General features: G+C 42.4%; 1 protein-coding gene across 2 annotated transcripts; it reads right to left on the bottom strand.

Moving 5' to 3' along the window:
• Positions 1 to 15,093: 15,093 nt before the first annotated feature.
• paxip1 (PAX interacting (with transcription-activation domain) protein 1) lies at positions 15,094 to 47,773 on the bottom strand. 2 transcript variants are annotated; one of them, XM_026149577.1, is made up of 23 exons: positions 47,573 to 47,773; positions 45,409 to 45,543; positions 45,154 to 45,197; positions 44,816 to 44,879; positions 44,550 to 44,660; positions 44,278 to 44,353; positions 43,433 to 43,954; positions 38,172 to 38,281; positions 32,385 to 33,024; positions 21,381 to 21,475; positions 21,181 to 21,276; positions 19,824 to 19,961; positions 19,552 to 19,673; positions 18,954 to 19,138; positions 18,657 to 18,700; positions 18,247 to 18,314; positions 18,029 to 18,131; positions 17,722 to 17,890; positions 17,481 to 17,581; positions 16,411 to 16,545; positions 16,112 to 16,187; positions 15,935 to 15,995; positions 15,094 to 15,403 (listed from the first exon to the last, which is right to left on the bottom strand). In XM_026149577.1, exons 1-23 carry the CDS (start codon positions 47,651 to 47,653, stop codon positions 15,388 to 15,390), a joined length of 3,192 nt encoding a protein of 1,063 aa, XP_026005362.1. In that variant the 5' UTR covers positions 47,654 to 47,773; the 3' UTR covers positions 15,094 to 15,387. The 2 variants fall into 2 exon arrangements, with proteins under 2 accessions (XP_026005362.1, XP_026005361.1); XM_026149576.1 differs by having other exon boundaries at positions 15,104 to 15,403; positions 32,385 to 33,123.
• Between the last annotated feature and the right edge of the window lie 8,356 nt (positions 47,774 to 56,129).

The raw sequence follows: 56,129 nt of genomic DNA, 5'->3' as shown, positions 1-56,129 counted from the left end.
CATTGTGCTGACTTTTTACAGTCAGTTACAATAACTCGTACTGCTACTAGCTAGCATGACGGAGTTTCTATACAGCTGGGTGGGTGCTATGATGTTACTGATAGTAAGCTTTATTTTATTCATAAGGTTAGTTAGTAGAGTTGCCAACAGCTCCTTAAAAAAATGGAATGGTCCCTCATTCAGAGAAAATATTACGCGTTTCGTATTGAGCTGAGAAGAGACGCAGTTTGTCCTGGTCTTTCGCTATAATGAAAAAAAGACACAAAGCTGGAGTTATTCTGTCGTTACGCTGCACAGCTGCCTCTTCTTTTCTCATTCTCTCCCCTCTCTCTCCTGTTGCTACTTCAATCATGAAACTGATCAATGATCAGCTGATCGGCTTTTCTCTCTTGTTTATTTATTGCCCACTTTTCGCCAGAAAGAGGAAACCAGGAGATGTCCTTACTGAATCATCAGAGCTGAACAGGTGATAGAGAAACAGGTTTACCTTTTAGGTGACATGAATGAGTTGAAGGGAAGTTATGAACTGTTTCTGAGAGACAAATAACACCAGGATCCTTTTCTAAGCAACTGACAGCTGGTAACTGTGCAGGGGCGGGTCTAGGAAAGTTTTGCCAGGGGGCCAGGTAGGCATTAACAGGGAGAGGGGGGCACAAAGAAATACTTTTCTTTCTTATTCTCATTTAAAATATCTAGCTTTTATTAAATAATTATCTGAATCTTACAACCAAAGTTTTTATCTGACGTAAAATGTATAGAAATCATACATATACCAACAAGACTGTACATCACTGTCACAACAGCGTTTGTTTTCATTCAAAGTTTTTATGGCTTTAATACCTGGTGGGCCGGTCTGTAGTCAAAATACTACATATGTCTGTGCTTTCCATCTGACATGTTCATTGTTTTTTTCAGAGGCGAGCGGGACAAAGTATCTGCTGTCCAGAGTGATTTTCCTGGGGCGTACGGCACACTGTACGAGTCTCATGAGTCTCGTACAGTGTCTCGTACAGCATGAGTCTCATTCTGAATTGCTTGATCCTGGGTGGCAAGAGATCCAGAGCTTGTCCTCCCAGTAAGGAAACGTGAGGTTTGTGGTCAGTTTTGAGACAGAAATGTTTTCCAATCAGAAAATCACGAAATTGCTCACATGCCCATGTAGACGCCAGTGCCTCTTTTTCCACTTGTGCTTTTTGTTGTTCAGTAGGAGAAAGTGACCTTGGGTCGCCATCTTTCTTCTCACAGTTACAAAAGAACACCAACGAGACCATAGGATGAAGCATCTGCTGATACTTTAATGTCTCCGTTGGGGTCATACATTGCAAGTAGGGCTGGGTTTTGATTATCGATTTATCGATTAAAATCGATTCTAGCTTGGATAACGTGATATCGATTCATTAAAATCCTGAATCGATTTTAAAAATTTTAAATTTATTTTGTCCTCAGGTTAAACCTCACAAAATTTCAACAACCACCAAACAGCTAAAACAGTAAATGAGAGCAGGAACACGGATTCTGCACTAAGACGAAAACACAAAGCGCGGCCCGCCGATGCATCAGAATCAGTGAGCTGAGCTTTCTCACCCGCGCTTTGTGTTTACGTCCTCTTTGCGCTGATTCTGAAACTGCAGGTTTTATCTCTCTCCAATATTGACTGAACCAGCAGCAAAAGAAGATCCAAACTACGCTTCACATTTCACTTCAGATAAACATCGTCATGAATTCGCTCTGACTTTTCCTGTTTTGCTTCCACCAGGATAAAATCACACTTCATACAGAGCTCTCTCTCTCTCTCTCTCTCTCTCTCTCTCTCTCTCTCTCTCTCTCTCTGTACTTCAAGAACAGTTTCCCGTCTAAAAATCTGTTTTCTGCATTATTCGCTTGCTTGTTACGCACAAGTCTACCGTTGTTTACAGCGCTGTGGGCCGCTGTGTTTTCCTTTTACTTACTTCCAACAAGAAAGCCTCATTTCTTCTGCTCAATAGGCTTCTGAACGAATTTAAACTTTTTAAAATTATGCAAAATTGCAAAACGCTTGGTTGTGTCTCTAATAAAACCTCTGTAACTTTGCTCTGCTTCACTTCAGCAGCATCAGGAAATGTTCATATGGTGATTCTTCATTTTTGATCTACTGCAGAATATTTTTAAGGTTATCTGCTATAAAATCCCAGGCCAGGAAAATCTCCTTCATGTTTTTCTGTGTTTTATCTTCAGTTACTTTGACACAAAGGCCTCTGCTGTGATGCTTACACCTTGGATAAAGTCTCGCAGGTGTCAGCTTTCTTTTTATAGACAAAAAAATATAGAAATGTACTGATGCGTGATCAGAATTATAATTTCCCCGATTCAAATTTCCCCGATTCAATTCGAATCGGAATAGAATCGAATAGAATCGAATAGAATCGAATCAAATCGTGGATCGACTCGATTCGGGACCTTGTGAATCGGAATCAAATCGATTCTAGAGATTAGTGACGATACCCAGCCCTAAGCACTGGAGGTGAGGTCAGGGCATCTGTTAATGTTTTGAAAGCTCTCGCTTGGTCCGTTCCCCAGTACCATGGATCATATTTGGAAAGAATATCTTGCAGGGCTTTGTCTTTTTCAGCTAAATGGGGGAAGAACTTGCCCACTTGATTCACCATGCCCAGAAAAATGCGCAACGTCCCCACACCAACACATCATCAATGTGACACACCACTCTTTTGAGACCCTCAATGACCCTCAAAAGTGTTCGGGCGCTGAGTTGATCCCGAATGGTAGGCGAGTAAAATCGAACCGCCCAAAGGGTGTGATGAAGGTGGTGAGTTTGGCAGACTCATCGGACAGGGGAATCTGCCAGGAGCCCATGTCAGCGTCCAGTTTGCTAAACACTTTGGCTCCTGCGAGCATTCCAAGATTTGTTCAACCGATGGCAGCACATATTTCTCCCTGCACACATACTCATTTAGTCCAGTAAAGTCTACACAAAGTCTCAGCCTAGGGCTGTTTTTCTTTGGAACAACAACCATGCTGGCACACCAATCCGTTGGTTCCTCAACTCGGTTAATGACACCAAGTTCTTCCATTCGTTGGAGTTCCTCCTTTACCTTCACATTAGAGGCAGAGGAAGCCTTCTCGGAGTTTTGAGCGAGTACGGCACAGCGTTTGGTTTGAGTTTAATATGACAGACCCGCTGCACTTTCCCTAGACCATTGCAAAGTTTAGGGTAAGTAGTCTTCAGAGTATCCACTGATACCACATCAACTCGCACCAGCAGGCCAAGAGCTGTAACACAGGCAGGCCTAGCAGTGGAGTGCTCAGGTTTCTTACAACATAGACCTTCTCTGTTGTTTGTTTTGCTCCGTAGTTGAGCTGTAGCTTTGTAAAACCTGCAACGTCCAGTGGTGTTTTTCCAGGGCCTAACAAAGGTCTTTCTGGCTGCTGGAGAACTGGTCTTTGTTCGTTAGCAAAGATCTTTGACAGAGAAAGTCAGAGTCAGCTATTACAGTCACATCTGCTCCAGTATGTTGGCTGTCCACGCCTGGCTGTCACTGGAAACTGAGCCTAGGAAGAAACCTTGCTCCTCTTCCTCCTCAATACTTTGTACTGTCTTGCTTTGTCTGCAGACGTGCTGGTAGTGACCTTTTTTTATAAACGACATTTTACATCATTTGCTGGGCACTCAAGTTTCAGATGTGGAGAGTCTCCGCACTTGTAGCATTTGTTACTTTGTCTCTCGCTATATTGCTGTTGTGTTTTGACAGTTTTATTTTTGAACATGTTGAACTTTGTTTTGTCGTGCTTTTTTATCACTCTGTCAATTGCATTCACATTTACTTGCATCGCGTTTGTTTCAAAGCTGACTGTTGCTTTTAGATGTCTTCTGACGGCCTGGCCATATTTATAGCTTTATCCAAGTTCAAGTCTTTTTCCATCTGCATGCGCTCAGACAGCCTCGTGTCAACCAAGCCCACCACTATTCTGTCTTTTATCAGCTCATCGTGGAGCGGTCCGTAGTTACAGTGCTCTGCTAATGCATGAAAGGCAGTCATGAATGCATGAATGACGAAATCTCTCGAAGTGACGGACCCATCTTGTCCATTCATGTGGTTTGGAAAAATCAAAGGGCTCCGGTGTTCTGGCAAACCATCCTACCCGTTGTTTCTGCGCATGTGCACAACACAAAATTAAGTGGCGAACCATCCTACCTTTGTGAATATTAGCTAGAAAAATATTGTGATGGCTAAAATTAAGTGGCAAATCATCCTACCATTGTGAATGTTACCTATAAGCATATTTTAACGGGTAAAATGAAGTGGCAAACCATCCTGTCTTTAAGAATATGAGCTATAAGCATACTCTGATGGGCAACGTTAAGTTGCAAACCATCATACCTAGTTAAATTTGTGCTGGAATTATTCTGTGACAGCAGAAATGTGCATAAACTACTTACGGTAGGATGTTTTGCCAAAGTAGGATGGTTTGCCAAAGTAGGATGGTTCGTCAGAACACCAGTGGTTGGATGCTAAACATAGTGCTGGGAGTGCTAGCCGCAATGCTAACTCCTGCCCTCGGACGATCGTCTGCATCATCATTTAATATTTAATATTAATATTAAGGGCATTTGGAATATTTTTAAAGAGGTATTGGGTAATAAGAACACACCCATAGTTCGGCCTAATTATTTTATTAATAATAATCAAGTTGTTAAAGATAAGACCGAAGTAGCAAACGAATTCAATTCTTTTTTTGTAAATGTTGGACCTACTTTAGCAAATCTAATCAGGAAAAATGATGATCCAGGAGATGAGGAAGCCTGGATAGGTGATAATAGAATGGTTAATTCCATATTCTTAGCCGATACTACCATAAAAGAAATAGTAGCAATCGTAAAAAATTGTAAAAATAAAAAATCTACTGATTGTGAAGGTATAGACATGATCATAATTAAAAAGACAATAGATTGTATAAGTACTCCTCTTTGTTATATTTTTAATCTTTCGCTACAGTCAGGAGTATTCCCTGACAGAATGAAAGTGGCAAAAGTAATACCATTATATAAATCAGGAGATAAGCATAGTTTTAACAATTATAGGCCAGTGTCTCTTTTATCACAGTTTTCAAAATTGCTAGAAAAACTCTTTGCACAAAGACTTGATAGTTTTACTGAAAAATATCAACTAATACATGAAAACCAATTTGGATTTCGTAAAAATAGGTCAACGGCATTAGCGTTGTTGACTTTTATTGAAGATATTTCATCTGCAACACATAATAATAAATACACAGTGGGAGTATTTGTTGATTTAAAAAAAGCTTTTGATACGATACAACATTCTATTTTGATTTCTAAATTGTATAACCATGGAGTGAGAGGAGTAGCATTGAATTGGTTAATGAGTTATTTAGAGAATAGGTTGCAATATGTTTATTATTTTGGCAATACTTCTGAAAGACTGAAGATTGTATGTGGTGTTCCTCAAGGTTCTATTTTGGGACCTAAACTCTTTAATTTATATATTAATGATATTTGTGATGTATCTAAAAGGTTAAATTCGATTTTATTTGCAGATGACACAAATTTTTATTGCTCTGGAGAGAATTTGAAAGACTTGGTTGAAATTATGACTTCTGAGATGTTAAGAATAAAAAAATGGTTTGATGTAAATAAATTATCTTTGAATCTGACAAAAACGAAATATATGATATTTGGCAATCGTGTAAAGGAGGATAAAGTCATTATGTTTATAGAGGAAGAATTGATTGAAAGAGTTACTGAATTTCGTTTTTTGGGTGTAATAGTGGATGAGAATTTGACATGGAAATCTCATATTGAACATATTAGAAAGAAAATGGTCAAAAGTATTTATATTTTGGGTAGTATAAGAGATTTATTAAATTATAAAACAATGCGTATTTTATATTTTTCTTTGTTTTTTTCATATATCAACTATTGTGTTGAAGTTTGGGGGAATACATATGAGAATACCATAAAACCTTTAAACCTATTACAGAAGAAAGTTATACGAATAATTCATAATGTTAAATATAGAGAACATACAAACAAATTATTTATAGAATCAAAATTATTAAAATTAGGAGATTTAGTGAAATTACGGACATTATTAATTATGTTTAAGGCTAAAAATAATATTTTGCCTTTTAAGTTACAAAGAGTATTTTTGATGTGTTCAAGGGGAGAAGAGAATAGAAGGAAATTTTATTTTAAACATCAGTTAGCCAGGACTACACAAAGATTAATGAGCACAACGGTTAGGGGTATAAGACTGTGGAATTCACTTCATTATAATTTAAAGAATTGTATAAATTTACAATGTTTTAAAAAGTGTTATATGTTTAAAACGATAACTCAGTATGAAGAATGCGAATGAATGTGATGTTGGTTTGGGATTCGACCGGAGAGAAATGTCAATATTAGTTTGTTCTTGATTTTTGGTGCCCACCGGTGATATAAGTTCGATGGTAGATAGGGGGCAGGGTTTAATAAGAATATTTTCTTCTTCCTGCTCCTTTTCACACATGGTTGTTGTGTTTTGTTGACAGAAGATGTGGTTGTTTTGTTTGATTTGTAGTACCAAGTGTGAAATAAATAAAAATGAAATGAAATGAAATGAAAATTTGGCATTTCCTTTTTACCTTCCATTTCTCCTCACACTTGGCAGATGTATGTCTTAGTCACACAGCACTTCTGACACCATGTGTGATTCTTTCTCTGAATCGGAATAAGTACGCGGGACAACTGTGTGCGATAAGGCCAACTCTTTACTCACTTTATTGCCAGTGCGTAACACGTAATTACACAATTACACAATTATTACACAATTGAACAATAAACACATACAACAAACAAATGTACAACATATGTACCAGGGACAATTATTCAATTTTGAATACATAACAGTTGCTTGGATTCTGATAAAAGGTGGTCTTTGGAACATTTTGTCCTGAAAGTTAATTTAAGCTAAAAATAAATAAATAAATAAATCTCAAAATCAAAGTCAAATTAATCAGACACACTGACATTTAATATTTCATGTGGGACATTAATCCTATGTTTCACCCATCAAATTCTTCACCACCTGCTCACTACACGGACTGTTTTACTCACTTGGAGTATTACATGTAAATAAACACAAAGTTTAAAAACTGAGATAACTGTATGCAAATGTACTGTTCTCTTCCCTATAAAGCAGCCATGTGAGCTGTATGATTTAACACACTGTGTGGACCTCTTACTGCGTTCTGTCTATAGAAATTAAAAAGAAACAAAAAAAACTTTAAAGCCTAAATGCAGTTTCATATTAGCTTTTACATTTATGCAAATAAATTTCTGGTTGTTTGTCTTGCCAAGATGGGAGCCTGTGCATGGCTTAAACTGTCAGTTTTAAAATGTATGGAGATTATATGTCCTGTAAATGTCTTGTTCTCTGATTTTATAAGCTGTTGGCTCTCTTAGCTTCCTGGAGGTTGGAAAAGTAATAAAGGGCTTCCACGGTGTTGCGGCTCTCCTTTGATTTCACAATACAATGATGTTTTGTACCACTAGAGGGCAGTAGACACACACAATGACCTAATGGATTTCATCTGATCCTCCGATCATATATGAATATAGTTTGAATGAAATGACGCTGAATATTTACAATGAAAACATTTATCTGCTAAAAATAAAATCAAGAATGGATTCATTTCGTAGGAACCACTAGTGTTAGTACTGGTACCTAAATTTTGTGCTTTTACTTTATATAAATAAATATTCTTTCGTCATGAATTATGCACTTCTGCATTGTGTGCTACAGCTATATATAAATTCAGCACCTTGTACATTCAACACATGCACAAACAACCTATCAGCATAATGCTAAAGACTGTTACAGGTTATTGAATAAATTGGTTTTTAAATGTTATCTGATCATAGATTCTTTTTCTTTTTTTTCTCTCATGGACTGCTCGAGATAAGATAAGAGCCAGTCCATTACAGTTTTCCAACATTCGGAAGAATTGCGGCCATTTCAAACAGAAGGAGCAGGTGAAGAGTCACAACACGGACATGAAAGGAACGAACTTCAGTGTAAACGATCAGTTCCCAAAAGAGATCCTGGAACGACGCAAGGTCCTGTTCCCCGTCTGACGCACCTTAATACAGATTGGCTCCCGTGCATCGCCATGCAGGTCCGGCTCTACCCTGTTAGTTTGTACTAACGCCATTCCAGATAAGAATCCGCGACGTTTTTCTCTCCTCCTCTTGCATTAACATAAATCTAACTTATCAACTTTTTAATACAATGTGACGTCATAATAGAGAAAACCCATCAGTCTCCATAGCGCTAATGCATTAGTTACAGTGTTCTTCAACGTTCTTCAACGTTCTTGAGAAAACTTGAACGAAGAAAACTTTGTTTAGGTTTTCTCTTTCATCCCTCCCGCTTGCCCTTTTCCATGGTTTTCCTCCTTCTAATTTCTTTCATGCACCGATCACCTGTTTTTCTACGCAGTCACAAACGTCACCTGCTATTTTTACACAACTGCACAGCATGATCACGCACATTCACATCACCACATCACCACAGCCTCACAGCGTACACAGACATAGAGGACACACATGTGTCATATATATGAATATGCACGCACATAATAAGACTTATGGAGCCTCTCGCCACACATGTTTTTCTCTGTTTCTTTCTTACACTCGATTGATGTATTTCCTTGTTCCTCACTCATTTGAGCTGCAACGTTAGCTGCACACACACAACTGTGGGACGCTAAGGTTTGTCACATGGAATGTGCATGGAGCTGGCTCCACAGGGAAGAGGTTAAAAACTAGGGCTGGGTATCGTCACTGATTTCTAGAATTGATTAGATTCCAATTCACAAGGTCCCGAATCGATTTGAATCGGGAAAATTTTGCCTCAGAAATATTATAATTCCGATCACGCATCAGTACATTTCCATATTTCTTTGTCTATAAAAAGAAAGCTGAAACTTGCAAGACTTAAACCAAGGTGTAAGTGTCACGGTTTGCAATGGCAAACTGTGGGGAAGGAGGACCCAAGATGCAGGACTCTGCCATGCAAACTGCATTTATTTACAGTGTGGTTAACAATAGATGCACAGTTTATCCCCGTTGCTCCCCAAGACTCCCGTGTGTGTTTCCCACTCAGACGTCCGTGTTCGTGCTCCCCGCTGTTGTGTTTGCTGTCCTTCCTGCAGGAAAACAATAGAAGCAGCCGTTAAACACTGACCCCCGCGGGGACGGACACACACACACACACACACACACACACACACACACACACACACACACACACACACACACACACACACACACACACACACACACACACACAGACTTGGAGTCTAACTCAATGATCCTGCGCCGGTGGGAGCTCCAACACTCTCCTAAATAGCTCCCCTGACGAGCCCTGATCAGCAGCAGGCGTGTGGCAGGGGCTTCAGGTGTGGCCAGTCCCCTAGCAGGGCCATACCCACCAGGCCTGAAGGCGCCTGTAAACAGGTGTTCGCAGAAACACCTGCATCCACACACACACACACACATCTGCAAACAGGAAGAAGAGGGAAAGCACTACCAAAAATACATATAATGAAAGATAAGTCCATAACTGCTCAGGACAGTAAGCATCACAGCAGAGGCCTTTGTGTCAAAGTAACTGAGGATAAAACACAGAAAAACATGAAGGAGATTTTCCTGGCCTGGGACTTTATAGCAGATAACCTTAAAAATATTCTGCAGTAGATCAAAAACGAAAGAAAACCATGAATCAGCATATGAACTGTAAGTCCGCTGCTGCTCTGCTGGTTAATAAAACCACGTCAGTTGAAACTACTGCTTCATCATTATCATACTGGTGAACATACAACATGGTGTCAGAAGCGACGGAACACGTACTCCGTAGTTAACGGTATTTTTTTTTCGTTTATGCACCCACAAAAAGTCTATTTTGTGGGTGCATTTTTTTTTTTTGTCTCTGGACTGTAGCCGACATGGCGGAAGGATTCAGGAGGCCCGACCCGCTTGTTTTCAATGGTAATGTTGCTGAAAATTGGCGCATTTTTGAGCAAGAATATGACATCTTTATAGCGGCGACACACTCTGACAAGCCAGCGTGCACACAAGCCTACATATTGCTCAACTTAGCCCCAAAGCTATAGAACGAGAGCGGCCTTTTGTTTACGCGCCAGAAGTGAGAGAGCCCGGCGATGGAGGACGAGTCCTTATTCCTGCAGAATCGAAGGAGGATCCTGAGTGCCTCAAAAGGAAGTTCAGAGAAATGTGCAGCCCACAAACCAACGTCACGATGGAAAGACACAAGTTCAACATGCGGAATCAGAGGACGAGACTGTTGAATCCTATGTAAGTGGTTTACGGATTAAAGCAAAAAGCTGCAGATTTGGTGATCTGAGTGATGCACTAATAAGAGACAGACATCAACAATGACAATTTAAGGAAAGTGCTACTGCAGTGATTTAACATTAGCGAAAGCCATATCTGTCTGCCAGATTCATGAAATGACTGAAGAGCACAAGAAAACACTTGCTTTTCCTCAACAATCTGCGACAAATGTTGATGTGCTCCAGCCCAAATTTACAAGAAAGCACAGAGGAGATAAAATAAAAATGCAAGGAGACAGGTCTGAAACACAGCATATCACTAACTGTACTAACTGTGGGGACGATCATTTGGTTTGCAAATTTAAATGTTCCTAAGGACCAGCATATGTGACCTTTAATGCTGTGATTATTATTATTTAGCATGCATTAAACTTTATATCTGGTTAGGGATGTACTAAAGAAGGGGGGTGTAGATAACCTCCTGTCAGTTTCGTATTTTGTCCTAATCCGCTTGCCGTACCTCCGTGTAGGTCTGTATATGTTTGAGTGGTGTATGCGGCATTCGGCTATTGAATCCGAGCGCTGCTGCTCTGCCGGTTAATAAAACCACGTCAGCTGAATCTACTGCTTGATCATTATCATACTGGTGAACATACAACATGAACATTACCTGATGTTGCTGAAGTGAAGCAGAGCAAAGTTACAGAGGTTTTATTAGAGACACTGTTACGGCCCTGGGCCTTGGAGGGACTGAGACTGCCTTTTTTTTGTTCATGCAAATCCAAGTGTGCTATGACTCGCGGATGATTGGTTGCTGGGAGACCCGTGCCAGCCCTCTTCTATGCAGATTGCAGTGTGCCAGACCACGCGGACGATTGGCTGCCTGGAGATCCCATGACACTCCAAAAGGAAATGACTGGCTGATTGTGTGCACCTGTGGGTATAAAAGGCAATTGTTTGCCCAGTGGTCTGTTGAACAGTCCTGTTGGTTTTCTGTTTAAAGTTTGCAATAAACCCTTTTATTTTACTCAGTTTTCATGTGGGGGCTTGTGTATGTTACTCCCCTCCTGTCGCCCAGCAGAGGGGGTCGTAACAGACACAGCCAAGCGTTTTGCAAATTTTAAAAAGTTTTTTAAAATTTGTTCAGTAGCCTGTTGAACGGCAGAAATGAGGCTTTCTTGTTGGAAGTAAGTAAAAGGAAAACACAGCGGCCCACAGGCTGTAAACAACGGTAAACTTGTGCGTAATAAGCAAGCGAATAATGAAGAAAACAGATTTTTAGACGGGAAACTGTTCTTGAAGTACAGAGAGAGAGAGAGAGAGAGAGAGAGAGCTGTGCATGAAGTGTGATTTTATCCTGGTGGAAGCAAAACAGGAAAAGTCAGAGGGAATTCATGTTTGCGTGAAGCGAAATGTGAAGCGTAGTTTGGATCTTCTTTTGCTGCTGGTTCAGTCAATATTGGAGAGAGATAAAACCTGCAGCTTCAGAATCAGCGCAAAGAGGACGTAAACACAAAGCGTGGACCCGCCGACGGATCAGAATCAGCGAGCTGTCGGCTTTCAGCCCCGGCCGTGTCCGTGCCGTCGGGTGAGAAAGCTCAGCTCACTGATTCTGATCCGTCGGCGGGTCCACGCTTTTTTTGTTCACGTCTTAGTGCAGAATCCGTGCTCCTGCTCTCATTTACTGTTTTAGCTGTTTGGTGGTTGTTGAAATTTTGTGAGGTTTAACCTGAGGACAAAATAAATTTATATTTAAAAATCGATTCAGGATTTTAATGAATCGATATCACGTTATCCAAGCTAGAATCGATAAATCGATAATCAAAACCCACCCCTAACCACGACTTCTGAGGGACAAGCTGGAGCTATCAGGAGTGGACGACCACATGTCCCAGTGGATACTGGACTACCTCACAGGACGCCCACAGTATGTGAGGACACAGGGCTGTGTCTCTGACACGCTGGTCTGCAGTACGGGGGCCCCACAGGGAACTGTGCTGGCACCGTTCCTCTTCACCCTCTACACTGCAGACTTCTCCATCAACTCCCCACGCTGCCACCTACAGAAGTTCTCTGACGACTCTGCCATAGTCGCCTCATCACAGGTGAGGACGACTCAGAGTACAGACAGTGGACTCTGGACTTTGTGGACTGGTGTCAGCAGAACCACCTGCTGATCAACGCCGGGAAAACCAAGGAGTTGGTGGTGGACTTCCAGAGACGCAGACCCACCACACTGACAGCGGTGAACATCCAGGGAGTGGACATTGAGATAGTGGACTCTCATAGGTACCTGGGTGTTCACCTGAATAATAAACTGGACTGCAGCCACAACACTGATGCTCACCAAACTCAAAATGCTGGGACAAAAAACCCAGAGCCAACCATGACATAGAGCAGGATACAGGACTCTAAGACCAGGCAGACCAACCTAAGAACCACCTGGATTGGGTACCAGAGAGCCTGTAATTCAATAGATGAAACAATCCTGTCACCACTTGTGGACACAAGCAGTTAAAAACATTCACTACTCTGAGATCCACTAAACGTATCATTTACATTGTATTCGTTTGTCTGTTTTCTTCTTATATGGCTTTGTTTTTTTGGTCATGTAATTTTATTTTTCTGCCCTATTGCTGAAAAACCTACATTTGATCAAATGTGCTAGTTTCTCAGTACTATTTGAGCCTGCAAAGCTGTTGCTTAAAATACTAGCATTCATCACCACCTCCAATTATATCTAGCAGCCCCTGAGCAGGGCACTGAGGCTGCTGCACAGTGAACATGGAAACCTGACTGTAAAACCAACCTTTTCCTGTTCTCGTCTTCGTCTGTGAGTAAAACAATGCATTCCCCTCCAAGCATAATTTTCTCCAAAAGTAGAATGAGATGGCCCAGCCCATGTAATTGGTTACATTATTAGTCATTAGTTCCATCGTATGCTAATTAGCTCATATGTTAATTTGCAGGGCCCGATGAATCCCAACGCCCGTCTCTGTGTAATTAGTCTGTAATTCCTTTGCATCCTGTGGAACAGGCAAACCAAAGTGTGTCTGAGCCAACAGAGGGAGGAACTGGGGACTAATTAGAAATATCTCACATGAAGCATTTCTGTATTAATTACAACAGTTTCTGTGTCCTTCCTTCTCCCCATAACTGGGCTGTGTCAGAGGAGGACATCGCAAACCAACAAGGAGCCCAACTGCTGCTTAATCAAAGATGTGGCTCTTTTTTTTTTTGCATCTTTAATTGGAATTAATTAGGATTGCCCAAATACTGTGTGTGTGTCTGTGTGTATTCGCTGTACTCTGAGATGTTCTTACTTCTTTTGGATTTCTTCATTTATCTGATGATGTCATTCTCAACAACACACAGGCAGCAGGATTGAACCAACATATCAGAGGGAGTCGGCTGTTTTTAAGGCGGACACATTGTTGTGTCCAAAACTGCCGATGCCCACTGTAATGTACTGCAGTTTAACAGATATCACTATACTCTGTGTCCCGTAGATCAGCTTTCAATCACATTCTTGGCGTATGGTTTCTCTTTTTTCACACCTCATTTTGTCCAATTAGCAGTCTTTGGTTGCTTCATCATCTTCATGCTTTCCATCAGCCCGATGTCATCTCCCGCTGCAGCTGTACAGGGCTTTCTGACCCTAACGTTTCAACAGTAAATATTACAGGTCGATGCTTTCATTTTTTAGAGCCTTCTTAGAAGACAACATTAAGTTAAGGGAAGAACAACCACTGAACCTGTGAAAGAATCATGGGCACATAAGGCTCAATAATTGGCATCGAGAGCAAAAGCTGGCTGCGTAGCTTCAGAATGGACAAAGTGCCAACGCCAAAAGATCCTACATTGAACGCAAGCATCACAATTGAACCATGAAGAGGTGGTTACGCTGTGTTTTAGTTAAAAGTGCTGAGTGAGAAACCTCTGGCAGAACTTTTAACAGTATTTGCTCTGATTGCTTGTTTTCTCTCCAATACTGTGGGATCTTTACAATACAAAGCACCATTGCTGTGGTTAAATCTGAATTCATCTCAAACACTTCCAGTACCTAATGTATCTGCTGCTGTGTCTGCGCTCAGTCTCAGGAATGCCTGCACCCACAGCTTTAGTCAGGCTTATTGGTGTATTCAGTGACACGCCAAGTGTGTATGATGGCTCTTTTTCAATACAGCAACATGAATCTCTGTGCAGTTCAGCCATGATTCTGCACGGTCAGCCATGAAACATCAAATCTCACGTTCATGTAAATACACATCGAGCAGTGCTACTGGCACCCGCACGTGGAATATGTAGTACATGACCTTGGCTCAGGCTGTGTCTAATTCAGTCTGTCGTTTTTGAGGACAGCACCGCAGGCGACGCCGCACGTCTCACTTCCACCCACATGATCTCAGGCTGTCTGTCTGACAGCCAGCAATTAGAACTTCACCAGTAACTACCCCAGACCCTCATTAGCAGTTAATTAAATTAATTCTATCAGGAATTATCCGTTTAAACCTGGGAGGAATAACATCGAGAAAGCGTTGAAACCCTCAAAAACATGAGAAGTCAACAGACCTTTTGTTCTCAACATGTCCATCTTTTACTGCGTGACTGCTTGAATTGTGAATTTAGCATACTCTGCTATGAGGCTTTATTGCACATGCACAGACATTAACTTTATCTAAAAAGCTAATGTTTTACTTTAGTTATTAACAGTTTTCTTGATCAGGTATGAAGCTGAAAGCATTTTTCACAATCAAAGTGTAGTTTTTATTCCAAAAAGCAGCATTTGTGAGCTGAAGCTTTACACATCCTATTCTCAACAACAGAAAACAAAGTTTCATCCTCCATAATTTAAACAATTATTTCACAAAAATAACATCCATTTAATTCGTCTCAAACAGGTAACAAAAGGCTACAAAAAGACTGGAGACATCTGCACAGAAATAAAAACATAGAAAAGTCAGTGTGGCTGGACTGTACACACGGTCGTCCTCATTCTGTCCCGCGTCCTCTTCTTTATGCTTCACTGCTGCGTCATCAAGTGAACTTATATGTGTGACTGTCAAGGAAACTGACTGAACACAGTAACACCACCATCCGGTCACTCTACATCACACAGCAAAACATTTCTCCATGGGCTCAAACGCAGCTGCAGTTCTGGCCTCTATCTGGTAATAACATCCACATTAGTATTACAGGGGAGGGGCTCCAGGCCGCTTTGGAAAATACCCCTATTGCGTACTTTTGTTGATGCCAAACGATTGGCATGTGTGCATTAGTTCATAGATAACATGACAGTAAGTGAAGACCTGTGCAATCTCAGGTAGACTTATTAGATTCATCACTGTGGATTCATCATGAGTGATGAATCCACAAATCTCCCAATAGTGTGTTTAGTCCACACTGCAGTGAAGAGGACATGTGACTAATGCGTTTGTTTCCCACTGACTGCATGATCCCTGCCTGGAAGAACAACTCTACAGCTTTAATTTGGGATCATTTTGGGTTTAAAGACTGAAAGTATCATTCAGCCATACAACATGTCAGCAAACTAAACTAGTTGCTGTGAGACTGTAAAGGATATGATTCATAGTCAAGTTTCTGGGTGAGAACTCCAGTCAGAATGAACTCAGCATTGTGGACATCTGGAAAACAGAGACCACAAGAGTGCAAATGAAACACAATGTCAACTTTATGAAGACACTCTGTAAAAAAAATAAAATGAGGATAAATACAAGTGGGCCCTGGGAGAGAATCTTACCAATGTTTTTCAAGAAGTATTCCCTACAGAGGTGAAGGTCATTGTCGCAGGAAATTAATATGATCTCCGGAAGGTTCTGCAACCAAATGCCAACATGTGGTTACTGATTTATAGAGAAAAACTGTAATAAAAGACTTCTGTCAAACACATGTCTGTTTTATTTTGTGCTGAAATGAAAATACATGAAATAAAAGCTACACTCCTCCCAGGTTTCTGCCATATTGTCACAAGAACCCACCACCTCTGTGGACATTTACGAGTGCCTAGAGACATGAAAGAGTTGCAGCAACTTTCAGCACCTTATTCTGATTGTGCTCCATGATCTTTCTGTATGAGGGCTGCTTGGTCAGCAGCTTTCCTCCGGCGCTCTCCAGAATGGACTTCATTGTGCTGAGGCTTGGACAGATCCCTGGTGTGAGGTAGAAGTACTTCCCCTGCATCACCGTGTCACAGGAAACGCAAAAAGAGACTCAACCGTTAATCATCAGAACAATTAGTACACTGGTTTCCAGTTAGTCCAGCTCAGTTTAAATATACTAGTTCAGTCAACTGACCCACTATATATAAAGGCCTAATATATTTAAATGTTGTTGTGTGATCATCAGCACGAGTGACTTTTTAATAGTTGAACAAAAAGGTAAAATGAGTTTAGCACTTCTGAATAGGGCTGTGCAATATGACGAAATACATCAGATATGAAAACATCTGTCGTTTCAAATTATACGCTATCGTTTGTTTCATGGTGTTGCAAAGCACACTGTTTACAGCAATATTTGTTCATCGGGGCACAGAGAATCCCAGCATGGCCAGTGAAGAGGAGGCAGGAACAACTGGCTCCAAACAGACCAGTCAAAACAAATCAAGGACCTTATTCCTAAACGAGGGGCTGTAGCATGGACATGGTTTGGTTATACAAACTCTGACATGGACCAGAAAACTGTACTATGCAAATTATGCTGCAAACCGGTCCACCTCAGACTCAAACACAACAAACCTCTTCTAATGCAAGAATCACGTGAAAGAGGATGGAGAGAGCTGAGAAGCAATAAAAAAAGAGCCGTCAGGTGCTCAAAATAAACCTTAGACTCAAACGCTTTTCCCCGCAGCGCCGCATGTAAGAAATACAAAGAAAACAGCGGCCGTTACAACTTATATCTAAAAATATAGTTTCATGCATCGGTCAAAACACTTGACTCCAGGTACAGGACGCCCAGCTGAAAACACTTCACACAAGTCGGGTTCCCAGAACATATATTGTTATCAGGATATGATTTTGGTCACATGGCACAGCCCTACTTCTGAATTCTTTAACTGGCATCAAGAAAAAGACGGTTTTTGGTTGAACACAGCAGTTATGTTGTCAGAGGACCTTAAAGAGAGGTGCACTTTGGGCTCTCTTTAGCGACTCCTCCAGGCTGAAGCCAAACAACACCTCCGCTTCTGCGTCCCTCAGAGTGCAACTCTGCTCGTCTGTAACACACACAACAGGTTTGCTCCCGTTAACGAAACATATACAGGTAAAACCGCAGCACAAGACCAATTTCAGTTCCACTTTGATCTCTACAAAACACAGTTAGATAAGAAAAAGGAGGGGTGGGACGCAAACATACCCACAAACTTCTGACTCCTCCAGCTTTCCTCCAGCCACTCTGGGGTGACTATGTGTTTGACCACCGACATGGCAGTGAGGAACTTGACGGTGCGAGTCACCTTACTGGCCACAAGGTGAGTGACTTTCTGACTGCTGTCTGCAAGCTCACCACCTAAAGCATGTAACCTCTGCAGGAGGAAAGGGGACACATTCAAATAGCAGCTGAGGCTGCAGATGTGCTTTGAGAGTAACTTCAGCGTTCTCACTAATCTGAGCTTCAGTCTAACAACACACTAAATGTTTGAGCGTGGGAAGGCTGCTTTCACCTTGGTGTACTGCTGTACTTGCATAGGCTCAAAGCCTGTGAACATGACCCGAGGAGTGGACTCTGGAGGAAGCTTCTTACTCGGGGACTGGATCTCTTCCAGTCTTCAGAGACAGAAATGCAAAGTATCATTAGAACATGGCAGTCTGGAGGGTGTGTGGTCCAACTCTGTTCTCGTGCAGAGGAGTGACAGGCTAGTCCCTAACCTGCTATACCGACCTGGCCTTCTTGTTTGCAGGTGGGTTTGCTGAGTCGCTGATCTTCTGCTTCTGCAGCAGCTGGAGGCTCTAAACACCAAACAGACGCCACAAAAGCACAATCAGATGAGCCGGTACACTGTTCCTCTGTTGCTTCTCTCTCTTCTATGACTGATTCAACTTTTTAAGGACAAACGCACTAAAAAACAAATCACTCTCACACAGATATTTTCCTGTGAATAACTGCCCCCAACAACTGAAGAGGTGTGTGAGGTGTTGTGGTTAAAGCTAGAAATGTGTGACGTTATGTCAATCCAAGAGTCGGAAAACTGTCTGGAGCAGAGGATTCAGAGCAGGCTGAGAGAGGGGTTACGGAGCTTCTCGACATTCCAAACAAAAGAATGTGAAGAACACTGTGACACAAAAACTCACCGCCAAAGCTTCAGAAGAGACTTTGATTGGTGTTCTCCAAGCAGCTACAGAGAAATGCACAAGGTAATCAGGACAGTATCTTAAAGTGTGGCCATTCCAAGTGATAAAACATCAAAAGCTCTTCACTCTCCTGACGAACCAAAATCAAGCCACACAAAACCAGAGCTGTGTGGCTCCAGTCAGGTTAGACTAACTAAGCATACCCCACAGGAGAGAGTGTGTGGCAAGTAAGAGATATTGGGTAATATCTTCATGTAATTGCTCACTACGTAACAACTCCAGTGACGGCGTACATACCAAGCAGGTTCTGGACCAGCTGTGGGTTAGGCACCAGTGGTTCAGGATGTGTGTAGATGGAGTATCGGCTGTGCTGGATTTGTCTCAGTGCTTCAAAGTTGCCCAGCAGTATATCACACAGCCACTGGGCATTCACACAAGGGATCTTCCACTCCTTGGCCTTCTCATATTTAAGCCCACTGGGTCTAAAGTGATATTAGCAAGACAACCATAAAACTGACAGTGTGCTTGAGAAGTGAAGGTTCTCAAGCAAACTGAACGTTCAACCTTCACACAAGAAGGTTCAACTGAAAAATGTTTAAAAGAAAATGAGACATTTCAAACAAGTTGCAACAAAGTTGGGAAATAAAAGAGTGAAAATGCTGGATTAACAAAACAAAGCATCTGATCTGACTAAAAAAGGTTAACACTTAGGATAAAGAGAAGCTTGAAGATAGGCTGAGTCCTTCACACATACAAATGAGGAGGAGTACACTCCAAGAACGACATAAAACCAAAAGTAAGATAGTTCTTGTATAGTTTGAGTTCTATGGATATACTGCGTGCAGTACAAAAGAATACCCAAAGAGGAACTCATCTACCCGACCCCAACTCTTACTCTTTGCAAATGAGGACAGTGTTACTGCGACAAAGATATCCGGTGTATCTGGCACCAGCCAGGTAGGCCATCAGTTTTAGATCATCTCTGTCAGCATCCATAAAACCCGTCACTGATATGATCTGAGGAAAGACGGCAACAGAGAGCTGGAGTAAAGATCTGACAAGCAGAAATGCTTCCTGCCAATTGGAGTACAGTATTTTGAAGTTCATTAAGTTCACCAAGTACAAAGACTGTAGAAAAACTACTGTTAAAAGAAACGGCAGACGTACATGCTGAGAACAGGGTTTGGCTCCAGGAGGGAAGGCAAATGGCACATGTAACGTCCGGTGAGGAGGAACCATCCTCTTCTTCTTCAGCACAGTGTTGAGCCAGTGGGCGGTTACACAGCGTTTCCCCTCTCTGAGTGCCTGGAAGAGGAAACGTGCTTTTGGTTCAATTTCAACCAGCAGAAGTTCAGTATTTATCCTCTATACTCTGAGGAGACAGCGGGTAATATCGGTCCCATTCAAGGGTTTGTCTCATTCCATCGCAATAAAGTATCAATTAGGTGATACTAAATATTGCACTCCAGTTAAAGGCCAATAATGATTAGGGATGGGTACCGGTATCGCACCGGTTCTGACATAAACGGTAGTAACCAGACCGAAAAGCAGCGCACATTTCAGTGCTTTATTTTGGTGCTTTTTTTCCCCCTGAGACGTGATACACTTTGGATTCTAGCCAATCATTTTACCTTTGTAAGCGTAGTAGGCGGGCCCAGGTACGTACGTTCTTTTAGAGCAGAGCTACAGATTAAAAATGCCCAAGGCGAAGCGGTCAAAGTCTGGCTGTACTTCACAGCAAAAGATGCAAACTCAGCAGCAACAAGTGCTTTAAGCTGATACTGTGATACTGTCAAAGGAGGTAACACCTCAAATCCGATGAAACACCTGGCGACGCATAGCGTTTTTTTTTAAAAGCCGAGAAATCCACCCTATTTGATAGCTTGCTGCGAGACCTCACACCGAGCACATCTACTGCGGGTGTAGCCGTAGCCCTGCCAGTGTAGCAGAAATGATGAGGATGATGATGCAGCAGCAGCCGTTCTTCTCTGCGTGAGTAGCTTAATGTTGTTCGTGTGTAATTTACGTTGAGTAGGCTAACCACGTTATTACATGAATGCATGTAAGGTGAACTAGCAAACACCGTCGTAGTTACATGCAGCTGTCTTCTTGTTTGATGGCAGATACTCCCTTCACCCTGGCCAAAAAGGCTAAAATGACCAAAGAAAAGTGGAAAACAGTTAAACATGAGAGGTTTTTGGACAAAGTTTGTGTTTTTTCCATTGTTTAAGCACTGCTTCCAGCCAAGAGTGATGCCATATATGCCCCATAGCTGCAGAAAAGGCTAACATTGTTATCTTTTCACAAAAAAACAGCTGAACATGAGAGGTTTTTGGACAAAGTTTGTGTTCTCCATTCTTTAAGCACCGGCACCATTTCAAAAGTACCAGTTTGGTACTGGTATCGGATAAAACCTAAACGATACCCATCCCTAATAATGAATGAGTACGAAAACATTTATGATAGTCATACTGGGATTCCACACTCCATAAACTGTGTCTGTTCTCATGGGAGACATCCTTACCTGTACGTACATGCTGCTGACCTGACTTTCACACAGCAGATGTGTGCAGCGGCTGGTTAGGGTTGGATCAACTGAGCCTCCACACGCCTGAATGACCTGACGAAGGAGATCGGTAAACAAACACTGATCTGTCTGATGCTCAGCATTGTTTCCTGTCTTTCACCCTACTTGGGTACTCATACTCTCTCTCAGTGACTTACCCTCTTCCATGTAGCAAGGAGCTGTTTGTCAGCCATCTGTTCTGGATAGTCGGCAATACCAAACACACAGCCCAGGAGGAAGCCATCCTGTGGGACTGCGGAAAGAAAGAAATTACTGTCACTGAATCACAGACTGAAGAGAGTGCAGGACTAACAGCAGTTTCAATCCTGCAGTTACCAGAGACCCAGCCTTCTATAGAAATTCATCTCAATCAGCAGGTGTGCTTATTTTCTTAATTAGACTTAAAAGACTTGGACAGGTTCAGTTTGTGGTCACACAGACTTTGTGTGACTGTGTTTCAGTGCATTCTGTGATCGAAGCACAAGTCACGCAATAACACAAAACAATATCAAGCCAGCAACAGATAATCAGTCACCCTGTATTACTTGGAGTCTCCTATGTTGGAAAGATAGGTGGTGAAAACAGCTGCTGTCCTCTCAGCCATCAGAGCTGACTCTTTCTCCCGTCTTCGACCTGTGCTGCTGCTGACTGTGAGCACAGCAGCACATCAGTTTCTGTGTGGCCATTACACCACCTATTAGTGTTTAACCCAATGACTATACATGACCTTTCACCTCTGTTGGATAAAATGAAAATCACGACTTGTCCAAATGACATACTACCTGCTGGGCTGTTTAAAAAAAGCTCTCTCTGCTATTGGCTCCTCACTGTAGAGATATGCCTCTGTTTTAACAGGTGTGGTCCCTCGGCCCTTTAAGCATGCTGTTGTTTTTCCCGATATTAAAAAAGAGGAGTTTGGACCCAACAGAGTTTAAGAATTATAGGTCCATCTCCAAGCTCCCGTTATTGTCTACAATTCTGAAAAAAGGAGTTTCACATGAACTTGGGGCTTTTTTAGAAAAACATGAGATGTATGACAAATTTCAGTCTGGATGCCACTCAAAGGAAACCACATTACTTAAAGCGACATAGTCACAGTTATGGTTTTGCTGGACTTTGAAACCGTCGACCCTACCAGCCTGATGAACAGGCTCCGGGATGTAGTCGATGTGTCCGGTCTGGCTTTGCAGTGGTTTCAGTCATAACTTTCCAACAGATCTTGTAGCATTTTTGCAAATCAGTTTATGTCACACTGTAAGAACCTGACTAGTGGGGTACCAAAGGGTTCAGTTCTTGGACCTATTCTTTTTCTCCTGTACACCTCTAGGACTTATAATTAGTCAGTTCCCTGATTTGTTTATCACTTCTATGCTGATAATATTCAGCTTCAAAAGTTGTTCTTTTTAAATGCTTTGTTTAGCTTCCACTGAACAGTGGCTTGCAGGTAGGGCCGCCACAAACTATTATTTTGATAGTCACTAGTCACCAATTATTTTTAGTCGACTAATCAGATCATCATCCACTGGATGTAAAATGTACAGCTTATTGCACCAGCAGCATCTGCTCTTATTTAACTATCATTAGCTTACAGCTTGAAGTGTTTAAGGTCTGTGCTAACTAAAAATAAAGACAAGATGATAGTTTATTAAATTTTAATGAAATTTGCAGATTGTCTCAGGTTTAAAAATATTTTAAAAAAAATTTAAAAAACATTTTAAAATATAACAGCACACTGGAGTAAACTCTCGACCATCTCACACTTCTGTTTTATCAGTTCTCTCTTTGACGTTTATTCAGCTGTGTGAAAACTATAACTTTAATCTCAGTCAAACCAATTTACTGAGGAACAAATAAAACACTGAAAAAAGCCAAACAATAACATTTTTAAATTATCTGAGTGACTTATATATCATGTTTAACCTGAGTAGCGAAAGACCGCGGGGGGTTTGAAAACGATGTGCCGGGAGTCCGGTGTTCTCGCCGGCTCTAGTGAGCCTCGAACCCCAGCTAGCTATCGAGCTGGTGGGTAAGAATAGAATAGAATAATCCTTTAATTGTCCCACAAGGGGAAATTTGGTTGTAACAGCAGCCAAAAAGACACATATACAAACAAACAGTACGCAGGACACAGAGCAGAAACATACACAATTTTTCTTACATATTTACATTGAGGACAATGGTTACTATATACAGAGTACTGTACAGTTATTAAATTAAATAAAAATAACTACTGATAAGAGGCAAACCAGGTTGTAGTGCGAATCGGTTAACTTTTTGCAGTTACAGCGCTGATGTGAACATCTATGTTTGTTGGGAGCAGGTCTGATTGTACAGTCTGACAGCTGCAGGGAGGAAGGACCTGCAGAAACGCTCCTTCATGCATCGAGGATGCATCAGTCTGACACTGAAGCAGCTCTGCAGTTCAGCAACATTTACATGCATGGGCTGGGAGACTGTCCATCAGAGATGTTATTTTGGCCAAAGTCCTTCTGTCTCCCACCACCTGCACTGGGTCCAGGTGCATCCCAGAACAGAGCTGGCCTTCCTGATGTGGTTATCCAGCCTCTTCCTCTCAGCTGCTGATAAACTGCTGCTCCAACATACAACACTGTAAAAAATGACAGATGCCACCACAGAGTCATAGAAGGTCTTTAAAAGCGCTCCCTGGACTCCAAATGACCTCAGCCACCTCAGCAGGTAGAGTCTGCTCTGACCCTTCCTGTAAAGAGCATCAGTGTTGTGGCTGCAGTCCAGTTTATTATTCAGGTGAACACCCAGGTACCTATGAGAGTCCACTATCTCAATGTCCACTCCCTGGATGTTCACCGCTGTCAGTGTGGTGGGTCTGCGTCTCTGGAAGTCCACCACCAACTCCTTGGTTTTCCCGGCGTTGATCAGCAGGTGGTTCTGCTGACACCAGTCCACAAAGTCCAGAGTCCACTGTCTGTACTCTGAGTCGTCCTCACCTGTGATGAGGCGACTATGGCAGAGTCGTCAGAGAACTTCTGTAGGTGGCAGCGTGGGGAGTTGATGGAGAAGTCTGCAGTGTAGAGGGTGAAGAGGAACGGTGCCAGCACAGTTCCCTGTGGGGCCCCCGTACTGCAGACCAGCGTGTCAGAGACACAGCCCTGTGTCCTCACATACTGTGGGCGTCCTGTGAGGTAGTCCAGTATCCACTGGGACATGTGGTCGTCCACTCCTGATAGCTCCAGCTTGTCCCTCAGAAGTCGTGACTGGATTGTGTTGAAAGCACTGGAGAAATCAAAGAACATGATCCTCACAGTGCTTCCAGGCTTCTCCAGGTGAGTCAGAGCTCGGTGCAGGAGGTAGATGATGGCGTCCTCCACCCCAATGCCAGGCTGGTAAGCAAACTGTAGCAGATCCAATGAAGACCTCACCAGGGGGCGCAGATGGTTTAGAACCAACCTCTCGAGGGTCTTCATCAGATGCGATGTCAGGGCTACCGGCCTGTAGCTGCTGGGGTCCTTGGGATGGGAGGTCTTTGGTACCAGTACCACACAGGAGGTCTTCCACAGCTGTGATACTTTCCCCAGTGACAGGCTCAGGTTGAACAGATATCCTAGGATGCCACACAGTTCATCTGCGCAGCATCTCAGGAGCCTGGAGCTGACGCCATCTGGACCTGCAGCCTTCCGCACCTTGATCTTGCGAAGCTCATTCCTCACTTGAAGTGCTGAGATAGAAAGAGAGGATTTTGGGGGAGGGGTGTGTATGTTGGAGTCCACAGAAGCTGGGGGTGGGTGTAATGACTGGGAGCTGGGAGGTGTGAAGTCCTGAGATGAAGGACAGGCAGGCCCTGAAGATGAAGGAGATTGCAGCAGGGGGGACGATGCTGTGGGAGGGGTGGGTGTTTGATCAAACCTATTAAAATATTTATTTAGGTCATTCACCCACCCCAAGTCTCCTGCAGCCTGGGGGGTTGGTTTTTGTCCTGAGATTGTCTTCAGGCTGTTCCAAACCCCTCTGATGTTGTCCTGTTGCAGCTGCTCTTCCATCTTCCTGCTGTAGTTTTCCTTTCCTTGCCTTATCTTCCATTTCAGCTTCTTCTGAACAACTCTCAGCTCCTGTTTGTCTGCAGATCTAAAGACTCTTCTTCTCCTTGAGGAGAGCCTTAATTTCAGGATTTATCCATGGCTTGTTGTTAGAAAAACAAGGTACCTTTTTGATGGGTACGGTGTTGTCCACACAGAAGTTCATGTAATCCGTAATGCAGTCTGTGATGCTGTTGAGGTCATCCTACAGGGGGCTGCAGAGGTTGTCCCACACAGTAGAACGGAAACAGTCCCTCAGGGCCTCTTCAGTCTCTGCCGACCATTTCCTTACTGTGCGTTTCACTACTGGTTCTCTGTGTACCAGAGGTTTATACACAGGATGGACATGAACCAGGTTGTGATCTGAGCCCCCCAGGGGAGGAAGAGGTGATGAGCTGTATGCCTCCTTGGTGTTGGCATACAATAAGTCCAATGTTTTATTGTCTCTGGTGTAGCAGGTGACATACTGGGTGAAGGTGGGGAAAGTGGAGGACAGGGAGATGTGATTAAAGTCCCCAGAGATCAGGAAAAGGGCCTGAGGGTGCTGTGTTTGGAGTCTGCTGGTTACAGTGTGCAGGACCTCACAGGCTGCTGCAGCGCTAGCAGAGGGCGGGACATACACAGCTATCATAATCACGTGTGTAAACTCTCGCGGTAGATAGTACGGTCTCATGCTAACTGCTAGCAGCTCAATGTCCTTACAGCATAGCGTCTCTTTGATAGATAAACTCTGTGAAGCACATCAGGCTGCACTCCCTGTAGCTCCTCTGATGTCGGGTAAGGGCTGCCAGTTCGTCTACTTTATTGGGGAGAGATCTCACATTCCTCATAATAATAGATGGAATCGCTGGCCGGTACCTGCTAACTTTACTGCGACGCCCGGTCCCGGCCCAAGAACTACGTCTCTTCCTCCTCACCTCGCGGGGGATGTTAGCTTGCTCGGCGGTAGGCAGGGCAACGGAGGCTCCAAGGGCTAACAGCTGATCCCTGCTGTAAACAATGGGAGGTCGGACCTCCGAGCGCTCTCCGGACAAAGACGCCGTAAAAATGTAATAAAGAACACGATAGAATTCTGAGCTCCATTGTGGGGGGAAACAAAAACAAACACAAAACAACAGAGAAACATATATTAAAGAGAAAAAAGGACTGTCAGCTCGGAGCTGCTGATACTGGCTGCCAGCTCGGAGCGGCGCCGGAAGTACTGTAACAGACGTCTCCAAAAACATCGGAGAACTTTTTGCAAATATGTGGTGTCTTGATAAACCGAGCAGATATTTGAAGTTTACACAGCTACATTCTCACCTGAAAATATGTCAAAAGTTTATTTTGTGACCCAGAAACAGTCATAAGAGTAATATTCAAACTAAGTAGCCGCCGCCATTGTTGGAAACTGGAATTGGCTGGACCGCGCTATGAATTCTGGGATAGGTTGGGCCACGAAGGATACGCCCGACCCATTCTTCAAACCTGGGGAAATGAAGGACGCATTATTCCGCCGCATTTAGGGGAGTCTTCGAATTTGGACAGGCTTTGCCGCGTCGCTGTAACGTAATCGGCCTACAAATGCAGCCTCCGAAGGATGCAGCCACTAAATTTGGACACAGCTATGAAAGCGGACACTAGCGCTGGGCCATTTCATACCGTTCACGGTAATAGTATAATGTTGGGCAACGATAAGAAAATGAAATATTGCGATAGAATATGGGTAAAACGTGCATGCACAGTGCCTTTGTTTTCATACGCACATGGTGAAAAAAGCATGGCGGTGACACAGAATGAGAAGAGCGAAAGCGGATCGTTGAATGAAACAGATGAACCAGAACTGGTTTGTAAAAATGCTGCAGCTTCAGTGGTGTGGAATTGGTTTAGCTTTCGTCCGTCAGATACAACCGAACACTATTTTTGGTAGAGCATGCTAGCGGGCCGTCGTTATTACCGTGTTGTTTGGAAAATACGGCGCACTTAAAATCAATCCTTTGATTTTTCTGAAAGTCGACAGAGCCCCTTATAATCCCGTGTGCCTTATGTATGAACTCTGGTTGTGTTTACTGACCTCGAAACGATTTTATGTACACGGCGCTCAAAAATCTGTCAAATGTTTCAGTACGACTTTGCTAAGCTACGAAGCCGCACCGCTTGATGGATTGTCGGAGCATTACGGCTATCGTAGGCGGAGCCTCGCGGAGTGATACGTACTGTGCTTCAACATAATATTACCGTACTGTGTGTGTATAACCTCTTTAAGTTTTGTGGATATTATACATGGTTATGCTGAGGATACGTCGGCCAGTTTCCACTGGAAATGCCTTTTAGTTAAACTGTCAGCAAGGAATTTGCACTGTTAAAGTTTATATAACTTTAATGCATACAGTGGGGCAAAAAAGTATTTAGTCAGCCACCGATTGTGCAAGTTCCCCCACTTAAAATGATGACAGAGGTCAGTAATTTGCACCAGAGGTACACTTCAACTGTGAGAGACAGAATGTGGAAAAAAAAAATCCATGAATCCACATGGTAGGATTTGTAAAGAATTTATTCGTAAATTAGGGTGGAAAATAAGTATTTGGTCACCTCAAACAAGGAAAATCTCTGGCTCTCACAGACCTGTAACGTCTCTGTAAGAAGCTTTTCTGTCCCCCACTCATTACCTGTATGAATGGCACCTGTTTGAACTCATCATCTGTATAAAAGACACCTGTCCACAGCCTCAAACAGTCAGACTCCAAACTCCGCCATGGCCAAGACCAAAGAGCTTTCGAAGGACACCAGGAAAAGTATTGTAGACCTGCACCAGACTGGGAAGAGTGAATCTACAATAGGCAAGCAGCTTGGTGTGAAAAAATCAACTGTGGGAGCAATCATCAGAAAATGGAAGACATACAAGACCACTGATAATCTCCCTAGATCTGGGGCTCCACGCAAGATCTCATCCCGTGGGGTCAAAATGATCACGAGAACGGTGAGCAAAGATCCCAGAACCACACGGGGGGACCTGGTGAATGACCTGCAGAGAGCTGGGACCAAAGTAACAAAGGTCACCATCAGTAACATACTACAGGGAATCAAATCCCGCAGTGCCAGACGTGTTCCGCTGCTGAAGCCAGTGCATGTCCAGGCCCGTCTGAAGTTTGCCAGAGAGCACATGGATGATACAGCAGAGGATTGGGAGAATGTCATGTGGTCAGATGAAACCAAAGTAGAACTTTTTGGTATAATCTCAACTCGTCGTGTTTGGAGGAAGAAGAATACTGAGTTGCATCCCAAGAACACCATACCTACTGTGAAGCATGGGGGTGGAAACATCATGCTATGGGGCTGTTTTTCTGCCAAGGGGACAGGACGACTGATCCGTGTTAAGGACAGAATGAATGGGGCCATGTATCGTGAGATTTTGAGCCAAAACCTCCTTCCATCAGTGAGAACTTTGAAGATGAAACGAGGCTGGGTCTTCCAACATGACAATGATCCAAAACACACCGCCCGGGCAACAAAGGAGTGGCTCCGTAAGAAGCATTTGAAAGTCCTGGAGTGGCCTAGCCAGTCTCCAGACCTCAACCCCATAGAAAATCTGTGGCGGGAGTTGAAAGTCCGTGTTACTTGGCGACAGCCCCAAAACATCACTGCTCTCGAGAAGATCTGCATGGAGGAATGGGCCAAAATACCAGCTACTGTGTGTGCAAACCTGGTAAAGACCTATAGTAAACGTTTGACCTCTGTTATTGCCAACAAAGGTTATGTTACAAAGTATTGAGTTGTATTTTTGTTATTGACCAAATACTTATTTTCCACCCTGATTTACGAATAAATTCTTTACAAATCCTACCATGTGGATTCATGGATTTTTTTTTTCACATTCTGTCTCTCACAGTTGAAGTGTACCTCTGGTGCAAATTACTGACCTCTGTCATCATTTTAGGTGGGGGAACTTGCACAATCGGTGGCTGACTAAATACTTTTTTGCCCCACTGTAAATAAAAAGCAGCTGCTTGTTTAAGAGAAAATACATTGATGGTTTTTTTTGCACTAATAAAGTTGTGGAGTTGTAAAGTATTTTGTCTCGCGTCAGTTATATCGTTATCGTAAATTTTCAAATGTATATCGTGATAAATATTTTTGGTCATATCGCCCTGCTCTACCGCACACAGCTTCTTCTTCAGGGTTCGGGGTCCAGCTTGCATCTCTGGACATGCAGTGCTGCCATCTTCTGTTTTAGTCCGCTATTACACTCTTAAATCCTGCTACTTATTCCTGCACCTTTTGGGATCTTACAAAGCTTCAAACGACGCGTCGACTATTAAATTAGTCGTCGCCGATTCGTAATCGTGACTAGTCGACTAATCGTGGCAGTCTTACTTGCAGGTGAACTCAGAGAAGTCCGAAACAGTAATTATTGCTCCCGACAGCGAAATATCTGTAATCAAACAGCATCTTGGTTCTCTTGGCTCCTCTGTTCAGCCGAGCCTCAGGTACCTCAGTGTTATTTTTTGAGTCTACCATATCCCTAGAGCAACACTCTCGACAGATAATTAGGAACTGCCTCTTTCAGCTAAAAAATATATATATATTTATGAACCCTGTTGTCTAAATCTGAATTGGAAATAGTTAATCATGCTTTTATTTCATCTCGCTTATTGCAACAGCCTTTTTCTTTGTTTGAGAATGCTGCTGCAAAGCTCTTAACAAAGACACGAAAAAGAGAGCTGGTTTTATTCTCATTACACTGGTTTCCAGTACGTTTTAGAATTCGTTAAAAAAAAAAAAAATCTTAGTACTGACTTTCAAAGCTCTGAGTCGTGACGCTCCTGCCTACATCTCTGACATCATCATCTCAAAGGCTAATCAAAATCAGTCTTTTAGAGCGGCGGCCCCGAAGACGTGGAATGCTTTGCCTCCATCTTTACATCGCCTTGATTATATTCATTCTTTTAACTCATTCACTGCCAGCCATTGGCAGTGAATGAGTTAAACCCATTGACTCATTCACTGCCATTGACGGCTATAGACGTCAATGGCAGTGAATGAGTTAAACAAAAGCTAAAGACTCATTTATTTAGACTGGCTTTAATTAGATTTGTGCTAAATGATCGATTGGGTTGTTTTTGCACATCTGTTTTATATTATTGTGAAGCATTTTGTGGTTCTTATCCTGTGAAGAATGCTATATAAATTATTACTATTATTAATTATTATCACTATTATACGTGACACTCATTCTGTCAGGCCCTTAAACAAGCCCACCACAAAGAACCTGAAGCATCTCTAGCTGAGTCTAAGCAATTTAGATGTTGTTATAGCAGAGAGCAGAGCAAGTATGGAAAATCATTGTACTAAATTTCCTGAAGACTGCAGCAGCTTCTGGTAGAGCATGCAGCTACTTTATTGAGGGCCTAATAAAATTATATTTGGCTCACTTCAAGCCATCACATCGAAATAAAAACTTTATGGGCCAAAGTTTGGGTATAGACAATGATTGTACCAAAGCAGTTGTTCCCTCACAGCAAGAAGGTTCCGAGTTTGAATCCACCACTGAATCTGTGTGGGTTCTTTCCAGGTACTCCAGCTCCTCCCACAGTCCTGAGATGTGCACCTTAAGGCCCTTCACATGCACTGTGCTCACCGCTAACTAGAGCGAAGGACCCAAAATCATCATTTATTGGATGAAGGTGTACAATTTCTCAGTTTAAACATTTGTCATGTTATTTGTTTTGTTGTGAATAAAAAAAAAATGGCTCATGTGATTTCAAAGTGTTTCAAATTAAAAGAAAGTCCCAACTTTTCTGGAATTTGTATTCATTTTTAGTAAACTCTGGCTCTCTTTTGTTTTCGGTTTCTCCCCTCACCCCCAGCCGTGGCAGATACCTCCCTGAGCCTAGTTCTGCCAGAATTTCTTCCTGTTCAAACGGTGTTCTTCCTTCCCACTGTTGCCAAGTGCTTGCTTAAAAGGTGTTCTTTAACTGTTGGGTCTTTTCTCTGTATTATTGTGGGGTCTTTACAATATAAAGTGCCTTGACGCAACTGCACAATATAAATTAAATTCCACTGAATTGAATTAAACTGAAAAAAGATAAATTTAATAAAATAGCCCATTCACCCCTCTTAAGAACCTGAAATTTTCTCTTACCATAGAAATGAATCAGGATCTATAATTTGTGAAAGATGCATCAAAAATCAAAAGTCTGAGTAAAAATTATTTAAAAAAAAAAACAAACAAAACTAAAACCAAACTGTCCTGTACAAACTTAATATGATTAAAAGTCCAAAAAACAATTAGTGAATATCTGAATGGTATATAGTTGTGGTAAATGGACGGATTCTTATATAGTGATTTTCTATTCTCCCGGAGCGCTTTATACTACATGCCACATTCACACAAGCATTCCCTTCTATGCTTTTAATTGTTTACTAACTAAAATTCAAACAACATTGTTCAAACCCTGGGGAGCCAGGGATCAAACCACTAACCTTCCGATCAGTAGATGACCTGCTCTACCTCCCGAGCTACAGCCACCCCAGTTGTGTTACACAATGATGCAACAATAGACACTTAGAATTTCACATCAAAGTTTTCTAAGTCACAAAAATGAACAAAATGCTATTTTAACTCTTATAACTTGGAAAACATGTGTATACTTTTCATATTCAAGGCCCACGTTTTTGACGTGCACATTGCCCTGCAGCAGTCTTACAACTGTACTGATATTAAAAACGTAACAATCTAGCATATTCATAAATTATTCAAATTCTTGCACTATTACTACTAATCCCTTTTTCATTGCTCTTAATTGTTTGACATTTCTTTTTACGACAATAAATTATTCCCGTACCTTTAAATGTTTTGATCTTTTAAACTGTAACTTCAGATTCAGACACACTCCTACAGGGCAGTAGGTCTAAACAAAATTATTTTTTCTCTGTTGTAATTTCTCAGTCATTTAATTTTCACACTTTTCCATGTGTGGAAAAAAGGTCTGAACGTGGATGGTTGGGTTGAAAATGATTTTTTTTTTAATGTGATGATTTAAATACAATGAGGGAAGCTTCACTCTGGCCTTCTTTAGTTCTAGCAGTATAAATGTGACCCTAGCCCACAGTAATCAAGACTTCACTCACTTTCTTGGCCCGGCTCGTGTCCAAACAGCTGGGAGACGTGAGGAGGCTGCTGGAGCGGTGGCTGCAGCATAGCTGTCTGCTGCTGCTGCACGGCCTGCTGGTTCTGATGCTGGTTCTGCAAATGCTGCTTTTGTTGCATCTGATGGTGCTGTTGCATGAAGTGCTGCTGCTGCTGCTGTTGTAGATGCTGTTGGTGCATCTGCTGTTGATTCTGCTGTAACATCTGCATTCTTTGCTGCTGCTGCAACTGCTGCAGCTGTTGTTGCAGCAGCTGTTGCTGCTGCAACTGCTGTAGTCCAGGCCGTAAGGGCTGCTGAGGTCGCAGCTGCTGCTGGGAGAACACATGCTGCTGCTGTTGCTGGGAAAACATCTGCTGTTGGTGCATTTGTTGCTGCTGCTGCTGTTGTAGGAACTGCTGCTGCTGTAGAGGCAACTGTGGGAACCCTTGTTGTTGAGCAGCCTGTGGCTGTTGTTGTGGGTGGTGTTGTAGCTGCATCATCTGTTGTTGCTGCTGAAGGTGCATCATGGGGTGCTGTGGTTGCTGTGATAACTGCTGATGTTGCTGAGCGGCCTGGTTTGACTGCTGCTGTTGTAGTAATTGCTGCTGCTCGGCTGTCAGGGGCTGACTGGTCAGTTTGGCCTGATTGAAGAGAAGAACATTGGTGCTGTTCAGGGTCTGAGCATGACTCTGATTCGTCTGCTGCTCCAGTGGCTTTGTTTGATTAGCAGGCTGGATAATCTACAAAAGAGATGATCAAATGAAATGAGAAAATGAGAATTTGCTGGGGGAACAGCAAATTGAGGATGTTTTCAAAAGGAAAAGGCATGAGGAGCACATCTGGAAACATGCCCGCTGTAAGAAACAACCCAAGGAGCATGAGCCCCTAGTGTCAGGTTGTCTAGAGTCAGACTTTCCACACAACTTTGTGTTCTCCAGAAGCCTGTCATTCACTGACAGTCTCTTGGACAAACTGGCGACTGTGTTTGTCTGACGCAGATCAAAACATTTATTTCAATTTTATTTAAACAACGCCAAATCACAACAGCAGTCACCTCCAGAAAAATGAGGTGAAGTACCTTCATCTTGGCTGACCTGCTTGCTGCTTATCTGAGACAGCTCAGAACTCCTATTATTCCTGTGTCTTTATAGTTTGTTTAGTCCCAAAACTTATTTCCAAAAATCTTGTTTATTTTTATTCTCCGATTTAAAGACAGTTGTATGAGATTAAGTCTCTTCTTTTTACTTTGTCTTGATGATAACATAACCAGTGTTGGGCAAGTTACTTTGAAAAAGTAATTATTTATAGTTACTAGTTACTTCTTCAAAAAAGTAACTAAGTTAGTAACTAATCCCGTGTGCCTTATGTATGAACTCTGGTTGTGTTTACTGACCTCGAAACGATTTTATGTGCACGGCGCTCGAAAATCTGTCAAATGTTTCAGTACGACTTTGCTAAGCTACGAAGCCGCACCGCTTGATGGATTGTTGGAGCTTTACGGCTATCGTAGGCGGAGCCTCGCGAAGTGATACGTACTCTGCTTCAACATAATATTACCGTACTGTGTGTGTATAAGCTCTTTTTAGGTTTTGTGGATATTCTACATGGTTATGCTGAGGATATGTCGGCCAGTTTCCACTGGAAATGCCTTTTGGGTAAACTGTCAGCGAGGAATTTGCACTGTTACGTTTTTATATAACTTTAATGCACATAAAATAAAAAACAGCTGCTTGTTTAAGAGAAAATACATTGATGGTTTTTTGCACTAATAAAGTTGTGGAGTTGTAAAGTATTTTGTCTAGTGTCAATTATATCGTCAGTTATATCGTTATCGCAAATTTTCAAATGTATATAGAGTGATAAATATTTTTGGTCATATCGCCCTGCTCTAGCTGCAGGTCTGACAGCAGCAGGTGTGTCACTCCTCCTGTTTTTACCTGGAGACAGCAGTCACCTCATTGTTCTGACACACAACACAAAATTATAAGTTAGTATTTATCCTCCAGCTAACATAGCTGTGTCACTAGCGACCACGTAGCACATCATTATATACCAGCTAGCCAAACTTCAGTAACCCTACAAATGTCCCTGCTGTTTACTTTCCTGTCTTCACTTATGTCGGAAATGATAGCAGAGCTGTACGTCTTAACTCAGGGCTCTAGACTAACTTTTTGCCATGGGCGTACCGGTACGCCTAACTTTAAAAAGTTAGGCGTACCGGCACAAAAGTTAGGCGCACACAAATTTTATAATAATTTATATAATATAATGTGTTTTTCTGGATACACTGTGCTTTTTCAGCATTCAAAGATTGATGACACCGTGTCAGAGCACTGGCTATGATTTTCAGAAGGATCAGGCCTTAACTTAACAGAAAAGTTAGCAATAGTTCTTTTCCTATTACAGCTACATCCACTTCTGTCGTGCCTAGGCTGCTCACTAGGGCTGGGTATCATCACTGATTTCTATAATCCATTCGATTCCGGTTTTCAAAGTCCCGATTCGATTCAACTTAGCCTCAGACAGTCAGATATATTATAATTCTGATCATTTATCAGTACTGACTTCATCAGAATTGTGAACATCACAGCAGATGCCTTTGTGTGAAAGTAACTGAGAATAAAACACAGAAAAACATGAAGGAGATTTTCCTGGTTTGGCTTTTTATAGCAGATAACCTTAAAAATATTCTACAATGTTCTGCATATAAAGTTTAAATTTCTTCAGTATTGAACAACAGAAAAAAAATGTCCGAGGTCATTTAAGTGAAAAAAGAAAAAGAAAAGAAAAAGACAGCAGCCGACAGCGCTGTAAACAACACAGAGAGAGAGAGCTAGCTGTGCATGAAGTGTGATTTTAATAGTCGTGGAAGCAAAACAGCAAAATTCATGACGACATTGATCAAATGTGACGCGCAGTTTGCTGCTTCTTTTGCTGCTTCTTTTGCTGCTTCTTTTGCTGCTGGCTCGGTGAATTTTGGTTGGAGAGACAAAACCTGCAGCTCAGAATCAGCGCAAAAAGACGTAATCACAGCGCGGACCCGACGCATCAGAACCGCTAATCTCCGACAGCGTGTCCGTCTACGGGCCGTCGGGTGAGAAAGCTGAGAAAGACAAAGTTGATTCTGAAGCGTCGGTCCGTTCTGTGTTTATGTCTTTGCGTGGAATCCGTGTACCTGCTCTCGTTTGCTGTTTGGTTGTTGTTGAAATGGTTTTGTGAGCTTTAATCTGAGAATCTGGCGTTTCTGGCAAAACAAAGTTATATTTAAAAGTCGATTCAGGATTTAATGAATCGATATCGCTTTATTCAAGCTACTCACCTCCCACTTCCACCTGCACTTTCAACTGGACCATGGCCAATCAGAGAGGTCCCGCCCCTGACTATCTCTGATTGGTTTAGTCCACGATAGGGGCAAAATGTGTGTCTGTTGTTGACCACAGGGAAGGTTGCAGGTTTGTTTTTGTTTTTTTGCTACCGGAACAGTTGGTCGCACAGGTGCAACCAAATATATTTTTTTAGTCGCACCACTGAAAAATTTGGTCGCATTTGCGACCAAATTGGTCGCACTCTAGAGCCCTGTAACTTGTTTCATAAATCCCTCAGTCAGAACATGGTATATTATATTTAGATGCAAACTAGCGAGCCAACTTCCTGCTAACTTCTAACTCCGTTAAATTTCATAAATTCCGTTTTCATGGATGTTAAACCTAATTGTTACACCTGGTAGAGCAGAACGCTGATCATTTTATTACAGATGAAAGGATTTAGACAGTTTTTAACTGTCAGTGATGCCGCAGTGATCGTTGAACTTACGGACCTGCAGCAGAGTTTGGGCCCAGGCACGGCTAATGACGTCAGATTTAAAGACCGGATTGTTTATTATGACCCTGGTTTTACGTGGCCTATCAACACAATTTAAAAACTGGTACATATCACCTTGTTGCTTTGTGATCTTGAAGTGGTCATGTGATTGGCTTACCACGACTACTTTATTCTTCCTCAGTCAAACGGCAGCACTCCTGCCATTGTTTTGCCCCCTGAGCTCCAGGTGTTGTGCCAAAAAGTTATTGTTTCCCGCGGGAGCGTGCAGCTGCTTTAAAGCTGTAGCGCCCAGATTACTTACAGCTACTTCCGTGCAACTGATATAAGGTGCGGTAAGCTGAACACAGCTTCAACTGTCCGTTGAAAAACAGTAACGCGACCGCATTTTCTTGTTAGTAACGGTAACGGCGTTGTAACGATAGAAATAGTAATTAGTTAGATTACTTGTTACTGAAAAAAGTAATGGGGTTATTCCCATCACTGAACATAACTATTTATACATGTACATGACATGATTACAGCCTCTACATAAAAAGACTTGGTCACCATCCCCCAATGGTATGTAAGCCTTATGTCACCGTAACATATTTCAAACCAAATATTACAAGTGCAGCTGAAGATCTGAATGAAAAACTAACAAAGCGGGATTTATAGTCCAGCAGAGGTTGAGTTTATAGTCTGCTCTGCTGCAGTCAGACCATCTGTCTGCAGAGAGCTCTGCTGTCGTTGGAGGCAGTGTACAATACATGCATTCCAGTCTGTGGACAACTCTTGCTTGCGCTGTAGTTAGTCTGTCAGCCAGCCACAAAGAACAGTGAAAATCCAAAGAGTAGAAGTGAAACTGAATGTGCGCTTCATGCTTGATTTTTTTTTATGTTTTTTAACACTGCATGCTCCTAACTGTTCTGCCCATTCAAGACCTGAAGTCTTTATTGGATCATAAGGTGATTGCGGGGCACATAGAAGAAGCTGCCTTTCCACTGATTTCTACACCAGTGATTCTCAACGGGTGGGTTGCAACCCAAAAGTGTGTTTTTTTGTATTGTCATACTGTGATATTATGATCTACCATCTCAGATTCAAACCGCACAATATTTTCATTCACCAAATTTCAGAATCTGAAAATCTGGGTCACGGCTTATCGTTAAGAGGTGATGGTGGTGCGTCCTGAAGCCAGACAAGTTGAGAACAATTAGATTTGGAAGCCAAGTTCAACTTATACATACAGAATTTGGTCAGAAGTGTGTTACCCGTATTGGCCACTAGTAAAAATGCCTACAGCCAGCTTAGAACCCCCGTTAACCTAATGTGCATGTAGATTAGAAGACACACAGGCTCTTCTTCTGATTTTTGTTTCCGTCTGTATTTTAATGTAGTGCTACTCATTCGGACTACATCCAGCAAACTTCGAGCTACGCGGGCAGGAACAGCTGTGACTGGATATGCTATATGCAGCTGTGTTGTTGGGATTTAGGGAGTGCTAGATTTGCTTCTCATTCTATTTGATAGAACATTCATTTTTTTGTATCGGTTGATCAGATTAACCGTGGGAAGTCACATCACGATTGAGATTCAAATGTGAGTTGACGTGTGCAGTCTCATGGAGCATCCATCGACTCAGCATAACTCACCACCCAAGACACAGTGAATATCTCAATGAAATCTTCTACGCACCCTGTGCTCCCACTTTGCAGTACTATCCAAATATTCCATCTATGCTGTTCTAACAACTGTACAACTCTTAAGGTTCACGGCCCTGTCTGTAATAGCTACTGCCCGCGCTCTTACTTTCTTCAACAGCATGTGTGTCACTGTCGCAGTGCAAAAGTAATGATTGAAAATGTGAAACAGAACCAATAAACACAGAAAACAAATAACCACTCAAAGCACACTCCTTTAGCATCGTTTCCTTTCTAGCCAATGTGAGAAGTGCTGGTGCTCAGTGGAAGCAGGCTGTGTTTCTTACATGAACGCTGGCTGCTCGATTGGCAGGCTGCATGTCGGAGTTGTTGGTGATGTTGCGGAGCGTTCTAACAGCCGGGCTCCACCCTGACATGCTCTCTGGAACAGATACACCTGAAGAGGCGAGAGAAGTAGCATCTTCATCATATTGCATCAGGAGTAACAAAACAGAAATCATACAATTTAATACATTGTGCTCAAAGAAAAAGATCATTAGAATGTCCTGGGCATTTTTCACTTTTATTGGACAGTGCAGAACTGAAGAGTGCAGAACTGAAGAGGGACTCATGACGGGGGAAATGGACCCGTACAAAGCCGCGTCATATAACGTGCGGAGGGCGGTGAAAGAGGCGAAGCAGCGCTACGGGAGGAAACTAGAGTCACAACTCCAACAGAGTGACTCTAGGAGCCTGTGGCGGGGACTAAGGACAATAACGGACTATAAAGCACCAACAACCGGTATGACGAACGCGGCCGTGACTCTGGCAGACGAGCTGAACACTTTCTATGCTCGCTTCGAGGCTGCAGCTAAGGACTCCAACAATGCTAGTGTTAGCGGCGCTAACGGCTGCAGACAGGAAGATACTGCCAGCACCGGAAACGTGCTCGTCATCTCCGAGCATGAAGTAAGGAGAGCCTTCAAGAGAGTGAACACCAGGAAAGCAGCAGGACCAGACGGCATCCCAGGTCGTATCCTCAGAGACTGCGCATACCAGCTAGCTCCTGTGTTCACTGAGATATTCAACATCTCTTTATCTCAGTCGGTGATCCCCACATGCTTCAAAGAGTCCATCATTGTTCCTGTCCCGAAGAAACCCCACCCTGCTTCTCTCAATGACTATCGCCCTGTAGCCCTCACCTCAGTAGTGATGAAGTGCTTTGAACGCCTGGTCAGAGACTTCATCATTTCTTCACTACCAGACACACTGGACCCACTACAGTTTGCTTACCGTCCAAATCGTTCCACAGACGATGCCATCTCTCATCTCCTCCACACATCACTCACTCACTTGGACACTAGAAGGGGGAATTATGTTAAAATGCTCTTCATAGACTACAGCTCTGCATTTAACACCATAATTCCCTCCACACTCACCACCAAGCTGGAGCATCTGGGACTCAGCTCATCTATGTGTCTGTGGATCTCCAACTTCCTAACTGGCAGACCACAGGCAGTAAGGATGGGCGGACATGTCTCAGCCTCCACCACTCTCAGCACTGGAGCCCCCCAGGGGTGTGTTCTGAGCCCCCTGCTGTACTCTTTGTACACATATGACTGTGTGGCCACTACCAGCTCCACCACCATCATCAAGTTTGCTGACGACACCGTCGTGGTGGGCCTGATCTCTGATAACAACGAGACGGCCTACCTGAAGGAGATTAGGAATCTGGAGAACTGGTGCCAGAGGAACAACCTCCTTCTAAACATCAGTAAGACAAAGGAGCTGATAGTGGACTTCAGCACTAAGCAGGAGAGGAACTACCAGACCCCCGTCATCAACGAGTGCCCAGTGGAGAGAGTGGACAGCTTCAAATACCTCGGAGTTCACATCACGCAGGACCTGTCATGGTCCTGTCACATCAACACTGTGGTGAAAAAGGCCCGACAGCGTCTCTACCACCTCAGACGCTTGAGAGACTTCCAACTGCCCTCCAAGGTGCTCAGGAACTTTTACTCGTGCACCATAGAGAGCATCCTGACGGGAAACATCTTAACCTGGTTCGGGAACAGCACCATGCAGGACAGACGAGCTCTACAGAGGGTTGTGCGGTCAGCTGAGCGCACCATCCGCTCCGAGCTCCCTGACCTGCACTCAATCTACAGCAGGCGGTGCTGGACCAAGGCCAGGAAGATCGTGAAGGACCTCAGCCATCCCAACAACAGACTGTTCTCTCTGCTGAGGTCAGGAAAGCGATTCCGCTCCCTGAAGACCAACACAGAGAGACTGAGGAGGAGCTTCTTCCCGCAGGCGATACGGTCTCTCAATCACACCACCACACAGTACTGACCCACACATACAGTTCTTACACACACTGGACATTCTGGACTTTGTTTCACTTCATTACTTAAATCACGCTGCTGTTATTGTGTATATATTTATTTATATTTCTTCATACATTCTTATATAGTTCTATATTGTGTATTTTGTTGTACAGTTATTTTATTTTCAACTTTAATTTATATATTTTATCTTATTCTTCCCAGTTAAATTTACTCTTCATTCTAATTTGTGTTGTACAGTTATTTCATTTTTAACCTTAATTTATATTTTATTCCTTCCTAGTTAAATTTACCCTTTTTAATTTTTCATATTTATTTCCTATCTTATTCATAGCCTTTTCCTTTTTTGTTTTCTTTAGGTCACGAGCAGTTGTCCAAGCATTTCACTACATATCGTACTGTGTATGACTGTGTACGTGACAAATAAAATTTGAATTTGAGTAGACTGGAAAGAGAGAGAGAGTGTGTGTTTGTGTGTGTGTGAGAGAGAACGTACATGTAAACAAAATCTAAACAACACTGAGTTTGGCTCTGCTGGCTGCTCTCCCAGCGCACTAAGTCCTGTGAGCTCACTGTACTCACCTCAGCATCAGCGAATTTTCTATGTTTTCAGACATATATGTCTAAGTTTTATTTAGAGAAATGCTCAGTGACCGACTGCAGTTTTCTTGGCTAATTCCGACTTGCAATTTCTTTCCAAGGGTGACCTGCTGAATCTCCTAGTACCGTATTTTCACGACCATAAGGCGCACTGTGCTAAAAGGCGCAGTCTCAGTTATGTGTGCCATTACTGTATTTAACACACACATAAGGCGCACTGGATCATAGGGCGCATACAAGTACCGTATGCGTATTTAAAAATAAAGCGGGAGCAAACCTGAGTTCGGTACCTTACTCACATTTTTATTACCAGTAATCGTCATCATCAACAACACACAAGCATACAAGTGTGCGTATTTAAAAATAAAGCAGGAGCAAAACGAAGTTTGGTACTCACATTTTTATCATCAATCAAACCCATCGAAGTCCTCATCCTCTGTGTCTGAATTGAACAGCTGCGCTAAATCTCCATCAAACATGCCAGGTTCACTTTCTTCACCGTCAGAGTCACTTTCCGTGCCGTGCGGCTCCTCGGAAATGATGCCGGCTTTTGCGAAAGCTCGAACAACAGTGCCAGCAGACATGTTAGCCCAAGCATCTACAATCCATTCGCAAATTGTGGCGTAACTCGCCCGGCGCTGCCTTCCACTCTTGGTGAAACTGGTCTCCATCGGTCATCCATCGCTCCCAGGCCGCTCGGAGCCTTACTTTGAACGGCCGGTTCACACCGATGCCCGGCGGTTGGAGCTCCTTTGTCAGGCCTCCCGGAATGACAGCAAGCTCACAGTTCATTTGTTTCACTAGTTTTTTTCACATCGGCTGTGAGATGGGCACGCATAGAGTCACAGATCAACAGCGATGGTGATGTGTGGAAAAGACCACCTGGTCTCCTTACATACACCTCCCTCAGCCACTCTTTCATCATTTCCTCATCCATCCAGCCCTTTTCATTTGCCTTAATGATGATTTCTGCTGGAAACTTCTCTTTAGGCAAAGTCTTTCGCTTAAAAATCACCATAGGCGGCAGTTTCTGTCCATTAGCATGGCAGCCAAGCACAACAGTGACAGAAGACTTTTCATACCCCGTTGTGCGTATCGCTACCGTGCTGGTCCCCTTCTTCTCTACAGTGTGACTCACCGGGATGTCAAAAGTGAGCGGGACCTCGTCCATGTTTGTGATGTGGCTGGGCTGGATGTTTTTGTCGCCGATGTGTTTGCTGCAGTAGGAGCGGAAGATGGCCAGCTTTTCCTTATAATCCGCTGGAAGTTGCTGCGCTACCGTAGTCCTGGTCCGGATGGAGAAATGGCACCGTTTCATAAAAAGTGAAAGTGAAACTGCTTTTAGCCGAATGGTGACCATCGAAACGCTTCTCCCGCTCGTTCTTTGCTCGATGATCCACCGCTTGAGTCTTTCCTCCAACTCGGGCCACCTCGCCTTATGTCCGCGGAAACTCAGCTGCGTTTTGACCTGCCGGAGCTTGTTTTCTAGCTTCCTCCATTTGCGAACCATCGATTCGTTAATCTTAAATTCTCTCGCCGCTGCTCGATTTCCATGTTCCTCCGCGTAGCTGATGGCCTTCAGTTTAAACTGTGCTTCATAAGCGTGTCTCTTTGCCATTTTCAGGGTTGCGCCCACACTTCACCCTTTAGCGTTCTCATGGTGTTCTCTACTACGTCCTCCTTACAACACACAGGGCGCACTGCGCTATAGGGCGCGCCATACTTTTTGAAGAAAATCTAAGACTTTTAAGTGCGCCTTATGGTTGTGAAAATACGGTACTTGGATGGGAGACTGCCTGGGAATACCAGGTGCAGTAAGCTTGGGCTTTTTGTAGCTCAGGAGGTAAGATAGATGATAGAAAGCGCTGAGATGGTAAAATCATAGAAAAGGTTCTTGTGTGAATGGGTGAATGAGGCAAGTGCGTGAGTATTTTGAGTGTTCAAGTAAAGTAGAAAAGTGATACATAAGAACCAGTCCATTTACAAACAAACAAAAAACGCAACTTTTCTTCAATGCAAAACATTATTTTCATAATAAAAGAAATTCTTATACTTTAAACTGCACTCATTTATAGGACCTATTCTCAGTGAAACAACTGAATATGCAGTGCTTTGGGCAGCACCGTATACACCTCTCTGCAAACAATTTCCTGCTAATGATTGGCAACACCCATTCACAGAATACGCACTTTTCCCCATCAACGTGTGGTTGCCAGGAATCCCTGACGGGTCCAGCACGAATGGAGTTTTAGGAATCGATTCCATAGCGGCTGCCACCAGCCTCTAACCACCACTAACTGACTTGTCAGGGAGGACTGGTTTTCCCTGTGACTGGTGGTTACCAGGTCGCCACAAAGCAAATCTTTAGGCCCAAATCATTAATTGCTGCCTTGAGGAGACTGTTGTTGTGATTTGGTGTTACAAGTGAAACTGAATTAACCTGATTTATATGAGCCAGAGGTCTCTCACTTTACAGCTGTTTATGTTGGCACAAATCCAATGCTCTCTCTGTTGCGCACATGATGCATTATAGTGGCTTAACAGTGTTGCATTCATTTTTGTTTCCACAAATACTTCCCATACTATCTGACATTTCTCAACACACAGTGTGCAAGAGAATCTAATGCAGGCCTGAGCAGCAAACGAAGCTTTTAAAAACCTACCTTGCTGTGCGGAGTGAGCGATGGCGGCAGCAGCGGAGCGAGCCTCTGCAGGCACGGCACCGCCACTACCGGGCACAGGAGGCACATTCGCACATAGGTTGATCAGCCCACTGCCTGTGGACGACACTGGGTCTTTGATGCCGGGTGGCCCACTCCGACGCCTGGCTGTACCGGTTGTAATAGGGGGAGCTGGGGTGACCACCTCAGCCGGCGTCCAGTTGAGGTTGGTGCCCTCCTTCTCTGTGGAAGAGTCGTCGTCAGAATCATCAAACATCCGTTCGCTGCGGCGCTCGGGTTTGCGTGGAGAGGTCGGGGAGACAGAATTCAGTCTTTTGGGTCCCGGTCGTCTGCGGGGGCTGGACTCCTCATCTGATGAGCCACCACTGGACAGCCGGGATCGCTGGGGGCTGTAGCTTCCATCAGAATGACGGTTGTATGACTCTGCTTCACTCTCCTCCTCTTCCTCTGGCTCCACATATGTGAGTCTGGGGTGATAGAGTGCCTCCTCCTTCCTGGCTTTATCTTTAAATGGTGAAGAGAGGGACAGGTTATTACAGATCTTCTGTCTGACAATGATTACTAGCAGCTCCATTATTGGTCAGAATTTATACATTATTAAAGTTGAATAAGGAAAATGAACTGATACAGGCATACACTTTCTTTTTGCAACAAAAATAGTGAAAATGCCCGTTTCTCAGTAATTTAGTCCAAAACCAAAGATATTCAGTTGAACATACAATGTTAAACAGAAAAATACAGTTTGAAGAACTGATAATTAACAACTTGCCTTTAAGAGAACAACAACTTGATAAAACGCATCATTAGACTGCCTGCACTGATGTTACCTTTAACAGAATCTGTGATCCAGTCAGGGGTGACAATCTTGATGCCGGAGTGCTTCAGGGCACACTCAAATTTAGCCTGGAGACAAATATATATATGTATATGCAATCAAACACCATCTGTAGTGAAAACAAATAAGTGAACCTATGAAAAAGTCAGATATGACTTTGTGCCAAGAAGAAAGTAGCCGCTAACACCGTATCAGCACCGATGGCAAAGAATGAACTGTGGCAAAAAGCTAGTTTAGACTCAGCTCCATGGAGCGCACACTCACCCCTTTAGGTTCCTTCAATACTAAATGAGTGACCTTCTTGTTTAGGTTAAGCTGGCATTCTCCTCCATAAAAGGTTATGTAAGCCCACAGAGCATTGAGATCATCAGGAAGCTGCGTACAAACACAACAAACAAGCTTCACATTTTTCAGAGTGCAATAACACCAAACACACACACCTGATAGTAAGCCCCCTCTCTCTCACACACACACACACACACACACACACACACACACACACACACACACACACACACACACACACTTACTCTGGGAAGACAAGCTGTGACACCAAAGAATATCTGCCCCGATTCTGGCGAGAAGCCAGTAACTCTGTGGCGTTCTTGGTTATGGAAAAAGTAAGAAAGGGAGAAGCCACTGTTATTTGACAATTTGTTATTACCAACGTGGTTACATCAGTCTGTAGGAACAGACTGAGGTTTAAAAAAAGGATTTGACCATTAGCTGATGCTCACATTGATGTGAACTGTTTTTGTTTTTCATAGGTCTAGTTATTACCCTTCAGTACCAATCAATGAATTAATATAGATTTATGTATTGGCAAACAGCAGTCTGAGCTGCGCTGGTCTGGACAGTGGAAGGATACGGTAACAGGTCTCCACATCGGACCGACAGAATGACCCAGGATGGCTGAAAAACATGAGCAGAACTGTAAGTCAAAGGCTGTAAGCTGCTGGTACAGATTCAACCAGAATGCATAAATGATCAGGCAGAAAAAATACTGCTGTATGACAACTTTATGGCAGAGGAGCTAGAGCTGTCTCAAAAGTTATGCTGTTACAGAATCAAGTGAGAAACAGAAAAACTTGGAGTAGTGAGTATGTTGTAACACAACCCTTACCTTGACAACAGGAAGGTCAAAAACCTCTCTTGACTCGCCCACCTCAGGGTTGTCCCCATCCTCTGCAATGATGTGAGTGGCCAGAGCATTGTAGGACACCTCCTTTGCTTTTCCTGCTTTTAGCAGCTGCACCACCTGGAGTTCACACAGAATTCCAGTTACATCAATTTAACTAACTAACACAGACGCTGTGGGAGCCACAAGTTCACAAAGTTATTTTGAACTAAATAGGTCAGAAGGATAAATACAAATACTGACATTCTTAATAAACTGTAGATGCTCTGAGCACAGTGTTTCCAACTAAAGTCTTGTGCAAGTATATCTTGTGATTTCTTTATCATCCATGTGAGAGTATCAGTGATTATGAAAGCTCAGTTGCTGCTAACCAGAGAGCTTTGATCTAGTGTTTCTCTGAAGGCAGGCTGCTGTTGTTGGCTTCCTCAGTGTCAGTCAGCAGTCTCAGCTCACTCTCAGTCAGACAGGTGGAAACTCCTACATCTCTGACTGCAAAGAGACTAAGTGGACACTTGGTTTTATTGTAGCTCACCTTTGTTGCTTAGCAGAACAAGTACTGCCAGCTAAGTCCAAGACCTTAAAGTCTATCCACACCGGCTTTGGACAATGTCCACGTTATGAAAACTGAAGACTAATAGTCATCATTCTTTGGAGGAGGAGCACAGAGTCTGAGAGACAACTTCAAACTACCTTCACCCAGGCACCGATTCAGGGCAACCTCCAACATTTTAATGAGGAAGTCTTATTGGCAAAGGAGCATTGTTTAAGCTGACGCTTGTGGCAACTATCTGGCAGCGTGAGCACTTATCTGAGAAGGCCCATCCCTGACAAACAAAATTATGACTAGTGGATTTCAAAGGCTGTAATGCTTCAATTAAACTTTGCATCAAAGATTTGAGACATTTCATTTATATCTTGATGCCTATTTTTATCACTGGAACCATTTCCACACATTCTGATCAGGACATGATCCCTTAAGAGACAGCAGTGTCAGATCTGTTGCTGGCAGACCAAAAACCTTGCTGGTTTATGGTGTAAATGTCAGCATATTATCGTGACTGTAAATGTGTACAAAAATATAATCGTTCAATGCAATGTTCAAGACTAAACCGCCGTTAAAGCCCCTTCTCACTGGCTGAAAATTGGCCTGTCACATCCCTTAACCTGGACTGCATGAAGCACTAACAACTGATCATTTAAGAGATGAAGAAGCCCTGTGCTCCACCCAAATCTAGTGTTAATAACAGCATGTTTGATAATAATATTACAATTATTACCTGTGTGCCTTAACAGACAAAGACGGAGCTGGTTACTGTCATTTTTTCAGTGACTGATATAACAAAAACTGAAATACTTTTTTTTTGGATTTATTTTTCATCTCTCCCACCGTGCACGACTGCATTCTAAAGGAAGACACGGCACTGTCCACCACACCTCTCTGCTCCGAATAAGTGTAACTCAGCCTTTAACCGCAGCCAGACTTCAACACGACCCACCAGCTTTTAGAATGTGAGGTTTAGCTTGGAGCAATCCCAATAAGACATCAATCCACGAGAAGACTGTAAATGATAATTGTATTGTTTGTTCTCGGTGCAGACTCAAAGCGTCTGGATAATGCCATTTGACAAGAAGGACAGCTCTTTACCACAGGTGTTCAGTACCAACGAGTGGAATTGTGGACACATGCGCAGTAATGGGCGAATAACTGAGCAAGATGCTGACAGTCATAGGTTGATGAAAAGTAACACAATACACCGGCAGTGCAGCGTTTCACTGCTTATCAGAAGTTCCGAGCAATATTACTGAGGCTAATCGTTTAGAAAATAATGCTAACAAGCGGCAGCAGCAAGCCTTAGCCTCACAAACCGCAAGCTAGGAGCTAGCAGCTAACATGCAAAACTCGCAGCTAGTGCTAAAGGGCTGCGTGAAAGTGCAGTTTGAAGGAGCTTCTGCACAAATTATTCAGTGAGCGAGCGTCACTTGAAAGTCTCAAGCACCGTTACGTGGCCTGACAGAGGTTAGCTAAAGACAGCTCGAATACTTAGCTACTACTTAGCTTCTCTTGCATCACCTGCTTTAGAGTCAATGACTTTAGCTAGTTAGCACAGGCTACCAACTTGGCTAAAGCTGCTAACGTCCAGAATCTCACCTTTTGGTCAATATCCCCAACCACGTAGAATTTGACATCTTTGAAAAGCTCATCGGAAACCTTGATCTCTTCTTCAGACATGACTGGCCATGAAGGTCACGGCACTGTATGATTCAAAAACAGCCAGAAGCTCAAAGTGGAAAGTGTCTGCGCTGCAGCAGCTGATTACAGAACACCGGACACACACTAGCGCCAAATCGCTTAGCGCGCCTTGGACTGCAGCATTATGTGCTTGCTGAGGGGGGTCTGTCGCAAATCAACACTAATGTATTCAGTCGCTTTGTTTTTCATAACTCTCTAAACATTGCATCGCTAAATGTAGTTTATCGTAAATATTACTGGGGTAAAAGAACCCATATAACAGAATAACGGCGACGGGAATTTACAAATATGTTTTCAAATAGACACATAACCCCCTGTGACGTAAAGGTTATTGTTTTGATCTAAACGTGTAACCAGATTATCTCAAACAGACTGAGCTGGGTTCATTTGACTTTAGGACAAATGCGATAGAATGCTTCGAAAAACGACAAACACACACAAAAAAAGCCTGACCGTGGAAACCAGCGGTGGTGTATTCATCTAAGAGAACCAAATAAAAGCATTCATTTCATCCTATATTTAACACTGCCAACAGAATAATCTGTCATATCAAAAATATTGATACAAATATTATTAAATTAAACACTGTTAGTGGAATCTGGGGGGATTAGCACATGGAAGACCAAGAACCAGTTGGGCGATGGCACTGTCAAATCCGAGAAATCTTTTAGGAAAGAACAACTCAACCTAAAAACAGAAAATTCTGCAAGCTTCAATGCAGACGTCCTGTTTCAGTAAGCAACATTAGTAAAATCAGAATATGTGACAGCTCCTTAAATATATGGCAGCCACATAAAAGTTTAATTTTTGTATTGGATATTTATTTATTTATGTTTTTGTTTTTTGCAGACTGTATCAAACATATCCATGATCCTATCTGTTATGGTGTTAGGCACTGTAAGATGTTGTAGTCCAGTATACCCACCTCCACACACCCCAAGTCTTGCTCTTTGTGTCTTTTGAATTGTAGTTCAGCTAGACTGGTGGTATGGGCATGTGTGCGGAATCAGTCTACACGCACATATAATGATATACCATTGCAGAGATGCTGTGTTTGGAAAAGATGACATGTTCTGCAGGAAACTTTGACAAAAAAAATCTTTATGTTGGTTTGTCGAGTGTTTTGGCTCCTTGTTGGTATTGCAGTGCTGACAGCGTTTTTTTCCGAGTGGTGACACAGTTTAGAGCATCCACAGTCCAAGTATTAAATGGTCTGTCTTGACAAACAGTCCATATGTTTGAGCTTCATGCCAGAAAGGCTGAGTCAATTGCTGGCACAAAGCTCGCCACCTTGGAGGAGGTGGTCGGTGACAGAATGCTGGTAAGACTACTAGCAATCAAGGCTGACTCCCACCCCTCCGTAACACACTGGACAACTGGAATCCTTGAACCTTGCTGTCAGAGGGAATGTTACAGAAGGTCGTTTCTTCCTGCTGCAGACTCTTTCATTTATCCACGTACAATCCACCTTCACTCCCACACCTCACTGTACTCTGTCACTTTTGTACACCATGGCATGTATTTGCGTCCTTTTATATTTATATTTTAATTTTCTTGCCTTTTTTCAGTTTTTATTAGATAAGTACAGCGAAGACTTGACAGGAAAGTGGAGGAGAGGAAGACATGCGGCAAAGGGCCGTGGCCGGCTGCTCTCAGTCATACGGCATATGGTCACCTGCTCATCCCACTGAGCTAAACCGGTGTGTTAATATTATATATTACAATATCTCATTACCCAGTTGATCCATGTACCCATTAAAAAAGCGGAGTAATGAATGGTTAGTCAGGCACAGCTATGGGTATATGGTCAGCAATAGTACTGATGAGCATTAATGGATCAGACATTAAGTTTGCCCATTACTCTTCAAAATCGGTCGCGGGTACACGATATAAAAGAACAACGAAGCATAACACAAAACCATCACTTCCTGTTTGCACGCGCTGTTCTTTGTATGTAGTTTTGACTGTTTACATTGTTTCGCGTACTGATTTTGGAATATGGCTAATGGACGATGACTATGGCTGATGTTACAACAGTTGGGTTAACACATCCACTTTGTATTGTCTCTGTCCTGTCTTTGTTTATCGTACTGTTAGCATTGTATAGTTATCATTATAGTATTGTATAGTTAGTAATTAGTACCTTTTTATCCCTTAATTTTACTGAAATTTAGCATGTTATTTATTTGTAATTCCTAGTATATCTTTTATATACTTATAAATGCACCGTGGGGGGGTTTGGGGTGAAACAGCATTTCAGTACACTCTATACTGTGTATACTGCTGTATTGACAATAAAGCTCTTGAATCTTGAATCTTTCTTGTAATAATTGGGAACAACAAAGCCAGCTAGCAGTGGTTCTCTAAGGTAACACTACAAGAGTTTGATTCATTAAGGGACCAAGGGATGTGATGACCGCTGGAGTTAATGACTGCTTGACTGATTTCTGCTGCTAAACTGCAGAATGAAGAGTGCATCCATTTCCTAACACCAGAATGTATGGCCCTGTTTTGATGTAGAAGTGTCAGGCTTTTTTCTTTTTAAAAAATATAATTGTTATTGACATTTAGGAATCACTGTACAGTATCATGTGCATCAGCTTCAATAATTAGATATCCATCTACATGTGGTTTTTTTTCAACAACAAAAACATCCACACAAAAGCAGAAAAAAAGAAGAAAATAATAAGAAAAAAACATAAACACTTAGGGAGTGAGATTTAATTACCAGTAATATAAATAATATATTATCTAATGTTAACAAAGTCAGAATCTGACTCACATGAACGCCAGTTTTTGTGAGGGCTTTTTTGCCTGCCACCAATAAAATATTAAACAAATATTTATCGTTCTTTGTCCATCTTTCTGGCATGAGTCCAAAAAATAAAGTTTTACTTTCTAAATGTAAATAACGTCCAAATATCTCTTGTTGCATGTATTCCCTTCCAATACGTTTTAATAACATGACAGTCCCAGAAATATGATAATGATTTGCATTTGTGTTTCCACATTTTCTCCAGCAAACGGGAGGGTTACCTTCATAGTGAGATTTTTGGTGAGGTGTAATAAAATATTTTATCAGGCTTTTCCAACCAAATTCCCTCCAGCTCTGTGAGCGGCTACATTTCCATTGATATGTGCATATTGTTGTCCACTCTTCCTCCATTATATCTATTCCTCCCTCCATTTCCCATTTTGTTTTGATACATAGGGTCAAGTGTGATTTCATGTTTTATAACCCATTATACAAATAAAGATAGAGATCCTTTCAAATAAGTCCAACAGCTGTTTGCTTAATTCAGCCTTAGATTTTATCCTTTTGCTGACAAAATGCCTCATCTGTAGGTATCTATGAAAATCCTGTTCCTAATGAATATTTTTCTTTAATCTTTTCAAAACTAAGTAATCTACCTTCCTCCATTACCATACATAAAGTAATCCTTTATTTGTCCAATCTTTGAAGCTAGTATCCAGCGATCTAGAATCTAGTGTCAGCCTTAAAGTTTTGTAGCTTCTTCCAAAAGCGGCGGACCGACCATGACCAGTGATTCTCTGCCTTCACAGGTTTCAGACGAAAGAGCTCATCATCAGGGAGGCGTGCTGAAGGGGAGTTCTCAACTGCCGGCATGTAGATCATTTCTACTTAGTTAATTTATTCATTTATTAATTTTTATTACTATTTCTTATGTTATTTTATTTGTTTTTAGTCTTTTTTGTAATTAATAAATTAATTAATTCATTAATTTATTTATTTTTCATGCATTCTTCTTTACTGAGCTGCTTATGCCAATAGAGTGCGCTGTGGGTCACTTTTCTTTGCAAGGTTTCTCCACATCTTTGAGTAATGCTTCAGTGCATACTTCAGATCGGGGTGAGAGCCGAGTTAGTAGTTTTGACCTGGAAGTTGTTTTTTTCTTGGAGGAACAAATGTTGTATGGGTGAGCTGCTGCTGCGTTCTTCAGTAGGTGTCCAGTGATTGGGGTGAAGCAGGAGGGATCAGGGGGTTTGTGTTGTTGGAAAGCCTTTTTTCCACCACAGAACTCATATCCACATAGGGTGTTATCCTATGTTCTGTACTGGGCTTCTTTCATTCCTCTTTTCACTTGTATGACAAACTCTGTTTTTGCATTCCTTCTTTATTTTAATCTTTATACAAGATTACCATCGTGTATGATCAGTGCCTTAGATTTGCCCAGAATGTTAAGGGATTAAATCATTCAAATCAATCATTATTTTGCACAAATAAAGCAAGACGATGCTTCTGTTGCCTTTTAACATGAAACTCATGTCAGAGGTTCAGGTAATTTACAGCTTGGTAGTTCCATTCATGTTTTGAGGCCAAGGCTAGAAGAGTATCCATTCTCATCAGCAACAAGGTTTCAGATCGGTAGGTTGTTTTGTTATTGTTTCAGTGAGATTATATAACATACAGATAGTTTTAGTTAATGTATACGCTCCTAACATTGATGATCACAAGTTTTTCAAACACCTCTTTGATACTCAGGGACCTCAGTTGCTGGTTAGACCCTGTTTTGGACTGAGCCTCGTTAAAACTGACCTGTCTGAGTAAATCAGTCTTGCACATTCACTATTTCTTCTCTACATACGTTGTTAAAGATATATGGCAAAATCTTGATGTGACTGATGGACTGATAGTGAGTATTCCTTGTTCTCTAATGTGCATCACACCTTTTCTAATTTTAGGATGATATTTTTTCTTGGATAATTATTTAACTAGTTTTATGAGTGCCTGCGAATACTTTGCCATAGTAATATCAGATCACGCCCCCTTAATTCAACATTGCTGTCAGATGATACCTTTCTGGAATTTATGAACAACCAATTAACTTGTTCTTTTTTTTTTTTTTTTTTTAGAAACAAACATCTCCCCAAATGTTTACAGCTCTTTAGTTTGGGACTTTATGAAAGCCTACCTCTGAGGACAGATCATTTCATATACAGCTAACATGAAGAGGGAAAAGTTAAAAGAAATTTTGGCTGATAAAATAAAAGATTTGGATCATCAGTATGCACACATTAAGGATCTTGAGGTTTACAGGAAATGTACTGAACTTGAAACTAAATTTGAACTTCTTTCAACTCATATCGCTGAGAGGCAACTTTTAAAAAGTAGGAGCACATTTTTTGTACATGGGGAAAAATCCAGCAAACTTTTAGCTAACCAAATAAGGCATCTAAAGCCGTGCCAATGTATAACTGCTATTAACTCGGATGATGGGCTTGTTACTGACCATAAAAAAAATTAATGACATGTTCAGGGAATACTATCTGAAGATTTATACCTCTGAACCTCCTACTCGTACCTTTACTCCATTCAGATTTATCAGAGTCGTTCATACAGGGCACTTTGCCAACTTCCTGGTACCATGCATCTATAACTTGAATTTCTAAAAAGGGGAAGGATCCAGGAGAGTGTGCGTCATACAGGCCAAATTACTCCTGATCGCTGACTTCAAAATTTTAGCTAACATGCCGGCCTATAGGCTGGAAAGGGTCTTCCCAACAGCTTACTACAGTGGTCAATCTTGAACACAACTCTGGTCAGTCGAATTAATTCCATTAAAATGAACATTCTTTCTAAGTTTATATATATTGGTTTAGAGCAGGTATTATCTACTTTAAAGATCTCATTATACACAACAAACAAGCAACATTTGAGCTGATGTCTGCAGAATACGCTCTTCCCAAAACTAACATTTTTAGATACTTGCAACTCAGACATTTCTTGCAATCCCACCTCTCCAGCTTTCCAGAGCTCCAGATGCTAATTTACTGTTTGCAACTATCAGGCAAAGGTATCTTCTGCATTTACAATAAAATATGCAGTGCAACTTCAGCTCTCTCCGAGGGCCTCAAATCCACATGGAGAAAAGAGTTGGATCTCTCTATGTCAGATGATGTTTGGGATTGCGTCCTCACTCTGGCAAATTCCACTAGTCTCTGCTGCAGCTGCCTTGCTGACTGTCTGCGGATGCTGCTTCATTTCCCTACCTGAGAAAATTGTTCTAGAGCACGTGTCAAAGTCAAGGCCCGCGGGCCACATCCGGCCCGGCGTACATTTATATCCGGCCCGCGAGATCATTTTATACAGATGTACTATTATTGTTATGCATGGCCCGGCGATATGAGGCGCTAATAATATACAAACTACAGATCCCATAATGCAGCGCTGCAGCCTCCTTGCTGAACCTAGGCTAACGGAGAACATTCCCGTGTAATCAAGTCAAACATCTGTTATTGCGAAGCTCGCCGCTCACAATGGTGGAGAGAAAAGTTGATTCTGAAAGCAGAGCCTTTCAGCACCAGTGGGAGGCTGAATATATGTTTACAGACATGCTGGTAAAGCCGTGCGTCTTATTAGTGGAGCTAATGTGGCTGTAAGGAATTTAGTTTAAGACGGCGAGACAAAACGTCAGGATAAGCTGAAAAACCTAAACGCAGAAACTACAGGAAGTAGAATCTAACATTTCAGCAGACGTTTGTCATCAGAGCAAAACCACAAAGTGAAGCTGTTGTGAAAGCAAGTTTTATCGTAGCAGAGGAGCCAAATGAGCCCGGTACCACTCTGAAGAGCTGCAGGATGAAGCTGTGTGACGTCTTCCGTCCAGACAAAACGCAGATTTAGGCAAATGTGAGCCTGAGCAGAAATACGATTGCTGATCGGGTTTGTGAGACAGCCACCGATTTAAGAACACAGTTGTGTGAAAGAAGCAAAAACTTCACTCCATACTCTCTTGCTGTGGATGAAAGTAGACATGATGGACACTGCACAGCTGGCCAGCTTCATCCGTGGAGAGGAAATATTGAACATTAAATCGATGCACGGGACAACGACAGGAAAATACATTTTTTAAAACGTATGTCAAAGTGTAACGACGTGAAACTGTCCTGGGACAAACTTGTTGGACTTACAACAGATGGAGCGCCGGTGCTGTGCGGTGAAAAAAGTAGTCAGCAGGATGCGAGTAAAGATGCAGGAGAAATGTACCGGTGAGTTATCAGCATATCACCGCATCACACACCAGGAAAGGCTGTGTGGTCCTAAAAATGGAGCATGTAATGGTCACCGTGACACAGACCGTACATTTTATCTGAGCTAAAAGTTTAAGTCACCGTCAGTTTCAGTCTTTTATGTGGGAAATAGATTCAGAGTTTGCCCACATTCCTTCATGCAGAGCTCCGCTGGCTGAGTCGGGATAAAAGTTCTCAATAGAGTTTTTGAGCTCAGCAAGGAAACCTGTCAGTTCATGGACATGTATGATACGGTGAAGGCGTTTCAAGCTGTCACTAATGCACCAGTGCAGCCTGCCTCACTTCCCCTGTTGCCAAGTAATGTTGAACCAAGTCAGCGCACTTTGCTGAGCTGCACCTGTGCAGATTCAGATGCAGCTGCAGTGTAATGATGCACTCAGGGAAAGCACGACACTTGACCGCACAGTTTATTAGCTCCACTCCTGCAGCAACGCCCAGCTCCGTCTACATGCGGCTCCAACCTTGTGTTTGCTTTCATTTACTTTTTCTGGGGTTTTTGGCAGCATGTTCATAATTCTAACTTGCATAATTTTGACAGGATATTTAAAGTTGTTTTTTTTAAGTTTATTTGATCTGGAATTATATTCCTGTCTGTTTTTATTCATATTTATGTAAAAAAAAAAACAGTTTTAGTGTGTTCAATAAATGTTTATCTTGTTTGGCCCCCGACCTAAAGTGTGCCTTGAGTTTGACGCCCCTGGCATAGATCATCGTGATGTTGTTTATTTTGTTGCTCTTTGTTTCCTTCTGCTTGTTTTCTCTTTTTTCTTTCTCAACAGGTGTTTTTTCTAAAATAAATAAATAAATAAATAAAATAAAATAAAATAAAAAGAAGTGTTTAATAGAGTTTGGGAGGGAGGGAAGTTGCCACAAAGCTGGAAGGAGGCAGTGATAATATCGATACGTAAACCAGGGAAGGACAAAGCCTGGAAACTACAGACCAGCAGCTTTAACATCCAACGTCTGCAAAATAATGGAGAGAATGATGGTGAGAGCTCATTCCACCAGGGGGATGGCAACCTCATGGGCTCTTTTTAAAGGGGTGCCTGTGGCTGATATTTGTGCGGCAGCTAGTTGGGCATCATCGCACACTTTTGTGCGGTTTTATCGGTTGGACGTTACAGTCCCTTCGGTGGCTCATGCTGTCCTTTCTGCTGGGTCTACCACTCACTAAGGATGTGGTGGTCCGATTCCGGTTCGGTGGCTGCTCTGCGGGGCGTGTATATATGTCCCATACCTATGTGTTGTACCGAGTGAATCGACTGAAAGGGAACGAATAGTTATGTCTATAACTTCTGTTCCCCGAAGGAGAGGAACGAGGTACAACACAAGGTGGGCCCACTGAGCAGTTTGGCTCGGTGAAGAGCAGCTATCGAACTGATGACTGTGATGACAGCGGCTA

Source organism: Astatotilapia calliptera, chromosome 18 (genome assembly GCF_900246225.1).
Source record: "Astatotilapia calliptera chromosome 18, fAstCal1.2, whole genome shotgun sequence".
NCBI lineage: Eukaryota > Metazoa > Chordata > Actinopteri > Cichliformes > Cichlidae > Astatotilapia > Astatotilapia calliptera.
Note: the sequence above shows the minus strand (reverse complement) of the source record. Positions and strands in the feature narration are given on the sequence as shown.

Coding starts and splice junctions, on each gene's coding strand:
- paxip1 (XM_026149576.1), bottom strand. CDS start 47,653: ATGTCTGAAGAAGAGATCAAGGTTTCCGATGAGCTTTTCAAAGATGTC. Junction 19,674..19,823: donor CCAAACCCTGTTCTCAGCAT/GTACGTCTGCCG, acceptor GTCTTTCCTCAG/ATCATATCAGTGACGGGTTT. Junction 17,582..17,721: donor GAGGAGTCAGAAGTTTGTGG/GTATGTTTGCGT, acceptor TGTGTGTTACAG/ACGAGCAGAGTTGCACTCTG.